Source organism: Leucopleurus acutus (assembly GCF_964270905.1).
Source record: "Leucopleurus acutus genome assembly, chromosome: 8".
NCBI classification, from domain to species: domain Eukaryota; kingdom Metazoa; phylum Chordata; class Mammalia; order Artiodactyla; family Delphinidae; genus Leucopleurus; species Leucopleurus acutus.
The window spans coordinates 99,296,229-99,367,696 of NC_139151.1; the positions used below are offsets into that span (position 1 = coordinate 99,296,229).

The window sequence follows — 71,468 nt, forward strand, 5'->3', positions numbered from 1 at the left end:
ATTATGCTAAGTGAGATAAGTCAGACAGAGAAAGGCAAATACTCTATGATTTCACATATATGTGGAATCTAAAAAAAATGAATTCATAGAAACCGAGACTAGACTGGTGGTTGTCAGAGGCAGGGGATGGGGAGTGGGGAAATGGGTGAAGAGGGTCAACTTACAAAGGGAGAGAGGGCTTCCTTGGTGGCGCAGTGGTTAAGAATCCACCTGCCAATGCAGGGGACATGGGTTCGAGCCCTGGTCCGGGAAGATCCTACATGCCGCGGAGTGACTAAACGCATGCACCACAACTACTGAGCCCGAGTGCCACAACTCCTGAAGCCCAGGCGCCTGGAGCCCGTGCTCTGCCAGAAAGGAAGCCACCCAATGAGAAGCCCGAGCACTGCAATGAAGAGCGGCCCCCGCTCGCCGCAACTAGAGAAAAGCCCGTGCACAGCAACAAAGACCCAAAGCAGCCAAAAATATAAATAAATTAAAAAATTTATTTTGTTGAGAAAGAGAGAAAGGCAGAAAGGCAGAGGGAGATTAGACAGACCCATACAGAGGAGAAGGCACTGAGAAGACAGAGGCAGAGATTGGAGTGATGCTGCAACAAGCAGGAAATGCCAGGGACCCCCTGCTGTCACAAGAAGGTGGAAAAGGCAAGGGACAGATTCTCCCAAAGAGCCTCTGCAGCCCTGCCGACACCTCGATGTCAGATTTCTGGCCTCCAGAACTGTGAGAAAATAATTTTCTATGGTTGAAGTCACCAAATCCTTGGTAATTTATTACATCAGCCACAGGAAATAAATCTAGAAGAGATATGTCATCAGTGAGTGTGGTTTCACCGTTAAACGTTATACTCCAAGATTCACATTTCCATAGGAGAATTGATGAAAGAGGTCGTTGACATGATGATGGGGACCTCATCTGCTGATCACACAGAGCTGTAAACACTTTAGCCAGTGGACTCCAGACACCAAAAGATGTCTACAGGGCAGCTCTATATGGATGAAGTATACAGATTTGAATGTCAGGCCCTCTTCTTGGGGCCCCAGACCCAGCTAGAAATGGCCAGGATGACATGGCTTAGCACTAGTAGGACAAAAAAAGCCTTAGGGATTTTCATCAACGGTGAATTCAGGATGAATCAACATTGTTTGAGGTCACCCTTGGCCACTACCTAACAGTGGTTGTCAAGGTGATGAGATTATAGTGATTTTTTTCTTTTCTTAATTTTCAGAGTTGCTCTACTGTGCTTCTAAGCCTTTGATTGTTCACAAAGGTCACATTTGGTATCGGGGGTATCATTCTGCTCAACTCCAGGCTGATCAGACCCAATAGGGAGTGTTGGGTTCAGCAGGTACCACATTAAAATTTCAGTGGGGAGTGATCAGGAGGGGGCGTGGACTCGAAATCCTGCCCATGGGAGAGGAAAGCCACCTGGGCATCCTGTCCCGGTTGTCAAATCTCCACAAGGCTGCTCCTTCAAGAGGGCTTACGTGTCACTGGCAATGCTTGGGAGAAGAACAGGATATTCAAGATGCTGGGTTTCAGCTCTAAGTACCATAGCCCTTCCCACTGAACCAGCAGTTCTCAAAGTGAGGACCATGGAACCCTAATGGGTCCCTGAGACCCTTTCAGGAATCTAGGAGGTCAAAACTATTTTCATAAAGAAAGTAATTTTGAGATAACCAACAAGGACCTACTGTATAGCACAGGGAAATCTACTCAATATTCTGTAATAACTTATATGGGAAAAGAATCTGAAAAAGTGTGGATATATGTATACGTATAACTGAATCTCTTTGCTATACACCTGAAACTAGTACAACATTGTAAATCAACTATACTCTAATATAAAATAAAAATTAAATTAAAATTTTAAAGTATGAAGACATAATTTGCCTTTTTACTGACATAATTTGCTTGGTACAAAAGCAGTGATGGGTAAAGCTGCTGGTGTCTCAGCATGAATCAGAGGGGGGGCATTAAAGTTTACTAGTAGCCATTGAATTCTTCACCCCCATATGCACCCAGAGTAAAAAAAAAATTTGCTAATTTTACTTAAGCATGTCTTTAAGGAAGCAATTAAAATGATTAATATGATTAAATCACATTTCTAATGTACATGAATTTTTAATATTCTACATGACAAAATGAGCAGTATAATATCATAATAATGTATAAAACACTTCTGCTGAATATTGCAGTATAGTGGTTGCCTCTGGGAAGAGCAATTGTGCTATTGCTTGCTTTGCCAGCTGAACCAGTTGTTATTTTTTTTAATGGAACGCCATATTTACTTGAAACCATGGTAATTCAGACTTAAGGACTGGCAGACAATTTTTTGAAAATCAATGAAGTGAGCTTGTCACTTCAGAGAAATCAACTGACAGTATTTGTTGCCAATGATGAAACTGGAGCTTTTAAGTGAAAACTGGAATTTTAGAAAACTTGTAGTAGCCACCATGATCTTGACAGCCTCCCAATACTTAAAGTTTCCTGATGGGATCAGAGATGATATTAATGAATGTGATTTTTTGTTACATTGTATAATGAAATACGTCAACCTTTGGAAGATCTACATAACTCTGTGAACCAGTATGTTCCTGAATGACTGATGCGTGTTATTTCAAAATCACGCATGAATAAAAGATCCAGTCAAGTGCAAGACAGACCAATGGATTTTAATTTAATAGTGCATTAAAGTTCATTGATATGATTTCAGATTCCATATTGCAACTAACCTTTAGAAATTATCACTTAAGTTTTGTAGTAGTGTCAGAGAAGACTATCTAAAATTACCTAAAAAGACAATTAAAATACTCCTTTTTCCAACTACATATCATGATGCCACATGTTTTCCATATACTTTAACCAAGACAACATATCTCAGCAGATTGAATGAAGAAGCAGATATGAGAATCCAAGTGTTTTCTATAAAGCCAGACACTAGAGAGATGGATAAACATGCAATACAATGTTACCCTCCCCAATAATTTTTTTTTGGTTTGGAATATATATTAATGTTTTCATAAAAAGTGTTACTTATGTTGATATGTAATGAGTTTATTGTCGCTATTTATTTACCTTTTTATTGAGGTATAGTTAATTTACAATGTTGTGTTAGTTTCAAGTGTACAGCAAAGAGATTTAGTTATACATATGTGTATTCTTTTTCAGTATTGTTGCTATTTTTGAGCAAATTACATATTTTAAATTTCTCAGTTTAATTTCTAATATGGTAAATATGGACATAATGGATATAATCCACATAAACAAAAGTTCTTTGGCGTGCTTGATAGTTTTTAAGAACATCAAGAGATCTTGAGACCAAAAGAGGTTGAGAGCTGCTGCCCTATTTGTGCTGAACAATGGCAGAAAAACCACACAAAGATTCAGGTGGCTGCCAAACTGAGGAAGATCTGGGAGATCCAAAGGTCTGGGGCGTGCTGGGGCACTGCCTCTAGGGTAAAGAACAAGCTTCGCACCTTACATACCCTACCACTAAGAACAGCACAGTACATGGTGGACCTCTTTGGATTTTTTTTTCTTTTTTTTTTTGCGGTACACGGGCCTCTCCCTGTTGTGGCCTCTCCCGTTGTGGAGCACAGACTCCGGACGCGCAGGTTCAGCGGCCGTGGCTCACAGGTCCAGCCGCTCCGCGGCATGTGGGATCTTCCCGGACCGGGGCACGAACCCGCGTCCCCTGCATCGGCAGGCGGACTCTCAACCACTGCGCCACCAGGGAAGCCCCCTCTTTGGATTTTGGAACATATATCACCTTTGGGGATTCTGTTCTGACTACTTCTCATGTGACCTGGGGAGCTGCTCATTCTGAGTGGGGCTCAGAGCAAGAGAATGTTCTTGTAGCAGGTCCAGGCAGTGGTGCAAGCCATTGTGCCATTCTGTCCCTAAGACCCATACAGTTTAATCATGCCAGAGACACCAAGGTGGATAAGGATGCTGTGTGAAGTCTCTGGAAGGCTCCAATGGAGGAGAATTTGCAGCACAAACCTTTAGGGTCCTGGAGCAAAGCCATGACTCCTGCCACAGAGAACCACCTGTCATTTGAAAACCATCTCCTGGTATGTTACCGGGCCCTGGTAGAGATTGTGCCTGATGATGGGTCACCAATGACCAGGCAACCTGAGGGCCCGTCATGATCTGGGCATTATCATACACACCAGTTGTAAGATCTAGGGAGAGGGTAGCAGTGATTCACTGTACAACAGCTTCAGGCCCAAAGAGGCCCAGAAGGTGCAAGTTAGTTACATGAACAGAAGGTCCCCACCTCTGTGGTCTCCATGTTTCTCTTTTAACTCATGCCTCTGTCCTCAAGGGAGCTGCCCTTGTTGGAGGCAAACCTCAGACCTGGTTCACAAATGGGACAGCACAATGGTTGTTACTAACTTGAAATGGACAGAAGCTGCCTTAAAACCTCACTTAGAGGTGGTCCTAAAGGATAATGGTGAAGGGAAATGCTCCCAGCAGGCAGAGATGTGAGAGTACAGTTGGTCATCCACTGCCCATGGAAGGAAAAGTGGCTGGAGGTGTGGATATACATGGACTCCTGGGCAGCAACCTGGAAGGAACATGACTGGAAAATCAGAGATAAGGACATTGGGGTAGATGAATAGGGACCTGTCTGTGGGAGTGAGCATAAAGCCTGCAGGTCTTGATGTTAATGCCCAGCAGGGAAGGTGTACACAGGGAGACCTCCAACAAGCAAGGGGGCGTGATGTCTTTTCCTGCAGGTGTTTCCAGCGTCTCTCCTTTGGCCACACGGTGCTGCTGCCGTGGGTGACAGGAATGGAGGCCCCATGTGGGGTGGACATTTCTGAGGACCATCTCATGAGTCTGAGATGGAGCACGAGTTGCACACAGTGTGGCCAACTCAGTGGTGCATCCTTTTACTGACTTTCCTTCTTTTCCGATTTCACTGCTTCTTGTTCCTCTCTCTGCTCCCTGGGATCCCGTTCGCAAATAGCCTACCTGCCAGCAAAGGCTCTATAAGGTATCACCCTATTTAAAATTATCACCTCCTCCTGGCACTGCTAACCTCCCGTGCTCAGCGCTGTGTCTTGTCTCCATATAATTTACTTATTTATTATGTCTACTGTTTATTATGAGACTCTCCCACTAAAATGTGAGCTTTATAAAAACAGGAACATCTGTTTGTTTTGTTCAGAGCCGTGTGTCCCCAGCGCCTAGAACACCTGATAAAGTTGTTTGAATGAATGGCTAAGGGATTAGGGCTAATGGCATGTACATCAAGGGGCTGAATATTTAGACTGTGGTAGAGAACTCTGGGCCTCAGCAAAGACAAGGGCTGGCTGTGGCTGCTTTGAAGACTGTGGTCAGGACTCGGGAGTCTCAGGACTTGAGACGCAGCAGCAGGCTTGACTTGGACTAGGGGCAGGGCTGGTCCAAAGTTCAGAGTCCCACGGAGCCAGAGCCTTTCCTGGCAGAGGTGCTATGTTTCAGCCCAAGTCTTTATTGTTGTCTAGTGACAACTCCCCCCCCACCACCCCCAGCAAGGCTGAATTGCCTGTGGTTAGAGGCAGGGTCTTGGGTCAGACAGACCTGAGTTCAGAGCCCAGCCCTACTACTCTTAGCTGTGGGAACTTGAGCAAACTACCACTCTAAGTTCAGTTTTCTTGTCTGCAACGATGTGTTAAGGGTGGTACCTATTTAGTTGGGTTGTTGTGAGACTTGAGGGGGGAATCCCATGTCAAGTGTTTAGTACAATAGAAAGTGCACACTAAGTATCAGTTGGCATTAAACTTTCCCCTATGTCACATGGCGGGGGGGCTGCAGCCCTAGGGCCTCCCTTCCTTCTGGTCGGAGTCAGATTTCCCTAAATAATGTTGCTTGTTCTTCTCTGCTGGGCCAAGGGCAGGAGAGAGATTCAGTATGGATGAAAAATGCCTGGTTGTCCACATGATGCAGAAAGATAAGGTGTTCTTGCAAACTGAGTTTAAAAAGTCCTGGCTCCAAGAGTTCTAAAAATGAGCACATAGATTTGGGCAGGCAGCTGGGTACATCTGCCAGCTTCCTGTTCAGAGTTTTGTATCCACGAAACATAGGCTGCTTCAGGTGAATCATGTGAGTTCCCAGTGATGCTTCCACAATGTGGTCCTCCCTCCTCTTACCCTGTACCCTCTGCCAGGAGCACCCTTCCTGCCACCCTACACCTGTCTCTACGTGCTGAACCTACCCATCCTACTGTTTGTCCTGCCTTTCTTATTTCATTTCTTTTCCTTTCCTATCTTGGTTTTATAGAAGGCTTTCCCCACTAATTGTTCCACATTTAACACGCACATTTAATTTAACAAAGTTAAAAGCTACTCAAAAATTTGTGTTCCTGCAAGTAATAGACTTTTTTTTTTTTAAACTCTGATCACTCCTTATCAATTCCTTTGCTATTGTTTCCTGGTTCTTTGTTTTTATCTTTTTTATTTTCCTAACCCAACAAATTAGACATTCTCACAATTATTTTATACCACTGATGCTTATTTAATTTATCTCCATGTTCACATATTCCTTTGGTCACTATTCCTACTTGAATCTTATACTTTCCTTCTGGGATTATTTTCCTTGTCCTTAAAGAACATCTTTTAGAATTTCCTTATGTGAGGGTCTGTTGCAAATGTTTTCATTTTTTGTCTGAAAATGTATCTGAAGCATACTCAAGCTTAACAGTTATTTTCTCTTTGCACGTTGAGATGTTATTCCACTGTCCTCTGGTTTCAATTATTGCTATTAAGAAGTTAGCTGTCTGTCTACTTTATAGTTCGTCTTCTCTTCAGTGATTAGCAGTTTCGCTACTGTAGGTGTTGGGTGCAGATTTCTTTTTACTTATCACACATGGATTGGGGGAGCTTCCAGGATCTGAAGATTTTGTCTTTCATCAATTCTGGAAATTTTCCATTTAGACCTATTCAAGTCCTTGTTCCATCTTCTACATCTCTTAAGCTCTGTTTCCTATTTTCCATCACTTTGTTTCTCTGTGTTGCATTTTCCATAAGTTCTTCAGATATATTTCCAGCCCATGAGTTTTCTCTGTAGCTACGTTATTCTGCTGTTTAATCTGCCCATTGGATTGCTGGTTTTTTTTTGAAGATTATATTCATCATTTATAGAAGTACTATCTTGTTTTTTTTTTCAAATTTTCCTAGTCATTTAAAATAGTCTCATTCCTCTTTTTAGGATCAAGTACAAGGTTGAAATGTTCCTTCTTTCAGGTTTCATGCAGCATGGTCTGGGGAGGAACTGGGCACCGAGCGGGGCTGAGGAGGTGACCCAAACCAGCAGGTCAGCCTAGCCCTGGGTCCAGCCTCAGCCTGAGCTCCACCTTGGTCCTCAGCATTCCACATGTTTCTTCCCCTCCTCCCCAGTTCCACTGGGAAAGTCCAAACCTCCAGATATACTTCTCCTTACAAGACCATCGATTGACCTGGCTGGAGAACCTGAGTGTAAATCAACATCAGTCCAGGGGCCCAGTGGTAAAGCAGAGCCCATGTCTGTCTGATGTGCTTAGCAATAAAGCAGAGGGGGTGAGTTTTAAAATGAATGATACTAAAAAAATAAAATAATCTCATTCCATATATATACCACTGATAACTAACTTTTATTTCTTTAGGCATAGGAAATCTCCTTATTTTATATTATGTATACCATAATTCCAATATGCAAAGTTTTTGAAGGTTTGAGTCTATTATTTATTGCTATGTGTAATTCTCACTTAAAATGACTTGTTGTGATGGTTAATTTTATCTGTCAACTTGACTGGGCCATATGCCCAGATATTTGGTTAAACATTATTCTGGGTGTGCCCGTGAGGATGTTTCTGAATGAGAGTCACATTTGAATTGGTCGGCTGAGTGAAGCAGATTGCCCTCCCCAATGTGCGTGGGCCTCATTCAGTCCATTGAAGGTCTGAATGGAACAAAAGGACTGAGTAAGAGAGAATTTTCTGTCTCTCTCTGCCTGTCTTTGAGCTGGCATACTGATCGTATCCTGCCTTTGGACATGGACTCAGACTGTAACTTACACCATCAGCTCTGTTGGTTCTTAGGTCTTCAGACTTAGACTAGAAATACTTCACCAGCATTCCTGAGTCTCCAGCCTGCCAACTGAGATCTTGGGACTTCTTAGCCTCCATAGTCACGTGAGCCACTTCTTACAATAAATCATATATATATATATATATATCCTACTAGTTCTGTTTCTCTAGAGAACCCTGACTAATACACTTGTATCTTGCATTTTATGATTTTTTTTTTTTTTTGGCATATGAACTCATGTTCCTGTGAAACTTTTCTGTGGGGGTTCTTTGAGGCCTAAGTTTAAGGTGTTACTCCAGAGAGGATTTTCCTATTTGATTCTGCTGAGTACCTAGGGAACAACTATCTACTTTCTTTAAATTCTCCCGTTGTTTTTGTTTTTGTTTGTTTGTTTGTTTGTTGTGTTGTTGCCACACACGTGCTGTGAATTCCACCTCCAGGCCCATTTGGGGTCAGGCTGGTGGTTAGGAGAATTCAGGGGTGACGTTCCTTTTTCTTTCACTCAGTATCAAGGCTGAGCTTAGCAAGTTCTGCATCAGCTCCCTTCCAGAGGTTTTCCTCTCCTAGGTCATCCACTGTGGGTGTTATTTTTCATCATTTTGCTTTAAGTGGGAGCTACTGATTCTGCTTTTCACTTTGCTCAAGCTCTAGGTTTTGACCCATTAAACTGAAGTTCTTGGCCACGTGGGATCAGCAGGTACCACAGAGCAACCTCTGCTTATGCTCTCAGGGATCTCTTTGGATGTTTGATTTTGTTGTTTCTGGCCTCTGATAATTATCCTTAATTTCTTGCCACCTCTGCTAGGCATTTCTAAAGATGCTTTAAAATATTTTTATCCAGCTTTTTTTTTTTTTTTTTTTAGTGGTTTGTTTCAGGAGAACTTTCCAGCATTTGCTATCTCCTGTATTGCCAGAAACGGAAGTCTAGCCGTCTTTCCTGTGCAATCAAACATGTGTTTCTCAGGACGCTGCTTATCAGCAGGAGACCACCCACTGTGTCCATCCTACCCTGGCCTGCGGTTGGTCACCTGTGTTTGTGAACTACCTGCTCTTTGAGGGCAGGGCTGTGGTTTCCTCTCTTCCTCCTGAAGAGGTCTCTCTAAGGGTCGGTTGAATGGAGTTGAGAATGGAAGTGGGAGGTATCCACCTGCTGCCTGTGCTACCAGAACCTTCCACAAGAGGGCAGCCTCAACTAACTCCCTCCACCCCGCAGGGACGGGCAGGAGGGGCCCAGGTCCCTGTGGCTCCAACACCTGTAACTTCAGATACCCCCTCTCCATTCCACAGGGCGGGGAGGTGAAGACAAGCAAGGATGAGGGAAGTGTCAAGCCAGGCCAGGTGAGTCTGAGATGGCATCATGATGGGGAAGGGTCAGGACAGAACCAACCTCCTCTGGACTCAACTTCTTCAAGGGTTCTGTTTGGACGACCAAATTAAGTGACCTGTTCCTTCGTTCACTCAACAGCATTTGTTCGGCATCAACTGTAGGCCCCACAGGGAGTGCAGTGGTGAATTAAACACCCTTGGGGCTTCCCCGGTGGCGCAGTGGTTGATAATCTGCCTGCCAATGCAGGGGACACGGGTTCGAGCCCTGGTCCGGGAAGATCCCACATGCCGCGGAGCAACTAAGCTCGTGAGCCACAACTACTGAGCCCACGTGCTGCAACTACTGAAGCCTGCGCGCCTAGAGCCCGTGCTCCACAATGAGAGAAGCCACTGCAATGAGAAGCCCGCGCACCGCAACGAAGAGTAGCCCCCGCTCGCCGCAACTAGAGAAAGCCCGTGCGCAGCAACGAAGACCCAACACAGACAAGAATAAATAAATAAATTAAAACAAAAAAACCCACCCTTGGTCCCTGCGTCTTTCCCAGTGTCCACTGCAGCCCAACTGGACAGCTCAGCGTTTCCCAAACAGCCCCGGGCGGCCTGCCCCCGCCCCTCTGCTCCTGCTGCTGCTTCTGGCGCAGCGGCGTCTGCCGTCACTGCCTGTTGAAATCCTGCTTATCCTCCGGGGCCCGGCTCCCGTGCCTGCTTCCACAGAGCAATGAACCCTCAACCCAGGACCCAGGGGAGCAGGGACTGGAGCCTTCTGCGCCGTCGCTGGGGCCGGTTCCAGCCTGCAGAGGAGGTGGGGAAACCATCTATCAGACCCTTCCTGCTTTACTATCTCTGAGGGGAGGTGGAGGTGCTCCCTCTTGAAAGAGCAAAGCCACGTCCTCCCTCTTCCCAGCCATCTTTGCACCTGAGAACAAGGTAAAGCTTGGGATTCAATCCCATGAGAGCCAGATTCCATGGACTAGGACAGAAATGGGTCACTCATCCACTCTTCTAATATGTACTGATGGGGCGCTCTACTCACTATGTACCAGGTCTCCAGAAATGAGGCATGGCCCCTCTGCTTCCCTCTTCCTTAGGAGACCCTTGAGGCCCCTCTGTGTGTGTGTGTGTGTGTGTGTGTGTGTGTGTGTGTGTGTGTGTCTCACTCTGCGACTCTTGGGGTTCAGCCAGGCTTGGGGAGCTCACAGTCGCGGCAGCTGAGCTCTCCTCGCCTATATTACCAGCCTTGCTTCCTGGAGACCGAAACCACAAGTAGAGCGCAGGGGCGTGAGAGACACTCACAGGCTGGGTTTGGCCGCATGCGTGCAAGGGGGTGCTGTCTCCTGCTGAGAGAGATACACAAACGGGAGCAGCTAAGGGCAGAGCTGCCGAGAGGGGCACTCGGTAGCCTGCCCACCTTCTGGCCCTAGGATGGTACTTCCCACTGGCGGGCAGGCATAGCGGTCGGAGATGACACCAGACATAATGCTCCTCTTCGTGGTTGCTGGATTGCTGACGGCAGCTCTCTCAGGTAGCCCTCTCCCCACCTCCTGCGCTCCTGCAGGAGAGCCTGGGACCTGCCCTCCTGGCCCCTTTTCTGCTTCTTTTCTCACACTCACCTGTCTGGAGCCTTTTAGCCAGGACTATACTCTGGTACCAGGATGGTCCCAGCTGTGTCAACAGCATTAGGGGCCCAGAGAGGGTACAGGGACCCCCGTGAGGGGCTGAGGCTGTGCCTGGGCGGTGCTAAGAGGACCCCTGAGGGTCAGATAATGCGGGTAGCACGTGGGGTGTCTTACCAATGGGCTCCCACGCTCACAGGAGGGAGACACCTCCCACCCACAGGCTCAGGAATCCCTGCATCCCTATTTCTTGCCAACTCTCAGGAAGGGACCGTTTGCCTTCCAGAGAACTAGGCCCACTGACGATCATACTTTCAACCCCAAAGCGGAGGCCCTGGGTTCACCAAGCTTGTGCCGCTCACAGCAGAGCCGTCCTGAAACAGAATTCGGGAAGCCAAGCAGAGCTGGGGACAGCTGGCCGCTGGTTGCTCCACTGGGCGTAGTTTAGGGCACAAATGAACAGAAAAGCTCTTGAGGCTCAGATCCTCCCTGATCCTGAGCTCCGTCTGGGTGCCCAAACACCCTCGCAACCTGGGCCAGGCATCGGGTGGCAGGAAGTTTGGGGCCCTGGGCTGTGCTCATCGGGTGCTTGTTGGCCCCTGTGGAGTGCAGGGTCCAAAGTGGCAGGAGCTGGGCAGGAGATGCTCTGGGGCCTCACACTGGGGGATAAGGAGATGGGTATGGAAACAGAATTCTGGACCTGGGAGTCTGGGTCCACCTGGCAGTAGAGATGCTAAATGCTTTGAGTGTGGTGTTAGGGAGACCCAGGAAGGCCCCATCAGGAAGTCTGGAGCATTCAGGGAGCCGTGGGGGGCTCTTCTCCCTGCCTCTGTCTATCTAGAGGCACGTGCTCCCAGCCTCCTGACCTCACACTGGTTCAAGGAAAGCCGTTTAGCTCTGGGATCAGGAATAGGTGCTCCTTCGGCCCCATATGGGCCTGGAAAAGCAGCTTTGCCTGTCTCACTCTACCAGGAGACCCTGGAGCTTGGCCGCTTTCTGCCCCCGAGCTGAACAGACAGATGGTCCGAGACTGGGGCCCTCGCTCTGCGTCTCCATCCTCTGTTCTCCATGAGCTGCCAGCCTCGGCTCAAAATTAAGTCTGGGTCTGAGAGGTCTGCGGACCGGCCCCTGGGCCCCGGGATCTGGTCTTGAACAGTGCCTGAAGAGTGGTGGGAACCTGGGCTGGGCAGAGCCCAGGAAGGTGAAGCGGAGGGTCCCTTGGGGCCCAGTTCCTCACACATCACCTTGTCTCTGCCCGGCCCACTCCACTCTCAGGATAGTTATTTACTAACTTCGTGTTTTCAAAACTGTACTTACAGTCAGTTGACTCACTTGTTACTAATACAAGTTCAGTTTTGAAAGGAAACTTTATGTCACAATTACAAATGGAAAACTGACATCATTTGCCACAAATAAAAGGTAAAGGTAAGCATAAAAATAAATGGCGGTGAGGGCTTCCCTGGTGGCGCAGTGGTTGGGAGTCTGCCTGCCGATGCAGGGGAGATGGGTTCGTGCCCCGGTCCGGGAGGATCCCACATGCCGCGGAACGGCTGTGCCCGTGAGCCATGGCCGCTGGGCCTGCGCGTCCGGAGCCTGTGCTCCGCAACGGGAGAGGCCACAACAATGAGAGGCCCGCGTACCACAAAAAAAAAAAAAAAAATGGCGGTGAAAACCAGTTCCTCTGATGTGCTAGTAAAAAGTTAGAAGAATGTAACGGCCCTTGAGCCTGGAGCCTTTGGCAGCCCTCTTTGCTAAAGGGAAGATGAGGGGATGATAAAGACATCCTGCCTCCAAATTGTTATTTTCTTCTTGACTTTTCAGGGGGTCTGAAAGCCCTTTGGGCGGGAATAGTTTCCTCGCTATGCGATTTCATGGCATTAAGTGCTGCTCCCTTCGACCCTCCTGAGGGTGCGCAGTGGTATAGGTCCTAGTGCTGGGAAATAGGGCCTGGCAGGAGGGGCACTCTGGGCAGAAGGGAACTTGAGAAAAGAAAAGGAAAGAAAGAAAAACAACTGGGAAGAGGGAGGAAGGAAAGGGAGCTGGGAGAATGAGGTCCATCAGGGAGCTCCAGGGCATCACCCCGAGGGCTGCACGTGGCCTGGGCGGGTTACCGGGCCGTGCCCTCAGACCACAGGCACGTGGAGCCTGGCCCTCCTGGGTCCTGGTGGACCCGGCCTCCCCTTTCCTACTTCCCTTTGCAGTCTCGCCTCCAGGCTCCATCCTGGGCCTCACGCAGCTGTTTCTCTGGCCAGGCCGGCCTGGATTCTGGTGAATGACCAGGGCAGGGACCAGGGCCTAGAGAGCCATGCTTCCGAATCCTCTGCTGGCGCTCCCTGGAGGCCTGGGTCCAGGACCTATTTGTCCACTTATCCTCCAGTTCTGCCTCGGTTTCCAGATCAGCCAAGTGGGGATGGAGAGGTGGAGAGAATGAACTAGAAGCCCCTGACCGGGGAGGTTGTGGGGGAGGTGAGTCAGGAGACCAGCCGATTCCTGCCACCCTGCCTTTAATTCACCTTGTGACGGTGCTTGTCGGCTCTGGACCTCAGTTTGGGTGGAATGGGGCTCTTTGGGCAGATGATCCTTAAGAGCTTGGTCAGATCTGACACTCTGCATTAGATGCAGTAGCAAAAAACCCGGCCGTTCCCACCAGGGCCGAGCCGGGGTCGGTGACTCGAATTCCATCCGCGTGGTTGGCGCGAGGTCCTCCAGGGCTGCCGTTGTGCACTTGAAAAGGCTATTTGTGGTTTTACTTTAAAAAAATAGTTTCTTAAATTAACACATTTAAAAAAATCTGTTTTTCCTTACCTTGTAAATTCAATACACAGATCTCATTTTTTTTTGCAAGTCCAGTAGTTTTTAACAATGGCTCTCAAGGGGTCTTTGTTTAATATTTCAGCAAGTCGGGTTGAACAGAGTAAGCCTCTTTAAATAATAAATACCACTGACAAATGTAGCTAATTGAGCTCCCTTAGATCTGTGATGTCTAATCTAGCTGCTATTAGAATGTACCATTTGGAACGCGGTCGTCTGAATGGAGCTGTGTTAGGAACATAAAATACACAGCAGAGTTTAAAGATGTGTTCAAAACAAGAATTGTAAAATAGCTCATTAGTAACTTTTATATGATTACATTGAAATGATAATATTTTGGATATGTTGGGTTAAATAAGTGTTACTGTTACAATTAAGTTTACCTATTCCTTTCCTTCTTAAAAATGTGCCTCCTAGGGGCTTCCCTGGTGGCGCAGTGGTTGGGAGTCCGCCTGCCGATGCAGGGGACACGGGTTCGTGCCCCGGTCCGGGAGGATCCCACATGCCGCGGAGCGGCTGGGCCCGTGAGCCATGGCCGCTGAGCCTGTGCGTCCGGAGCCTGTGCTCCGCAACGGGAGAGGCCACAGCGGTGGAAGGCCCGCGTACCGCCAAAAAAAAAAAAAAAAATTGAAAAATGTGCCTCCCAGAAAATTTAAAATGACCTATGGAGCTCACCTTACATTTATACTGGCTAGCACCACCTTAGATACTCTACACTACATTTATAAATTTAATGAATTTGATTTTCTTATAAATGCTTCAAATACCTCTAAGAAACACAACCTTCCCAAGGATTTAAAAGAATGCTTATAGATCTAAAACACTAACTTATTAAGAAAGTGAATATTAAGTTCTCTTAAGTAGTCTAATCAAGTTTACAGATTTCAACTGAAGTCAGTTAGTCAGTCACAAACATGAGAAACTCTATGGCTAAAAGTTCTTAAACATTAAAATACAGGATTTTATGCACCAACATACAGAACTTGACCCAACTTAAACGTAACAGAAAGGTACAGATACTATGGGTTTCTGTTTATTTCACACCTCTATTTTTTAAATTCGAATCTTCCTGGGCTTAAAAATCACTTACCAAGGAGAAAAGAATCCTACCATTGCACGTAACTTGGCTTATCCCGAGCAGGTTGGAGTTTCCATCTCAGTGGACTGAGATGAGGACAGCTTTTTGGTTGTTTTGCCAATATATAAGATATGATTCTCTGGTGCTGCTGACGGATAGCCCATGGCCTCTGATGGGGCTGGGTGCTCGACCCACGATCCCGGTTTCAAAAACCTGGTTCTCTCTGTCTCCCCCCAGCCCAGGGAGTTTTACCACTTGATTGGATTAAACTAAACAAATGTTTACTATTCTTTTTTCCCCCCATGTTCTTCCTGCCTGGCAAGACTCCAACTCATAGATCTATAAATAACGTATGACAGACACCTGCATATTTCTCCTAGCATAGTCTGGCTCTCTGGTCGTATGACTGGTGGGGACCTTTAGCATGGCCGTGACCATGTGGTGATGTGGGACAAGGCAGCTCCTAGGGCGTTGGGTCTGGCATTATTTAGCCAAACATAGATGATTCCCGAGGGATCTAGAATGAGTGAGAAACGCTGCCCACAGCCTCCTTCGTTCAGTTCGCATTTATTGAGGCCTGCTCCGAGCCAGCCTCATTCCTCACAGGAATGCTCGAATAAATTGGGCCCCCAGCTGTCGGGTTCTGAGGCTGTCCCCCTGGGACAGGGAGGGGTAAGCAGGTGACTCCAGCTGAGGCTTTGGGACAGGGGCCTGGAGGAAAAGACCCCCCTGGCATGGGGCCCACCCTCCCCCTGCCTGGACCACAACTAAATCCCATGCCAGATGCTCAGCCCTGCACTGACGCTGGTGGGGCTGGAAGGCCCGGGTCGCTAGCCTGCCCCAGTCTCAGTGTCCTCCAGGCCATCCATCCCCCCCTCAGCACTGCCTCCCATCGGCCAGGTCAGGGCGAGGTGCATCAGAGGAGCAGCATTTCCTGGGGGCCCTCGTTCCTGCCCTTCGGACGATTACTAACGCTGCCATCCTACCTGACCGTTTGCTTAATACTCTTAATGATGTTTTAAAGTATAAAGACATTTATTTTTAGAAAAAACTTTATATTGCTGCCTTCAAGATAAAGCCATTGTAAATCACCTGATGGTAACGATGGTGAAAATAAACATCGTGGAAACAATGTGATTCATTTCTGGCCAGACGTGTGGTATTTAATACCCTGTCAGTGACCACCTAACTGTGAGCTTATAAATGTTACACAGCCAAGACAAAGATCCCTTCTATGTAAATACAGGATTTAGCGGTTCACGTGATGCCATTTGCACAATAAACTCATTTACCCACGTGACAACCCCATGGTGTAGGTGAGGAAACCGGGGGTTAGCAAGGCTGAGGCCTGTCCAAAGTCTGGAGCTAAGACGTGCCAACGCTTGAGCTGAGGTGTCCTGACGGGGAAGAGTGGCCCGGCCTGTCTCCTGGCTGGCTGCCCCTGGGGTTCCCTCTGAGGATGAGGCATCTCCCCAAGGTGTTGTACCTTCCCGGGTTTGCAGCCTCAACATTGCATCCAGGGACAGCCCCGAGTGGCCTCTGGGGTCCTGGGACCCCCCTGGAAGACTTCTCAGGATCGGATGGGAGCAAATGGGTTGCCTCTTTCAGCAAAGCCCAGCCTTCATGGGTTTGCTGGGCATTTACCCTGCCCACCCAGGCCAGGAATGAATGAAGTGAAGCTGAAGAGACACAGTGAGACAAAGGAAAGCTTGTCTGGTAGGGGGCTCCCTCTACCCACAATTTATTTAACACCTACTATGTGCCAGGCCCTGGGATGGCACTGAGATATGAAGGTTTGACCTTGAACATATTAAATGTTGAAGAAGGTGGCAAAACATACAAGGGTCATTCTGGGATAGATGTGACAACAGGTGCAATCCGATGGCAGCCATAACCACCATCCATTGCAGGGGACTTACATTCTCCAAGCACCTGCCATGTTTATCCTGTCCTACATTGACACTGGGGCACTCGTCCCCATTTTACAGGTGGGGAAATGGAGGCTCAGAAAGTTCTGTATTTTGCCCCAGGCTAGTGGGTGATGCTGAGTTTAAATCCATGTCTGTGGATCTCCAAAACCCATGTTCTCCATCACTGGGCTGCACTATTTCTGGGAGCCAGGAGTCAGAACAGGGAGAGCTTGAGCGTCCCGGAGAGGGGGACGTCACTGTCCCAGAGGGGCTGGACACGGGGGACAAGAAGACTTTTGCATACGAAAGAAAGATGGCCAAAACATCCTAGGCACGAAGACATTTTTTAAATGTGTGCGTGCAAAGGCTGGTGTTGCGCCAGTATCAACTTCCTGGTTTTGGTAATTTACTGTAGTTACGGAATAGGTCACCGTCAGGGAAAGCTGGAAGATGAGTGCATGGGACTTCTCTGTGCTATTCTGGCAACTTCTTGTGAGCCTATCATTTCAAAATAAAAAGTTAAAGGGGGAAAAAAAGGCGTTTCAGGCAAAAGGGCCCATTGGAGCAGGATCTGGAGAGCATGGTCTAAGGCCTAGCGGGTAGGTAGGGCCCCAATTCCCAGACGAGCTGGGCTCCAGGCTCTTTTTCTGCTGACTCATCCAGACTGCTGTGTCATGAGGATGCAGTGAGCATGCCAGGCACAGAGCCCGGCACAAACCGTACATTTACATTCGCCAGGCCGACAGGTGTAAATTCATATACCTGTCTTCTCCTCATCACAGCCCTGTGAAGTATGAGTTATTGCCCCCATTTTACTGATTAAGCAACTGAGGCTCATAGAGGTGAAGTGACTTTTCCTGGATGGCACAGTTAATAGCCTGTTAAAAGATACACTGAGGCATATTAAAATTTTTAAACTGAGCACAGATCGGTTCAAATCGGTGGCATACGATCTAGCAGATAGAAAAGACAGGTATAAAAGGGGACTTTTATAGGCAGAAGGGAGTAGGAACAAGAAAGTTATACTAGGCAAAAAAGCAGATTGGTTATTGCAAAGTTACTCTTTTTTTTGTCGTTTATTGTTATTTTAATTTTATTTTTTTAAATTGAAGTATAGTTGAGTCACAATCTTGTATTAGTTTCAGGTGTACAGCAGAGCGATTTAGTTATACATACATATATATCTATTTTTTTTTCATATATATAGGTTGTTACAAAATATTGAGTATAGTTCCCTGTGCTGTCTTTGTTGGTTATCTCAAAGTTACTTTCTTTTAGGGGATGGTGGGATCTAGCAGGCAGATGACCTAACTAGTGCTGGTCAGGTGATTCCTGATTGACGGGTTTAAGATGACATTTCTGGGAGAGCTGAAACCATAATTAAGTCTCGGCTTGGTGATGTGGGGCTTTAGCATAAACAACTCCACTTGGGGCCTGTTATCTTATTTTTTTTTTTTTTTTTTTTGCGGTACGCGGGCCTCTCACTGTTGTGGCCTCTCCCCTTGCGGAGCACAGGCTCCGGACGCGCAGGCTCAGCGGCCATGGCTCACGGGCCCAGCCGCTCCGCGGCATGTGGGATCTTCCCAGACCGGGGCACGAACCCGTGTCCTCTGCATCGGCAGGCGGACTCTCAACCACTGCGCCACCAGGGAAGCCCTGTTGTCTTGTTTTTAGCTAGTAGGCGCCAGATCTTTAACTTGACTTTATGACTCCAAATCCACGATGTTTCCCAGCCCTGGAAGACGGGCGGGGTTTGGAACTCCAGCCACCTCAAGATTTTTATAGGAAAGGTCCCCCATTCTCTGGGGAGTTTGCACCTCAGCTACCAACAGCTGGGCTGTCATGGAACTTGGGTGAAAAAACCCCTTGAAGGAACTTGTGTGTCAGAAGCCACTTCCTGGCCAAGCTTCCACTCAGCCTCAGTTTCCCCAGCCATAAAGTGGGGTCAGTGGCAACCTCCAGAGCCCAGGGCTGGGATGAGGCTCCATGAGACAATGGTTGTGAAGTACTTGGGGAAACATGGGGCTTCTCGGGCGCCAAAGACCCCCATGGCCACACCTACTGTTGGGCGTGGGGCCAGGGCAGGAGCTCGGGGAGGGAAGCCCGGGTTTCCGCCCACCATTTTGTAGACTCCTGTGGCCCAGCTGCCTCTGCCTGAAAGTGGCAGCTGAGACAGCCTCCAAGAGGCTGGGCAGGGAGGCAGGGCTGAGGGGCTGAGGAGGAGACTGCGGAGCCCTTGGGAGATGCTGGATTAGGGTACCATAATGGGAGAGTGACCCCCTTACTTTCCCCTGCAAGGGGGTTGCCCCCGGGTCTCCACTGAGTGTTAGGAGATGGCAGGGCACATTAGAAGTTCCAGCCTGTAAGTTTCCAGGACACCCCCGACCGCTCTATCATGACCCTGAGCTGGGCTGGGCTTTCCGGGCAGGGCCAGCATAGCCCAGGGAGTCTTCACCCGGAGCTGGGGGCCAGGGCTGTGCGGGGACACAGGCTGTGTGAATGAGGGGGGCTCCTCAGAGCTGAGAGCTTCTCAAGGCGTCCTGGCAATCCCATCTGTGTGCCCCACTTCCAGTTTGGAAGTCACCTACTGAGCCCCGAGTCAAGGAGAACACAGAGGTGAAATCACTGGGTCGTCAGCCATGTGCAAAGCCAAGCATGGGTCTGTCCATCTCGCAGAAGCACAAAGTGATGCTTGGGAAGCTGGAGCCACACAGCGAGTTGCCGACAGAACTGTGACCAGAGTCACTTTCCGGGCACCAACCAACCCATCCCCGCCAGCTGCCTCTTCCTAAATGGGGCTTGGGGAAAGATTTTCTCTACACTTCAATAAAATTTTTGCTAGGATGTTCATCTCTTCCAGAAGGGGTGCCTGGGAGCTGGGCTGGGGAGGGGGCAGAGGTGGAGAAGCATGTCCCGGACAGGGAGGACGTCTACTCCCCATTTGTCTCAGCGAGACCAGCTTCCTCTCTTTCCTTCAGCTAAACTAAGTAAACACACTTGCCAAGTGAATCAAGCTCCTTGGAGAGATGTGCTGCACTCTCCAGATGGGGTTCTAGAAATACGGCAGCAGTATCTGAGCTGGAAGACTCCATCCCCAGAGGGCTGCCAGTCGTTGACATCCACCCATTTGTCAGAGGAGGAAACTGAGGTGCAAAATGGGGAGTGAGGCACCCAAGGTCAGGAGCAGGGGTGAGAAGGGTCTGCAGGCTCTGCCCGGGGCCCCTTCCCCACATTACCCAGAGGGTGTGGCACTGGCCTGTGCCCACAGATGCGTCCTCAGCACCCCCCCGCCTCGATGTGGAGATGGCAGGGGAGGGCTGTGGTCTGACGTGGGTCTGAGGTGAACACAGCTGACCCTGGGCTCTGAGATGTCAGCTTTGTGAGGCGAGGAGCTGGCTTCCTGCAGCCACTTTGCCTCCACCACCTCAATGGCTCCCCGACTGTTTTGTTTAGTTTTATTTTAAAGAAATTTATTTCAGCACAATTTTAGACTTACTGAGAAGTTGCAAAAATATACAAAGATTTTCCATATGCTCTTTACTCAGATTCCGGACTAGGAATACTTTTATCATTTTCTCTATTTTTCTGTCTATTACATTTTTCTTGAACCATTTGAGAGTAGGTTGTAGACGTAACTTCCCTTTCTCCTAAATACTTCAACATGTCTTAAAAAACAGAATAAGGTCATTCGCTTATGTAACCACCATATACATATCAAAATCAGGTGATAAACATTGCTACAAAAATAATCTGTAGAACTTTTTCAGATTTTGCCAATTGTTCCAAAACAATTTGCCTTAGAGGCAAAGGAAAATTCCATTGAATGTGTTGCATTTCACGCTCCTTATTTTCCTTTAATCTAGACCAATTGCTCCGATTTTTTCTTTCAAGATACTGATCACTTTGAAGAGTACAGGCCAGTTACTCTGTAGAATGTTCCTCAGCGGGGCTTGTCTGATGATTCCTCATGATTAGTTGTGTTGTTTCTGGCAGGAGTATCACAGAAGTGAAGTTGTGTCCTTCTCAGACATGGTATCAGCTTGTCGCATTACCCATGGTCTAACTCTGATTGCTTGGCTAAGGTGACGTCTGCTAGGTAAAGTCACTCTTCTCCTTTGTGATAAATATGTCTCTTGTGGGCAGATTCTTTGAGAATACGTAAATTTTTTGGTTCCCTTCAAAGCTTTACCCACTCGTAATATTATGGCTGATTCTGGCCTGGATCAGTTATTATCGCGATAGTTTCTTGATGGTGATGCCATCGTTCTACAGATACAGTGGCCGACTCAGCTTTCTCTGCTGGCTCAGTGAGTGGGAACCAGCTGGCTCAGTGTCTTGAAGGCTGGTGCTGATGGGACCAAGAGTGAGCTCTCAGGTTGAGCCTCTGACGGCCACCACCTTGCCTTGCCTCCTTGTGGAGCCTGGCGGGGCTCCTCCCTGCTCCCCGGCCCGTCCTCCCTCCACCTTCACAGCTTCCTGCCGTTCATTTGTGGAGCTCCTATTACGTGCTGGGCACTGTTTTTAGCCACTGACGATGTAAGACAAAGTCCCAGAATTCAAGGAGCTTATATTCTAGTGGAGAAAACAGACAAATGCATAAACGTTTAAAAAATAGTATCGTTTCAAAGCAGAAATAGAGACACAGATGTAGAAAACAAATGTATGGATACCAAGCGGGAAAGGGGGGGAGTGAATGGGAGGAATTGGGAGATTGGGATTGACACCTATACACTATTGATACTATGTATAAAGTAGGTAACTAATGAGAACCTACTGTATAGCACAGGGAACTCTACTTAACGCACTCTGGTGACCTAAATGGGAAGGAAATCCAAAACAGGGGGGATATATGTATACGTATAGCTGATTCATTTTGCCACACAGTAGGAACTAACACAACATTGTAAAGCAACTATACTCCGATAAAAATTAATTTAAAAAACTGACTACCAAAAAAAATAGTATCATTTCAGAGAGGACTATGTGCAACAAGGGAAATAGAGCAAAGGAGGGAAGACAGAGAGACTGGAATGGGGATCCAGGTAAAGCCTCTGACGACGCGTGAGCAGAGATCTGATTGATGGGATGAGCTGGGCGTGCCAAGATCAGGGAGCAGGACATTCCAGGCAGAGGCCATGGCAGGTGCAAAGGCCCTGAAGCGGGAGTGAATTTCACATGCTGGAGGAGATTACAGAGGGAAGGGGAGAGTGGAGGAGATGGAGGTGGAGAGGTTGACACGTGTCAGGGAAAACAGATCACGTACGGGCTTGGAATTAATCCAAAGGAAACGGGAAATCATCAGAGAGTTTTAAGTATAAAAGTATGTGATTTGATTTGCCCTTATGTATATACAATTATTTAACAAATATTTTTTATAATCAACTTCGTATGTAAGCCTAAGTAAATTTGTTTAAACCTAGACATCTTCTAGGTTTCATGTGTCTCAGACCAATGTTGCTTCAATAAATTGAATATATCTGTATAAACAGATAAGACACTCAGAACAACTGCGTCATTCACTAGCCCGCCAGCCAAACCCAAGTCAGCTCTCCCTTTGTGAAAGGCTTGTAATCCCCAGGACTGAACAATTGGAAAAGGAATCATCTGCTTACTGTGTGATTCAATACTATTTAATCTTGGATCTTAAATTGGTCTGGTGTGGGATATACTGCGTTACTGGTGGAAAGACCAGTTTGGGGGAGGCAGTGGGGACAGCGGCGTCTGTGTTGTGAGGGAGGGAAGCAAAGTCTTCTTGGCAACCTCACATCAGGGGCTGCCGGAGGAGGGCAAAGGGGACAGGGACTCACCCAAGGTCACAGCAGTGGCTGGTCTCAGTTCCACCATCTCTCCTTGTCACTCCCACCTGGTTCCAGCTGAAAATTCAGACACGATGTAAACATTAGTCATCCTTATTGTAAGAATGTTATAACAACCACATTAAAAGAGATCTCACCCAGCACGCACACAGTGAGGCCCTTCGTTCCTGAGGGAGGGAGTGTGTAGGTCTCTGTGGCGTCGTGGGCATTTAGTCGCATCAGCGTGGAGGTGGGTGTGCGGAAGGGCCCCGTGTTGGTTGTGATGAATATTTGTCAGAACGGCTGTGAGAACGTGGATTCTGGGGTCTCGGAGACCAGCATGGGATCCCAGGCCGCACCACCTTCTCTGTGACTTTGGGCAAGTTTCCAAACCTCTCTGAGGGGAAATGGGTACCACCGGAACGTCAGCTCCCCAATTCTCGCTCTCTAGATAGACTCTAAAACCGTCCCTGAAGGTCTTTAGAGACCATTTTTCATCACCTGCATCTGTGGGGGCTGGCTCGGTTCCAGCCACATCCATGTAGCCATGAAACTCAGTCCCACAAAGCACTTGTGGAATTTTCGACTCTGGCGATCTGGAAGTGGAGGGCACAGCCATCCGTCCTGCGGTTCCCCCCCCACCCCCCGCCTCTCCCAAGACTCCCCAGAAGCAGCTGTGGGCTTCTGCTGCTCTTGCCTCCCAGAGGTGACCTTTGTTGCAGGTACGTGTGTGACTTAGTTTCCTAGGGCTGCAAAGTACTACAAACGGGTGCATGAACAACAGAAATGTATTGTCTCACAATTCTGGAGGCTGAAAATTCAAGATCAAGGTGTCAGCAGGGTGGGTTCCTTCTGAGGCTGTGAGGAAGCATCTGTTCCACGCCTCTCTCCTAGCTTCTGGTGGTTTGCTGACAATCTTTGGCACTTCTTGGCGTCTAGAAACAAATCCCCACCTCTGCCCTCCTATGTGCATATGTCTGCCTCCAAATTTCCCCTTTTAATGAGGACACCAGTCATACTGGATTAGAGCCCACACACTAGTGACCTTATTTTAACTCTGTGCAGACCCAATCTCCAAACAAGGTTGCATTCTGAGGTACTGGGAGGTATGGACTCCAACATATCTGTTTTGCTGGGACACGATTCAGCCCATAGCAGTGCATGCATGTGTGTGCGTGTGTGTACATGACTCAGGAGTGGAATTTCTGGGTCACGACTATGGAAATGCTTTCTAGAGTGGTTGTGACAGTTTTGTTCCACCCCGCCCCCCTCCAGCAATGTACAGAGTCCCTACTGATCCCCATTCTCAGCAACACTCCATATTACCACCTTCTTAATTGTCGACAATCCAGGGCCTGTGAAACAGTCTCTCCCTGTGGCCTGACGTTGCTTTCCTCTGCGGCTGTGTGGCTGGGTTTTTCATATGTTCAAGGGTCCTGTGTGTTTCTTCTTCTGTGAAGGGCCTCTTCCTGCCTTTTGCCCATTATTCTATTGCTTGCCTTTTCCTCACTGGTTAATGGATGATTCTTTTCTGAGGAGGGTTTCCACTGGGGAAGGTGAGGAAAGAAGAAGATAAAGGGGGAAGTTAGGTCATCATTTCTGGCCTTAAATTTCGAGAACTCATCCACACAGCTTTCCTTCAAGGGAAAGACAGGAAACCATTTCAGGCCCTGAGTCTCTTTCTGGAATCTCCGGGGCCAGGTTCAAATCAGAATGTAGAATGTTAGGATTTTAGAGCGGTGACATGTTTATGTGATGTAATGTCTCAGCAGGGGCCTGAGCAGCCTCTGTAACCAAATACCTTAACATTTCTGCAACAAAATATATGATTTTTCACACCACGTAGAATAAATAAAGACCATGGACAAACCAGCATCTTTTCAGGTCAGGAAGGCTACCCACAGAGTTATGAAAATTCCAGGGGTATCTGGGGCTTCAGAATTGCATTAAAGATTGTGCAAGCATGTTGCCAAATAGCTATTGAGAGTCAGGCCCCATCACGATCATTTTCTCTTTTAATCTCCCAGTAGCCCCAGGAGGTGGCTATGAACATCACCGCTTACGTTGACAAAGGTCACTGATGATACTAGAGTTTAGGAAAAAGAGTGCATATATGTATATGTAAAACTGATTCACTTTTCTGTGCACCTGAAACTAACACAACATTGTAAATCAACTATATGCCAATAAAAATTTTTTAAAAAAGAAAAGAAATCCAGATCCTGGTATTAAGAGGAAGAGATGGGATTCGAACTCACATCTGTCTGACTCCAAAGCCCACCTGCTTCCAACTCTGCCGTGCTGCCCCCAATCCTATGGAGGTGGCTTCTTGACTTCTCTGCTCCCCAGGACTCTGGAGTTTAGAAGCAGAGTCACCAGCCAGAGGAGTGGATTGGGAGGGCGGGATGCGGCAGGGAGTGAGTAGGTGGGAGGTCTGTGGGCTGAGCCAGACCCTCACCCCAAAGCAGTGGGTGCTGGTTGCCAGAGCTAGAATGCCCACCTCAAACCTCTGCAAAGCTTCCCAAGGGTCCATCGTACTTTGGCATTGACCAAACATTCAGCTGGCGCTCTCCTTGCCCCAGTTTGAAGGCCTCTTTAGACACTGGACGGGGAGACACTGATCAGAGATCTTACCTGTTGCTGGGGTTCAGGGACTGAGAAAGCAACCATGTCTTCCCAGCATTTAAGTCAGAGCTCGAGCACCTTTGCAAGGAAGGATAGGGAAGCCCTGTGGTGTCAGACCACTGGTGGGGAGAAAGGGTGGCATGGAGAGTGGTAGGTCACTGCCCCACATGATCTCTCCTCTGAGCCCGCTCACCCCCTGGAAAGGTACAAGTTAGATCTCCCAGGTTGTTTGGCAAAGGCTTGGATATTTCCTGCTCTCCATCATGTTCTCATCCTTGAGAACTCCTACACATCCTCTAAGGCCCCTCCCAATTGTCAGAATGATTCCCTCTCACCTCTACTCTTCCCAGAGCACTTTATCCTGACCCCTGGGGTAGCACTTCTACCTGATCATAATCAACTCTGAGTATATCTTCGTCCTCTGCCATGGCTTGGGACCTGGCACAGAGCCTGGCCAAGAATGAGGAACAGATGAATGAATGAAGGAAGGAAGGAGTGACTAAGGGCTAAGATGGGCAGAAACGTGAAAGATTTTGAGCCACTTCAGAAGAGCCCTAGACGTGACTTATGGAGGGGAGTGTGGGCTGACCATGTCTCCAGAGAGCTAAGAAGTGGGCTTGAATTTAGAGAGACCGGAAGTTGAATTCTGCTTCCACATCTTAGTAACTGTGGCCTTGGGCAAGTCGCTCAAGTTTCTTACCTGGAAAACTGAGACTTCAGTGGGCCCAACGGAGAGTCAGAGGAGAGTGCGTGCTGTATGTAAAGCCGGGACACACACATGCTACCTCTTCCCAGGGACCCCAAATTTATTTCCTGAACTTGAACTCATGGGCCTGGTTGGCCTTGTGGCCGTTGGCTACTGCCGGCCTTTAGCTGCTAATGACACAAGGTGGCCGTGGAGATTCAGGCTGAACATCCCCCGTGCCTCCCCAGTTTCCCCTTTGAATCTGGATTTGGGCCTGGATTTGTTTAGAGAGAGGAGGTGGGTAGTGAGAGGGACGGGGCCCCTTGGAGCTGATGGGCACAGCTGCTGAGCCAGGGTTGGTCCTTACATCCCAGGAGACATTCTGGTCCCAGCCTGCTTGGGAAGGGCTGTGTTTCCTTCCCAGGAAGGATGATGATGACTTCCAACAGCTGCTACATGCCTGATATTAAGGGGGCCCTTCTCCGAAGGGGGCTTTCGGCCACCTCAGGAAGGTGTCAGCATCACCCCTGAGAGCTGGGGGGATTTTCACCCCTTGCCCACACTCAAGCTTCGTTCACCCAGAAACTGCTGCTGCAGCAGCTCTCGGAGACTTCGAACCAGAGCCACTCCTGAGAGCCGGTGGGTGGGGACGGGCCCCCTGGAAAATCCTGCATGGCCGAGCAGAATTTCAGCTTCCACTGAAACCCGGAAAAACCCAGCCCTGCCCTTCGTACAGAGGCCAAACTCTGGGGGATTTTATTCTTGAATTTCACATACTTGAGTTTCTAGCTTAACACAGCAGGCCCTGTCCTGCCTCCGGGCCTTTGCATGTGCTGTACCCCCTACCCAAAATGCCCCTCTGCCTTCTCTCACTTGTAGAAGCCGCCTGACACAGTGGAAAGAGTGAATCTGGGGAACATGCTTGGATTTGAATTCTGGCTTTTTCGCCACCAAGCTCTGTGACCTTGGAGTAGTAACAATTTCTCTGAGCCCCTTTGTCAGTTAAATGGGTTTCATGATAGCTCTTCCTCACAGGGTCATCATGATGCTTCTGAATGACGTCTATAAAGCTCTCTGTTCAATAAATCTGGATCCGTTCCCTCTGCCCCAGTGAAATGTTCCTAGACCTCAAGCCCTGGCCCAAAGATCACCTCTCTTGCAGTAACTTCCTGAACAGGTGTAATCAAGGCAGCCCAGGAAACCCTTTGTCTGGGTGCAAATCCTTCTTTGCCTTTATTTATTTATTTATTGGCTGCATCCGGTCTTAGTCGCGGCACGCGGGATCTTTCGTTGCGGCGCGTGGGCTTCTCTCTAGTTGTGGCGCAAAGGCTTCTCTCTAGTTGTGGCGAGCGGGCTCCAGAGCACGTGGGCTCTGTAGTTGTGGCACTCGGGGTCTCTAGTTGTGACGCACAAGCTTCATTGCCCCATGGCATATGGGATCTTAGTTCTCCGACCAGGGATCGAACCTGCGTCCCTTGCATTGCAAGACGGATTCTCTACCACTGAACCACCAGGGAAGTTCCCCTGCTTTGCCTCTTATGAGCCCTGTTGTTCTGGAAAGTTCCTCCACACCTCTTGGGCCCTATATTTCCCCATTTGTAAAGTGGGGATAATAATACCTTCCTCTGAGCATCATGATGGAGATGAAAGAATTTAAAGCTATTAAAAACCCATGTAAGCACACAAGACTCCTTGGCAGGGGGCATTGATATGATTCAAGCAATTTACAAAGGCTTTTTCACATATGTTGTCATTTAAAAAAACTGTTGTTTTCATTTTCAACACTAAAATTATATATAATGTAAATAGTACAGAATTTAGCAACTACAGGAAAACAAAGAAAGAAATTTACCTGTAATGGTAACTGTTGTTACCACCCTGTTATAGAATCTTCCAGACATTTTGTTAGAGAGAAATATTGAAAAACACACAGAAGTACAGAGAGTGTTTCAACAACTCCTAGGCGTCCCCACCACCCAGATTTAAGAAATGTTTACATTTTCACATATTTGCTCAGATCTATTTTAATAAGAAAACAAACCATACAGATGCTGCTGAAATATTTCCTTATCCCTCCCTCCCCAGAGCACTCACGCTCCAAGGTGTGGTGTGTGTACCCTTCTTTTCCATGTTTTTGTACTTTTATTACATAAAAATGTATCAATACCCAATAGATAGTACATGTGCCGTATTTTCTGTAAATGGTATCATATTGGATGCATCGTTCTACAGCTCACTTCTCCTGCTCAATATATGTTTCAAAGATCTATCCAAGTGGCTAGATATAGATCTAGTTCATTCTTTTAACAAAATAATTCAGTCTATAAATATAACATAGTATCATTAATTATCTTCTGCTGAGGAACTGTTAGATTACTTCTAATTTTCTTTGATTACATACAGTGCTGCAGTGACAATCTCTGCATATGTCTGCATGTGAACTTGCCAGCGAATAGTTTTCTAAGCTATGTATAGAAGAGTATTGCCGTGGAGTCAAGATAGCAGCATCCTCAACTTAGTGAGGTCTCTGGCCATTTCTCTATGCATTGTATTTACAAGAATATGATCATCCTGTGTATCTTGTTTATAATCCTTTACTGCTTATTACTCATATGCACACGCACATCTATCACATATATTCATTTGTGCTTGTTGATTCTGCAGGATCTTCTTCGCTACTTACTGCGGCCAGGTATTGGATTTTTGTGTGATCTTGTTTCGGTCCTGTGAGGTTTTTATACCTGTGAGGTGAGGGAGGCAAGTTGGCCATATGAAGAGATTTGCCCAAGGTTTCCATAGTAAGGAAGAAGCTGGATTTCAAACCCAGGCTTGTTCAGTTCCAATCCCATGCTCTTTCTGCTGCCCAAGACCTGGTAGACGGTTCTACGCAATCCACATTCTAAGGCCCCATCCAAGACCTACTGAATCGGAATTCTAGAGGAGGAACCCGGATGTCCATCTCCTGCAGGCAGTGGTCTGAATCCTTACGGGGAGATCAAGAAGATGGGGCTTGTAAAAGGCCAGTGTCTCTGGCCTGCTGGGCTCACTTGGAGAAACTCAATCGTGAGTTGCTCATGATTCTCTATGCTTGGTGGTATCCCATCTTACCATCTGGTAGCTGCAAAGAAGGTAGAGTCTGGCATGGGAACCTGAGCAAGCCTTGGGGCCAGGTCCACAGGAGCCTTTGCTTTTAGAGGAACTCCTGTTACCATGGCAACTGCAGTCCACATCTCATCTCTAGGAATGCTGGATGCCGTGTTTGTAGGGCCAAGGAAGGGAATAGCGAGCTGTGAGTGTGAGGCAGCTCTGCTAAGCTTCCTAAGAAAGACAGGGAGGCAAGAGGAAAGAAGGCAGCTTTGGGGGAACTGCAATTGTCCCTTTGCAGAGAAAACTGAGGCACCCTCAGAGCCATCTTTATGCCTGGGGTGAATGAATAGATAGATAGAGCTGCCCTCCTATGTCTATTGGGGATCGAACCGGAGAGAGCAGGGTGGGGGGACATAATGGCAACGGCCATGTACCACGTCCTAAGCATGTTACATATGTTATCCATGCACCCCCTCAAAGCAATCCAATGTGGCTTATGTATTATGCCCAGTGCCAGGTTAAAACTGAAGTCTAGCAGGGCTCAGTGACTTTCCCAAGGTCACACAGCTAGTGATCGACAGAGATGGGTTCGGATCACTATTCTGTCTGTCCCCAAAGTCTCTGTTCTAAATCATGAAAAGAGAATTTCCTGTTTGTTTCCAGTTTGGCTATCACAGATAAGTTTACTATGAACGTGTACATAAAATTCTTTATACAAACATATAGTTCTTGTTCTAAATGAATGACTGTACCCATTTGTATTCCCATCAAAAATATGGGAGCAGTCCAGTCCCCCTGTATTCCTCACCGGTTCTTGGTTGGTATGATCAGTACTTTGAATATTACCTGTTTTAAAAGTGTGGAGATGGGGCTTCCCTGGTGGCGCAGTGGTTGAGAGTCCGCCTGTCGATGCAGGGGACACAGGTTCGTGCCCCGGTCCGGGAAGATCCCACATGCCATGGAGCGGCTGGGCCCGTGAGCCATGGCCGCTGAGCCTGCGCGTCCGGAGCCTGTGCTCCGCGACGGGAGAGGCCACAACAGTGAGAGGCCCACGTACCGCAAAAAACAAAAAGAAAAAAAAAAGTGTGGAGATGTATCTCACTATGGTTTGATTGCATTTCCCTAATGATTCATGATGTTGAACATTTTTGTGTTCATTTGCCAGGTGTATGTCTTCTTTGATTAAATGTCTGTTCTTTTATTAGTAACTGAGAAGACAATTAAAAAAACTTGAAAATAAAAAAAAATTTCCCAAGAGTGGCAACTGTGAAGCTGATGCATTGGTGCTGGGAAGGCTGTGGACTCTCCTGCTCCCGGGATCATCTCATTTACGCTTACTTCCCTAATACGTATTCCAGGCCCCAGCACGTGGTACAGGTTCAGCAAGTGTTAATGGAATTGAAGGCAGAACAGCAATAGACTCTTTTCTCAGCTTTCCGGAAAACGTGGCTCACACGCCCTCACTTTCCTGAGCATGAGAGTAGGAAGGGGAGTTCCAGAAACAGATCATACCCCAAAGCCGGTGGTGTGCCCTGATTTCATCTTTGAGTTTCCTCTCACTGCAGATTACGAACTGTTGTCTTTCGCCTCCCCTGGGTTTGGTGATGGAAAGGAGGGGAATTCAATCTGGCATGTAGGGAGGATGTCATGCAGGTGCGCATCCTCTGTTATATAACATGGTGACAAATACAAGCTAAAAAGTCTGGATTTCTCTGACCTGCGTGACTGAGGACCTTTGGGGCTGGGACTCTTGAAGCTTTTGTCATCACTTTTCTCTGTCAATCACGTGCTGCTTTAGCTTGGGCAAAATACCATAGACTGGGTGGTTTAAATGTTTGTGGCTTAAACAACAGACATTTGTTTCTCACGTTTCTGGAGGCTAAGAAGTCCAAGATCAAGGTGCCAGCAGATTCCGTGTCGGTAAGGGCTCTCTTCCTGGTCTGCAGACAGCCGCCTTCTTGTTGTATCCTCACACAATAGAGAGATCTTATGTCTCTTGCTTTTTTTTTTTTTTTCCATCATGAGGGCTCCACCTTCATAACCTCATCTATCCCAAATTATCTCTCAAAGCCCCCACTTCCTATCACCATCACAGTGGGGATTAGGGCTTCGAATATGAATTTCTTCATATATGAATAAAATATGAAGTTTTAGGAAGACATACACATTCAGTCCATAGCTTGTGCATTGAGTTTTCCTTGTGTCCCTAAGCCCTTCCTAGGTATGATGAGAGAGAATGAAAACAAACAAACAAAAATCCTGTAAAATAAGTTAAGTAAGCCTAAGACACCAAGTTGTTGACTTTCTCTTGGGTTCAGGGGGGAGAAGTCAGCCCAACCTTCCTGGGTTTTGAAAGTCCCCAGTGGGTACAGCCTGGTCTAGTCACATAGACATTGATGCCGGTCACCTCTGGAAGCGAGGACCACACTGTCCCACCAAGCCCCCAGGACAGCTTCAGTCTCTGCGACAAAATAAACTCAACCTAACCTCTCCAAGTCCCTTCAAAGACAGGACACAGCTATTCCCTCTGAATCAAGTCATAAGTTATTTTTGCGAGCCAGCACACTGCTTCTTTCCAATTTTAATGGAATTATAGACTGTGTCTTCTTTCCAGTTGTTTTAACAATTGCTCTCCATCGAGTTTGGGACTGCTTGTACACACTGCTATATTTAAAATAGATAACCAACAAGAACCTACTGTACAGCACAGGGAACTCTGTTCAATACTCTGTAATAACCTAAACGGGAAAAGAATTTGAAAAGGAATAGATATATGTGTACGTATAACTGAATCACTTGGCTGTACACCTGAAACTAACACAACATTGTTAATCAACTATATTCCAATATAAAATAAAAATTAAAAAAAAAGCATTTCAGAGGTTTACTGTTCCACTGAAGATCACTAGCTATCAGTAAATAAAACTAGTATTAAACATAAAAAAAAATTGCTCTCCATCAACAACCTCAAGAGAGTCTTTCAAAGAAAAACATTCACTGTAGTCCCAGCACCCTCCCACTCGGGGCTCCTCTCCCTAAACTCCCTGGGACTATTAGTCCTTGACTCTTCCAAGTAACCCATTTCTCCTCTGGCCTCAGAATTGAAACAAGCGGGTTCAGGGAGTGCCAGAGCCAGCCTGTGTGGGAGAGTCGGTGGGGAAGTGGTGGAACAGCTCATGGCTGGGCTGCCAGACCTCATCTTGTCCTTGTTGGGGGAATGGCGGGCAGAATGCCATCTCAGGGGCTCCTGACCTAGGGAAGGACAGCTTCCTCATGGCCACACATCTTTAGAATCAGGGCCCTTTTGGGAATTGGTCCCTGGGGCTTGACTGAGTACTGAGTTGTATCACCCTTGGAGGTGGGCTATCTAAGTTCAGGGCTGGCTGAGTGTGGTAGAGCTGGAAGGAGTTTGGAAGACCACCCGGGCTGTCAGAGCTCCCTGCCCCTCGTCTTTGGCATGGTCAGTTGCTGAACCAGAAACCAGGATGTGGGATTCCAACCCAGTGGAGCAGAGTGGTTAAGAGTGTGGGTTCTTGAACCATGTAGCCTGGGTTCGAATCCTAGCTTTGCCATTTTCTTGCTGTGTCATCTTGAGCAAATTACTGCTAAACTTTTTTGCACCTTGGTTTCCCCACTTTGTGGACTTGCTGTGAGAATTAAACTGGTTAATTCATCTAAAGTATTTTAAAAAGGCCTCGTATGTGAAAGTACTGAATACATGTCAGCTATATCACTGAGCTGTGCTAGGAAGTTGTGGTGGGTACCTGGCATGTCTTGGGGCCTCCCCTTTCTCCATCAGAGCAATGGGAAGGATCACAAAGCCCTTCCCTTATCTCTCTACATTTCGGACTCAAGATGCCTGAGATGGGTAACGGCTCCCATTGGTGTGGGATGGAAATAGAACACTAGTTACCCATCTGGTTGTCTCCCAAATGTCCGTCTGCAAACTGGGAATGGCAATCCAGTGCCCACCCAGTGAATCTCAGGACTATGGGCCAGTGGATGTTTCTGGACAGCTGCCTTCTTTGAATATCTGGGCCCCAAGCTAGAGCCTGGGAGGCAGGTCCTCCTGGGTTCAACTAGCCTTCGTCATCCTTGCTCAGGACACGAAAGGCTGGTCTGCATGAACACAATTTGTGGTGATCTCCCAGCCAACAGTCCCATGCCACTCCCAAAGCTTGTGGGCACTGCAGTCCCTGGGGCCTGGTCCCAATCCTGGAGAGGGGCACACCCCACCCCCGCCCCGGCAGTGCCCTGGAGCAGCGGCCGGGCCAACTTGGGAGACCACTGCACTGGGAGTCTGTGGGCCTTGGGATACACATGGGACTGTGTGTATTCAGAATTCAGTGGGACTGACAGCCACCAAACTGCTCATAAATAAAATACTTAATCACCTGTGGCTGGGGTCACAGAGGAAAAGTCCAGGGTACGATGAGAAGCTAGAACGAGGCATTGAACTTGGGTCCCTCTGGGTCCTGAAGACCTTCAGAAGCTTAAAGCCAAGGCTGGGGCGGGAGCCCTGGGGAGAGAGAACTGTGTATCCTGCTTCCATCACTGAACCTTGCAACATGGTCTTTCCCTCTTGGTAAATTTCGTTTTTTGCAAATATTTTTAACATGCTGTGTTTTCCTAACCAATCCTTCAATCCCTTTTAGACAATTCAGTTGTCTCCTTGTCTCCAGTTTTGTTTTTGTGTTTTTGTTTTTGTTTTTTAACTATTAGAAGCCACGTGGCCGCAGGTTTTTTTCTAACAAGGCAGCCACTCAGGGCGCCCCGGCTACACCATCTCTCTTTTGTTTTTTTTTGTTTGTTTGTTTGGTTTTTTTTTTTTTTTTTTTTTTTTTTTTTGCGGTACGCGGGCCTCTCACTGTTTTGTCCTCTCCCGTTGCGGAGCACAGGCTCCGGACGCGCAGGCTCAGCGGCCATGGCTCACGGGCCCAGCCGCTCCGCGGCATGTGGGATCTTCCCGGACCGGGGCACGAACCTGTGTCCCCTGGATCGGCAGGCGGACTCGCAACCACTGCGCCACCAGGGAAGCCCTCCTTTTTGTTTTTAAGGCTGTTGACACACGTGCTCACAAACGCTTTGCACTGATATTAAGGAGAGAAAGGTGAGCTTCTGGCCAATGCTGCCTGCCACGCTCCCCTCACTGGTTCTTTTGTGGGTTCCTCCCCCCGTAGTTCTGTAGCCCTGCTCCTCCGTGCCTTCCCCTCTGTACAGCATCTCCGCATCCGTCGTCCACTGGGTGAGCATTAGCTATGCGCCTACGTGTTCCTCGGCACATCTGACGGAGCCCGGGCCGAGGGTGCCCTCAGCGGTAGCTGCTGTTTATCTCACCCCCATATGGGTGTGTGGCCAGGCCGGCATTCCACAGCCCCTACAGGGACCTGAAACTCCGTGCCAGCCTTGCTCTGACGCTGGGCTGGCCAGCTGGGGCCTTGGCTGGGAGAACACCCCCCTTTCCTTCGGTGTCTGTGCCTCCTCCCTCCCTGTGTCTCTCACCTTCCAAAAGCTACGGGGAAATCCCATGGGCCTGGGCGACCCAGGAAGGGGACGAGTGGCCCATTTTCTCCGGTTCCTGGCAAGGTGGCTCTGCAGTGCTTTCATTTTCCCCATGCTCTGGTCTCCTTCACTTCATCCTCCCCTGGCATCTTCCTCTTGCTGCCCTAGCCAACATCCTGCCCCACTCTGCTTGGGACCAGCCTAAAAAAGCTGCCACCTTCCTTGGGGGTGCTGGGTAGTGCTCCCAACTTCTTTCGCCTCCCAGTCAGCAGCCCCCCCTCCCTCCCTTATCCCTCTTGGTCCATAACTTTCCAGAATGTGAGGCTCAACCCAAGATGGTTTTCTGGGCACAAAGGAGAATTTCAAGTGGTAAATGAACTAAGCATTAAATGACACTGAACAAAGTGGTAAAAAGGGTATTTGGGGCTTCCCTGGTGGCGCAGTGGTTGAGGGTCCGCCTGCCGATGCAGGGGACGCGGGTTCGTGCCCCGGTCCGGGAAGATCCCACATGCCGCGGAGCGGCTGGGCCCTTGAGCCATGGCCTCTGGGCCTGCGTGTCCGGAGCTTGTGCTCCGCAACGAGAGAGGCCACAGCAGTGAGAGGCCCGCATACCGCAAAAAAAAAAAGGTATTTAATTATTTTATTTTCAATGCTCTGTCATCCTCAGAGATCATCTGATCTCCTCAGAGAGTCTCTATTTGATGACGACATGTCTTTCAACATTTCTAACTTGGCTTTATTTCTAGTATACTTATTTTTACAATTCCCTTGTATTTTAGGCAAGCAATACAAAAAGCCCATTTATCTTGTTATCTTTTCTAGTTTTTCTGCATATCTACCTCTGTACCTAATCTTATATAGATGGAATCTATATAAAATTATGTATAATCATCTGTATATGTGATTTTTCTTAGTACAGCCTTTCATCTCTCCCTTTCACCACTTGTTTCTTCTCTCTCTCCCGCCTCTCTTCTCCCAGTGACATGACTCACCCCCAGGACCAGGCAACATAATTTGCAGGGCCCAGTGCAGTATGAAAATTCAGGACCCTTTGTTCCAAAATTATTAAGAATTTCAAGATGGAGACGGCACAGCATTAAACCAAGTCCAGGACACTTAAGTGCAGGTCACACGGCCACGGAGCTGGCCCTGCTCTGTCCTTCCCTTGAAGCCCTCCTTTTTTTGGGGGGTGTTGCCTTTTTTTGGCTTGCAGGATATTTGTTCCCCGACCAGGGATTGAACCCGCCCCCTTGGCACTGAAAGCACAAAGTCCTAACCACTGGACTGCCAGGGAATTCCCACCCGCCTTTCTCATTTACCCATTTTCATAACTTGATCTGTGTTCTTCCATACTTTCCTCCATGTTCACATAGTGATACCAGTTCGTAAGTGTGGTTTTTTGGCCATTGTTTTACAAAAGTTGTATCATATTATTTTTTCTTCTTTGTATCTTGCTTCCTTACTCAACAGAGCGTGGAAATCCCTCCAACTGGTATAAGCCTATTTCATTCTTCATAAAGGCTGCATAAGGTGCCATGCTGTAAATAGACCATATTTATTCTGCAACTTTCCCAGCAGATGGGCATTCACTCTTTCCAATTGTTTGCTGTTCAAAAAGCTGCAATGTATACTTTTACGTTCGGGCATCTTTGCGTCGTAAAGCAAATTCACAGGATAGGGTAAAGGCTCCTTTTCAAATAACTTTGTTGCAGCAAACACGAGAATTAAATTTATAGAGAAGTCTGAAGCACAGGGCCGGGCAAAGGCAGTAACAAGGTCTGGGAAGGGCAGATCCTGCGCCGGGTTCTCTGTGAACCCAGGCCCGGATGGAAGGAGGCTGAGAGGTAACTTCTGTTCCTGCGCACAGAAGTCAAAACACAAAAGCCAGTCTCCCTTGTTGGGATAGGGGACAGGAAAATGCCTGTGACACAGGAAACAAACCCTTGAGTATATCTGGTATCAATGAACTGCCTCGGCAATGGCTGTCCTTGGAGCTGGCGGCCCCTGCTCACTCTTTCATTCATTCAGTCAATCAGCAAACACCGTGTTGGGCACTCTGGGGGTATGGGGCTGACCCGGCCTTTGGCCCTGCCCTCCAGGGTTTTCTGATCTAGCAGAAAACATGTGTGCCTTTATGCATGAGAAATAGTTTCTCAGACCAGAGATAGGTATACAGAGGCATGTAGAGACCCCCCACAGACACACAGGCAGTCACAACAACACACACACTCACATATACACGCAGAGACACACACCCCCCACAATCACACACGCACGCACCACAGCCAGCATCCCAGTCCCTCCATTCCCCTCCCCACCCCAGCACATGCAGAAATAATAACAACTGCACAGCAGCACCGGGACCATCGCTGGGGGAACCGGGATTCTGAAATCCTGACCTGGGAGCATTTGAATCCTCTATGACATTAGCTGCAGAGTTTGTGCTCTGAATTCTGAGTCATTTCCTATTCAGGGGGTCAGGCTGGGCAGCCAACCAGGGAGTTGGTGAGGACAGGCAATTAAAGGCTTGATTACTTCTGTCTGAGTGATGGAGTAGCCCAGTTGGATGCTTGTAGGAGAGCTGTGTCTGCAGGTGTATGTGTGTGTGTGTGTGTGTATATGCTCATCTAGGTGTGAGTCCATGGAATATTCTCAGGTGAGGCTGGGAATGTATAGCAGTCATGCCTGAATCTTCAGCCCCTGCAGCAGTCAGGTCAGGTCAGGCTAGGCTGTGATAATAAGTACATCTCAAAATCTTCAAGGCTTAACACTAGAAAGGCTCACTTCTTGCACAAAACTCAAGGTGGGTCAATGTCCCCCTCCACCTTGTCTTTGCATCGGGAGCCCAGGGCCTCTAATTTGGCCACAACAGAGCAGGAAGAGATGGAAGAGGCTCACTGCCTCTTACCTACCTTGGTCCAGCAGTGGGTACACGTCCCTCTGCCTAGACATCAATGGCTCCAACCTAAGGACAGGAGAACCCAGAAGTGTAGAGGAGCTCCTTTATGAGCACTACAATCCTAGCCACATCCCTCCTTTCATGTTTCTGCCAACCGAAATATCCCTGCCCGGCATGGATCCAATTCCTCGGAGACAGTTCAAATCCTGGCCTGCTAGCTTGCTAGCTGTGCACTTGCTAGCTGGGTGGCTTCAGGCCATGTAGCAGCCAGGGTCCCAACAGGAAACAGGTGGCACGCTCAAAATAGGAGTTTGAAGGGGTCTCAGTTAGAAAAGGACTATTTAGAAAGGCTAATGCAGTAACCAGGAGCTCGGAGCAGGTGAGCTGCCATCACCCTGAGCAGAAAAAGCCACAGAGTGGTCATTGAGACCCGGAAGGAGAAAGTCAAGGAGAAGTGACCCCGTGGAGGGGACCAATGACCTTCAGATGAGGGACACAACCTGCCCAAGGGATCCCACCGGGAGGGCACCAGGAGGATAAACACCACGACTTCACTCTCTTCCTTCCCTCCTCTCTCTGCTGGGACTCCCCATTGGCTGAGCCCAAGTGCCCTGGAAGATGCTGATTTAGTTGAAACAGGTCAGCCTCCCAGGGCAAAGCGGACAGAGGCTCTGGAGGGACAAATGGACACAATCCGGCACAGTCAATTGATTTCTATTCTCTGGGCCTCCCTTTCCTAATTTCTAAAAAGTGGATGCTAATACCTACCTCACTGTGTTGTTGAAGGAAAATGGAATAACATATGCAAAGACCTGGCGTATAATCGGTCCTCAGCAAATGTTAGCTTCTTAGTGTCTGAAAGTACTTCATAGTCCAATGGTTCCCAGCGCAGGACGCTCCAATTACCCTAAAGTCTGGTGTGAATTTCTCAGACAAATTTTCCAAACCGAAAATGTTTTTCCTGATAATAACTCCCATTTTTTAACTTCTTCTGTATGTGAAGTGTTTTACAGGTATTGCCTCCTTTTAGACTCGCTAAACTTTTGTAAGTGTTATTGCCAACTAACTGGGACTCTGGCCGAGAGCAGTTAGTAAGCCCTCCAAGGTCACTCAGCCAGTAAGTGGGTCTGGCCCCAAAGCCACAGCTGTTCCTCTCTGCTCTCCTCTGATTTCTGAGGGTGCGTGCACGATTAGTAGATGAAGGGCAGGAGGCTGCAACTCCAAAGCTTGAGAATTTCCCTACCCCGGAAGGAGGTAAGTGCACCCAAGGTCGAGGACCCTGTCCTACCAGAGGCCCCATGTAGCCACAGAAGGATCCGGAAAGTGCCCCCTACCCTTCAAGGCACCTGTGTGCCCTCCAGGCCTGAGCTCACTCACGGCTGTTGCTGGTTAATTTCAGGTCACCCAAGTCCAGCCCCATCTGGCCAGCCCAACACCACCCGTGAAGAGAGCCTGCTCCTGGAGCCAGGTGAGGAAACAATCTTTCGGGGCTCACAGTCAGCTTTCTGAGACCAAGTAGGTGGTCTGTGGGGGTGATGGGAAAGGGAAATGGGTTTTTATGGTACCAGGGAGGCTCCCTGACTTCAGACAACACTTCTCCTTCCTGACCCAATGCCTGAAGCTCCACCACTAGATTCACTTTGAGATCTTAGAGCTGCCATCTTTGGGAGGCCACTGATGAAAGGTCATGCACATGTGGGCAAGGTATTCAGCGGGCATTTAAAGGGGATTTGTTGAGAACAAGCTAAAGGACACTTGGTAGGAGTGGTGGGGTTCCATCAGATGGGTCCTCAATTAACTCAACAGATATTTAAGGACCTACTCTGTGCAAAGTTGTGTGCAACCCTGGGCAAAAACAGGAGGTGATTCCCCCAGGAGGGGCTCTGGGGAAGGGGGGACCACCATCCACTGAGGCCGCCCACCTTCAACCCCATCACCAACGCCATGTCCATCCTCCAAGGTTCCGTGTCACAATGGCAGCCTCCATGGTTGTACCCTCAGAATAGCGGAGGGGCCTGGGAGGGGCAGCATGGCACCCACAGTAGCGGGGGAGAGGGCCTCTCAACCCAGAACCCTGCCCTCCTTTCACACAAGGGTGACTCTGGAGACAGAGGCAAGAAAGAAGGGTCTGTGGGGACTGGACACCCCAGGGCTAACCCATCCTAACCTCCAGTCACCTTCGGCCCTACCTTCTCCTGTCTCTAAGGAGGACCAAAGGGTCAGGCGATGAGGCAGCCCAGCCCCATTTTTCAGACTGGAAGGCTGAGGCTCAGGGCGGGTAGGGTATGGTCCAAGGTCACGCAGCAGATCAGTGGTGGGACCCTTGGCAGCTGTCCGCCTCCACCTCCATCCCTGAGGTCGGCAGAATCCGAATCAGCCGAGGCTCAGCTAGGGTCTGGCCCTTCCAGGGGAGCGACTCCAGGTCCGCCTGGTGAATGGGAGCAGCCGCTGCAACGGGACGGCGGAGGTCTGGTTCCGGCAGTCCTGGGAGCCCGCGTGCGGGGCACTCTGGGACCTCCGCGCCTCCGAGGCTGTGTGCCGCTCGCTGGGCTGCGGTCGGACGGAGCCGCTGGAACAGCCCGTCCCGCCGACCCCGGCGCTGCCGACTGGTGCAGCCGCGGGAAACGCCAGCTGGGCCCCGAATACCACGTGGGCCCTAGCGCCCACCGTCCAGTGCAGCGGCCCCGAATGGCAGCTCTGCAAGGTGGTGGAGCACGCGTGCAGCAGCGACGAGAGGCCGGTCCAGGTCACCTGTGCAGGTACGAGCGGACCAACCCGCTCCCGCCGCCGGCCTCCTCCCTGTCCTACCTCCCAATCCTTCGGCCACTGCCCCGCATCCTGTCCCCAGCCCTGGCCACTGGACCCAAGTCTCGCCCTCCGGACTTCTACCCAGACCCACCACCGACGCGAATACAATTGGTTCCCTCACCGGAGGGCTGCAGCGCCTCTACCCCCTGGTACAGAAATATGCCAGGTTCCAGGATCTCTTAGCGCTGCCGCTCCCCAGCCCCGAGACCTGCTCTTCAGGCTCCGCCCACCCGGTCTCTTGCCCCACCCACTAGTCTGCCGCTCAGCCTACCCCGCCCGCAGCCCTGAGCCGATTCCTCAGCACCGCCCACCAGGTTACTAGCCCCTCCCAAAAGGCTCCCAGCCCCTCCCACTAGGTATCCAGCACCGCCCCTGGGTCCCCAGCCTTGACCAGTTCCCCACCTCCGCCCCACCCCAGGTCCCCAGCCCAGACAGGCCGTGTTCCCCAGTCTTGCCCTCTGGGTTACCCGCCCCTCTTTCTCTCACTGGGTCCACAGCCCCAGGCACAGCTCTCCTGCCCAACAACCCTCCCCCTGACTTCCCTTACTTTCGCCCCTTGCCCACATCCACAAACCCCTTCTCCTCCTATCCCCAGAAAACCTCGATTTGAAATTGGTGGGTGGTGGCAGCCCGTGCGAGGGCCGCGTGGAGATGCTGGAGCACGGACAGTGGGGTTCGGTGTGTGACGACACGTGGGACCTGGACGATGCCCACGTGGTGTGCCGGCAACTCAGCTGCGGCTGGGCGGTCCAGGCCCTGCCCGGCTTGCACTTTGCGCCTGGCCAAGGACGCATCCACCGGGACCAAGTGAACTGTTCCGGGTCGGAGACCTACCTGTGGGACTGCCTGGGGCTGCCGGGAAATGGCTACTGTGGCCACAAGGAGGACGCCGGCGTGGTGTGCTCAGGTCAGTGGGCGATGCTGAGCCACGGTTATCCAACACTTACTGCAGGCCTGCTGGGCGCCAGGACTGTAGTTAGTGCTGGACAGATGGTCCCTGCCCATGGGAGGTCATAGCCCAAGAGGGAAGGTGAGACCCAGACAGACATAATCCAGGAGAGAGAGTGGCAAATGCCTTACGAAAGGAAGCCAGGTGGAGTTAAGAGACAGCAGGCAATCCAGAGCTGGAGGGCTAAGCCCGCCCACCTCCTGGAGTAGGTGACATTAGAAGTGAGGCTTTTTCTGAGTGGGAGTTGGTCACCTGGTTCAGAACAGCAAGAGGAGATGGAGGCTGGGAGGCCCTGTGGAGGCTGTTGGAGCCCAGATGAGGACAGGAAGTTCTGGTCCAGCCAGCGCTTCTCTTAATGTGCCCAAGAATGGGGAGGGAGGCACGTCTCGTCCCATGTACATTCTGATTCAGTAGGTCTGAGGCAGGGCTTGAAATTTTGCATTTCTAACAAGATCCCAGGTGATACGGAAGCTGCCGGTCCAAGGACCACATTTGAGCAGCCAGGATGTAGACAGCAGCAGGGCCAGCTGGAGCAGGTGGGGCAGATGAGAGGAGGGATGCAGAGGCAGGAGGGAGAGCACACAAGATCTGGAGACCAATTGGCTCTGGGGAGTTTGCATTTGTGGGTCGGGGCTGGGGAAGGTTTCTGCCCAAAGGATCCTGACCTGACTCTGACCCCCCTCCACCCCCTGCAGAGCACCAGTCCTGGCGCCTGACCGGGGGCGCTGACCCCTGCGAGGGCCAGGTGGAGGTGTACTTCCGAGGGGTCTGGAACACAGTGTGTGACAGTACGTGGTACGAACCAGAGGCCAAGGTGCTCTGCCGGGACTTGGGCTGTGGGACTCTGGCCCGGGTGCCCAAGGGGCTGCCGCACTCCCTGTCGGGCAAGATGTACTACTCATGCGAGGGAGGGGAGCCCACGCTCTCCGAGTGCTTCTGGCGGTTCAATAACTCCAACCTCTGCAGACAATCACAGGCAGCCAGGGTCCTCTGCTCAGGTATCCCTCCTCCCACCCACCCCACTCCCCCCACCCCTAGATTTGGACTAGGAATTGCATCTGGATTTATAGCCCAAGGAATACAGCTTGGGCTAGATCAGGAATGGCAAATACTGGCCTAAGAGGGACCACTGCCCTTACCATGCCCAGACAGACATTACTGATGAATCAGGGCATTCTTTTCCTCAGTCCCAGAATCATGAATCCAATCTTTATTGAGGCGTTATTATACGCGAAGCAGTGCTCCCTCTTGACTGGAGCCGGCTCAGGAGATAAAACCAATTTGCCATCCCAGGGCTGGTGATCATCATAAAAATAGCATTAGGAGACACTAATAATATTAGCCACAGTGTCTGGAGCCCTAACCAGGTGCCAGGCATTGCCGGGCACTCAGTATATATTTCAGCAGAGCCTCCCACCTGCTCTGTGAATTGGGTTTCACGAAGTCTAAGATGGCATTGATGACGAGTCACACTGTTAGTATTTTATGTACCAGAAATGCTGCCAAAATAAGCTCTTGACGTGCCATCAGCTGTAACGACAGATGTCATCACCCCGATTTCTGAGGTGTTAACGTGAGAAAGCAAGAGCGTTAAACAAACACAGCGTTAGCATCTCCATGGAGTTCAGACACCAGGCTATGAATTCCAGCTCTGCCAGTCACTAGCTGGGAGGCCTCATCTTGTGAATGTGTGGATGCTGACACCAGGCACGCCACAGGGGAGCCGGGAAGTCAGATAATATCCACCACGGGACGTTGTAAGCTCCACCCCTTACCAGTCAGATGGTTATGATAATGACGAGACTGTCAGATTCCCACTTCCTGAGGCAGGTGCGCAGACCAAATCTAATACTAGATGGAAGAGGGAAATACTTGTGTTCTATAGCAGATGATACAGAAGGAAGGGCTAATTCTTTCATTAGCTCTTTATTTAAACCAAAATACCTTCCTGGCATTTAATCCATGAGCTCCTCCTTATGGTGGGGTGTGGGAAAGACTCCGCCATGGGCCCCGGTGGGAACACACCCCCAGTTGCAGGCCACTTGTCTGTCTTGTCCAGTTTCTAGCACAAGGCCTGGCCACGGTAGGTGCTCGGGCACGTGTGCTGAGTGAATGAACAGTGCTTTCTGACAGGTGCCCGGAGCCTGCTCAATCTGTCCACTTCTGAAATCCCTGCAACTGGTCAGCCGGTCACTGTGGGTGAGTGTCCCTGGGGATGCAGTTTCGCAGAGGCTCAGGTGTGTGCGTGCGCGCGCGCGCGTGTGTGTGTGTGTGTGTGTGTGTGTCTGCAGGAGGGTTCTGACGGTTTGTCCCCCATCCGCTACCTCCAGACAGTGAACTTGACTCCCCCCACCATCCCCGGGGCTCTCTGGCTGCTTCGTGCTCCTTTCACCTCGCCTGCCTCTATCATGTCAGCTCCACAGCTCCCTGAATCCTGATATTTCTTGGACAGGAGTCCTCTTCCCTCTCTCTGTGAGCTCCTGTAGGGCAGAGGATAGAGCTGTAGAGAACTGGAGCTGATCTGACACCAGCTGGGGTGTTGGGGACGCCGAGAGCAACAGCCAGTGTGTTTATAATGTTCTGGGCACCGGCCAGTGCTTTACAGTCATTATTTCCCAACCCTTTAATCTTCCCGGCAGCCCCCTGGGGGAGGTCTTCCCACAACCCTTACATAGAGGAAGAAGCTTGGGCTCAGAGGGTGAGGTGATGGCCAGCAGTGTCGGCTAGAATTTGCCTGCAAGGCTGTGAACTCTGAATCCACACTTCTTGGTCTGTCCTCCACTTGTGTGTAGCCAACTCCTGGGGCCCAGCCCCGAGCTGTGCCTCTTGCTAGCTGTATAATGTTGGGCAATTCTTAACCTCTCTAAGCCTCAGATCCCTTGACTATAAAACGAGGATGATAGGGGCTTCCCTGGTAGCGCAGTGGTTGAGAGTCCGCGGGCCGATACAGGAGACACGGGTTCGTGCCCCGGTCGGGGAGGATCCCACATGCCGCGGAGCGGCTGGGCCCGTGAGCCATGGTCGCTGAGTCTGCGCGTCCGGAGCCTGTGCTCCGCAGCGGGAGAGGCCACAACAGTGAGAGGCCCGCGTACTGCTAAAAAAAAACAAAAAACACAAGGATGATAATCCTAGTACTTCTGTCCTAGCATTGTTGTGAGTCTCCAGTAAATTAATTTTTATAAAGTACTTACAACAGGGCTTAGTACATAGTAAGCACTGTCTGGGCCTCAGTTATTCTTATTTATTGATTATTTAGTCCAGGCAGGGAGCCCCGTGGCAGCTCCGAGATAACCACAGGGGCTGGCCCAGATCCACAGGCTTACCCCTTCCCCTGGCTCCTGGCTCCCTCTCTCAGACCCTCTCCAGAGGTGGGTGGGTGGCTTGGGGAGGGGACAGAGGGGCACCAAGTCCTGCCAGGGAACCTGGCAATGGCTGAGGGCACAGAGAGGGTATGAAATGCTGGGGACTGTGCAGGCTGGAGGGCGAGCTCCTGCCAGGACCCACACACCCTCGCACACTCTCAATTGCTGAGTTCGGGGCGGGGAGCCACGTCGCCCTCAGAAGAGCAGAGCTGTTATGGAGAGCCGGTCTCCAGGGAGCACACTGGGAGCACACTGGGAATGGGGCGCACATTCACGGGTCTCCCCACAGCCCCCCACAGTCCAGTCTCTCCCTTGCACCTGCTTGCTGATGCTAAATCCAGTTCCTACCCCAGCCCAGTCTGCCCCGTTTGCAAACAGAAAGGGAGAGGGGAGGAAATGAGGACGGGGTGGAAGTGGGGGTAATCTCCCAGGGGGAGCAGACGCTGCCACCAGCCAGGGGGTCTGGGTGATCTCATCCCCCCAACTTCCTGCGTTACTGTCACTACCCTTCCTCCAGCTCTGTGGCCTGCGCACCCCAGGCTTTCTGCACTGAGCAGGAGATGGTTCGTGTCTCTGAGATGATGAGGGTTAGGGCCTCATTGCAGCTTCCATCCATTCTCTGCTTTGGGCTCTTTTCAGCAGGGGTGAGGCCAAGAGGGAGGGGAAAGCAAGAAGTCACACTAGGGGCTGCAGAGCTGGGAGGTCTGGAATCATGCCCACCCCCCCCACCCCGCCCTCAGGGCGCATGTCTGGTAAGAAGGACGCATCTGGGGCAAGGAAAGGAGATCTCGCTCTCCTGATGGTCTGTTCCCTGCCTGCAGATGCTCAGAGCCACCTTCTCTGGGGATCCAGCCTTGGTCTCCCCCGTAGAGAAACAGGTGCCCCTTGGAGGGCCGCACGGCTGTGTATACCTTCATCACAGCAGGAAACGTACTGAATTGGATTGAGTCGGCTTGTCAAACTTCCCACTAGACAGAGACCCTCAAGGCCCGTGACACTGCGTCATATTTGTCTCCCCAGGTCTAGTGCCTGGCACACAGTGGGTGCTCAATAATTGTTGAGCAGAGACAAATCTCCTGGCTTTGTGGCCAGGAGAAAGTTTCATTCAGCCAGTTATTCATTCAATATGCATTTCTCAGGCATCTACTATATACCAGGCACCTAAAAGCAGATGGGAAAATTCAAAAAAAAAGAAGGGAAGAGGAGTATACGTCCAAAAGGGAAGTGGGTCGGATGCAGAGAAGAAGGAGAGGTGAGAATGGCAAGGAGAAGTCCATGTCCCTTCCTTTTTCTCCCTGATTTGGGGTTCTTGCTTCCAGAATCTTCTGTGACGGTGAAAATGAAGGACTGGGAATCTCGAGAGCTAATGCTTCTCATCCTTTGCATCGTTCTGGGGATTCTCCTTCTTGTCTCACTCAGTTTCATAGCCATCATCCTCTTGAGAATTAAAGGAAAATACGGTAGGTGCAGAGTCCCAGGAGCCACGGGAAAGGCCCAGGGATGAAAAGAAGCAGACCTGAGACAGTCCTCCCAGGGGGACATGAGCCATGGGGAACCTCAGCAGGAATGGCAGTGATCCGGCAATGGCCACCCAGCCCTGGCCCCAAGAAGCACCTCCTGATGGGAAGGATTTTCCCAGCATGCCCCCCAGAAATTGTCCACAGGAGGACCAGATTGTGTGTGTGTGTGTGTGTGTGTGTGTGTGTGTGTGTGTGTGTGTGTGTGTGTTTGAGGGCGTTTGGGGATGGGGAAGGTGAGGAGGGAGGTGTCCCCATGAGAGCAGAGCCAGGAAGACTGGAAGGTGCAAAAAATGACTTGCAGGATCTCTGCCTCCCCTTCCTCAGCCCTCCCCGCTATGGTGAACCACCAGCACCTACCCACCACCACCCCAGCGGGGACCACAAGCTATCAAGAGGTTCCCATCACCATCGCCAAAGAAGAAAGTAGGATGTCACCCACCCTGGGGGTGAGGAGGGCGGGGGAGGACAAGAAGGGGATATTTTCCGGAGGGTCAGTACTGCTTAGGTCAAAGCAGTGCCCCAGCTGGAGATGAGACCTGGGCCAGCCCACGAGTGGCTGTGGGACCTTGAGCAGGTCCAGCCTCAGTCTGGGCCTTGATAGGCTGATGACTTTCCAGTGCACTCATTCTAGAACTCGAAGCTTTTGAATTCTGGACCAAAACAGGCCCAGGGCATTTTGGACCTTGGTTCTCAAAGGAAAGCTCTGTTTTGCTAATTGGCCAGTAGGTTTGTAACACCATTGCCTCTTCCAGTGGTCTGCCCAGTCAGCCTCCCTGCAGCGCCCCATCAAGATCTTCCTGGAACATAATCTTATTTCATATTTTCCGAGTCAAAAAAAACGGGATCAGTCATGCATCTTTAATGATACATCAATGCATTACCTCTTGAGAGTCTTGTGAAGAAGGTTGAGTTTAATCCCACTGCATTATGAATATATTAAATCGCCTTTATTTGAAAGAGTTCAGTGACACAAAAACCAATACAAAACACAGCCATATGTTATAAAGATTCTTTGCACACGGGATATCCAGATATTTGAGAAGAGAGTATGAACACAGACCTAGCACAAGAGGAGGCACAGAGCAGCCACTCACTGAATATTATGGTCTAGAGGTTAAGAGCCACGTGGCCTGCTTCTCTAGGCAATGTGAGAATGTCTCTGTGCCTCAGTTTCCCCAGCTATAAAATGGGGACACTAACCTAGCTACCTCACAGAGTTCTTATGAGCATTAACTGAGGTAATATTTATAAATGTTGGAAAAGTGCCTGGCCTGCAGGGACTACTATGTGTTTGTTAAGTAAATGAATGTTATTTAGTTCCCCGTGTTTGAAATGGATGAGGGGGAGCTTGGAAAACCCAGGCCCGAGGGTCTTGTACGAGATGGGCTGCCTGGCGCACTCCCTGCCCCTCTGTCTCCGGTCCCCACGGTCTGCGCTCTCTGCCGCCTCTCTTTGCAGCTTTCTGCCCCCTGCCTTGCCACGCTCCCCACTCTGTTCTCTCCCCAGTTCCCAAGCTGCCCATCCAGGTCCAGGCTCCGCCCCCTGAAGACTCGAACTCCAGCTCGGACTCAGACTATGAGCACTATGACTTCAGCAGCCAGCCTCCCGTGGCCCTGACCACCTTCTACAGTGAGTGCCGCGCCCGGACTCCCGAGGGCCCACCGGCCCGCACCAGGGAGAGGGCCCAGCTGGCCGGGGGGCCTGCGCTAGTTTCCCCCCTTGGTGACCCCTGCACGATGAGAGGGGCATCTCCCTCGCTGTGACCACTGGACTGACGCTCAATGGTCCCGCACTGAAGTTTTCAAAGTGCTTTGTGACCCTGGAGACATCTCTAGTCATTTCCCCTTGGACCACCTTCTCTCCCGTGCTTGTCTGTGGTCATGCAGGTCTCAAGACAAGTCCCTCGACAGTCACCTAACTGTGGCTGCGTCTGTGTCTGATGGGAGGCACTCCAGTTCAGATGGCTTCTCGCATGCTCTCACCCCTTCTGTGTCCCATCCTGCCCCGTCAATCTCACCTCCTCGCCCACCTCCACCATGAGCCCAGCTCGCACTTCTCATCCGGCTTCTCCAGCTCTGCTCTCTGCCTGTTGGGGATATAGAAGGAGGAAAGCCAGTGCTCAGGCAGGGCCCACGTGAGGCCGGGAGGTCGGACGAGAGCAGAGACTCTCACATCTATTGTGAAATCCCTTGGGAGCTCATCGAAACTTCCTGAGCCCCACCCGGGACCTCCCTTATAAGCTAGGATGAGAGTTTGGCTGTGTGTGACACAGACTCCAAATGACATCATCCGGAGAAGTTGGAGGGGGCCCGGGCTCCTTTCTTGATACTCTGCCGTCCCTAAGACGTTGCCCGGTCCACATGGTCCAGAGTGGCTCACCACCGTGTCTGCATTCTAGGCTGCCGGAAGGGGGAAGGTGAGGCGTGCCCTACCCTGTATGGCAGGACGCCAGGGATGCTCCCACAGCTCCCACGCACTTTCCACCCGTCAGAACGTAAACCCAGCAGCTGCAAGAGAGGCGGGGAGACGAAGCCTCTGTCCTGGGCAGCTGTGTCCAGATAAAGCCCAGAGGTCTCCTAGTACCGGGAGCGGGGCAGTAGGATGGGTGCTGGGGGCAGCAGCCATCTTTGCCCCACCTGCTGAACCAGGGCCTCTGGGGGGCAGTGTGGATGGTTCCACTCTGCGGGGCCATGGTCCAGCATTTGGGAGCCACAGAGATGAGTGTCCTTAGAACCTGAGATTCTGAGTCCAGGCATGTAAGATGCAAGACCGGAAGTCCAAAATCCTGTGACACTGAGACTAAAAGTCAGCAGTAACACATTCAAAAAGCTGACTCCCAGATTCCAGACACTCAAGTTCTTAAGATGCTATGAATCTGCACCGCTCTGATTCTGAAACAGAGGTACCGCAGAGCCCAGGATACAAAGATTCCAGACCCTCAGCTTCACTCTGGAAGGCTCCTCAGGGGCAACATCTGGCCTTTTGCTGCCCTGAGCTGCCCAAGCAGAAGCACTCCCCGTGTTCCCTTAAGTGGCAGGAGGGACGGCTGGGGCTGGGGAGGTGCAGGGCACTAGGGTTTCTGTCCAGAAGCAGCCTGTCCCCAGGCCGGTTTCAGATTGAGGCTTGGGGTCTGCCTGGACTAGAACTTGAGCCTGGGGATCTGATGAAAAAGACTAAGCCGTCAGGGTTGTCCTGCTGCCCTGTTCAGCCTCCCGAATCCCACAGAACAGCAGCTCTGCTCCGGACGCCCCAGACAAGGGGGTGGAGCCTACCCACCTCCTTCCTCACCGCCATCTCTGCTTGTAGATTCCCAGAGGCACCGCTTCACAGATGAAGAGGTCCGGCAGAACAGGTTCCAGATGCCCCCCTTGGAGGAAGGTGAGTCAGGCTGGGGAGGGACGTGGAGGGGGGTGACTAGGACGCCAGCCCTGCCTCCAGACTTAGCAGGTCACTCGCCTTGAGATGCATCAGCGCCAGCTCCCTCAACAGGTCTTTCCTGACTTTAACGATTCCCATTGGCAGTAAGTTCTTTCTCAAGTTTAACTTAAAGCCCTCTTGCTGCACTGCATCTTATCATGATTCTGTCTTTCAGGCCCAGGACTCGAAGAGGTGCATGCCTCCCGGGTCCCACCTGCCAGCCCTGAACACTGCATTGCAGACCCCCGCTCCACGGGCCCTCAGCACCACCCAAGGAGCAAGGGCGGCTCCAGCACATCTTCAGGGGAGGGGCGCTGTAATAGCCCTGGCAGCAGGCTGCCTCCGTGGAACTCTCAAGTGTTTTCTTCAGAGAGGAAGCCCCTGCTGGGGCAGCCCCTGAACTTGGAGCTGGCTGGCTCCCAGGCAACTTTTCCAGGTAAGGCGGGCCCAGGAGGGCTGTGTGCCCACTCCAGCCTCCCGTCCTGTAGCCGACCTGGCCAGAGGAAGCGTAAAGCTGGGAGCCCTGAGCCAGTCTGAGTTCAGGACTCTAGTCCCAGCTCGGCAGCCACGTGCTGTGTGACCTTGGACAAGTCTCCTCCCCTCTCTGGGCCTTCCTGTCCTCAGGTGTCAAGCTAAGGACCTGACTCTACTGAGTCTTGAGGGCCTCCCAGCTCTGGCACTTTGTGAGCTAGCCTGGCAGAGGGTGACTGGCTCTGGGGGTTTCCAGCAGGGCCTTCGGCTGATGACAGCTCCAGCACCTCCTCCGGAGAGTGGTACCAGAACTTCCAGCCGCCGCCCCAGCTCCCATCTGCTGAGCAGTTTGGATGTCCAGGTGCCAGGGGCAGGGGAGGGGGTTCTGGAAGGGGGCACAGAGAGGGACTGGAGGGTGGATGAGTGGGGTAGCTCTGGATACATTGGCCCACGGGGGGAAAAAAAAGAGAAGTAACGGGATTTTTTAAAGCCAACAAGAATATAGGGAGGTAGGGAAAATGGATGTAGGTGGGGCAGAGAAAGAGTCAAAGAGAATGGCTTGAGAGGCAGTGAGCTCCCCATTAGTGGAGGCATTCAAGCAGAAGCAGCCAGATGGCGCCTTGGGGGAGCTGGTGGCAGCAGAGGGGGTCCCAGCACTCGGGGACTATAGCCCTGAACTACACAAACAAGGCTCTGCCTTCAGAACTGACATTCTAGCAAAGGAGGTAGCCACGAACAAGATTATAAGATGGTCTCACACAGCATCCGGGGGAGAGGAATGTGGACCCAGACCTGCTCAGCTCTGTCCCTGCTCAGCAGGCACAATGACTGGGCCTCTCACTGACCTGAGTCTCCCACCGCACAGGGTCCCTCACTCCCCAGCCTGACTCCTCCTCCAATGAAGACTATGATGACATTGGAGCAGCCTAGCCTGGGCCCCGCGCGGCTCCTCCCCCTGCCCTCCCCCCACCCTCCCCTCATGCCCCAGGAGCTGAGAGTCCTCCCCTGGAGACGTGAAAGGAACCTCCACACCTAGTATGGCCCAGCCGCCATCCATCAACAGGACCTGCCAGCACAGCCCTCCCCCAGCCCCAAACAGCAGCCCCGAGGAAGAGGTGCTGCCTCTGAAAGGGCCCGAGCTGTCTGCCTCAGGGGTGACCAGGCAGAGTCTAGGCCGCTGCCCGGCAGGCCACGTGGAAGGTTTGAACTGGGAGATTCCTGAGGCCCCTTCCGACCCTCATGTGTCTGAGGCTTTGGTTGCCTGAGTCTCTGACAGCTCAGGGCCCAGAGGAGCTCTGCGAGGGGCAGGGAGGCCCCATGTGCAGGGGCCGTTGGACTGCTGTTGATCTGACAGGTGGGTGCTAGGGCTGGCGGGGGGGAGCCGCCAGCTGACCCAGGCTAAGCTCAGGTTGGTACCTGCACCCAGCAGGGAGTCCAGCCTTCCTGGGCACAGCCCAGGATGGGACAGGGAGCTGGATGGCTGCCCCACCTCGACCACCCGGGGCCGGCCCTGCCTCTAGAGAGCCTCGGAGCCCACCAGAGACACAGCCCTGATCTGCAGTGGCCATTCCCGGGCAGCAATCCTTATTCTGAGCTTCCAAAGATTTACAAGGATGGTCCCATCCAGCCCCGCCAGAGACCCAGAGTGGGGTTCCGTCCCTGTGGGGCAGAAGCACAGAGATGTCTTCCAGGAGGGGCCCAGAGGCTGCACTAAGCCCCGAGTCCCCAGCTGTCTGCTTGGATGGATGGGCTCCTCCCCGATGAACACATAAATATCAGTGTCACTCCTAGAGCCGTAAACGTGTCCCAGGCAGCCTCCAGGGAGAGGCCTGAGGGCTCAGGGCCAGCTTCTGGTGTCTTGCTCTGAGTATCCCGAGATTAAACCAGTTGCGGAATGAAACCAGGGGTGGAGTGACAAGTCTTTGAACTCACAGAACCCAGGCTCTGCCTGTGTGTGTGTGTGTGTGTGTGTGTGTGTGTGTGTGTGTGTGTCGGTGTGTGTGTGTGTCTGTGTGTGTGTTGGGTTGGAGGCAGCTCTATCCATCAAGGTGCAAATGTCAGGGTGAATTGGAAATGTATTGAGTACTGTGGCCCGGCACCATGAAACATGCTGGGGATGCAGTGACAAGAAGACACAGGGCCTGCCCTCCTGGAGGTGATGGACAGATGCCTGTGAGTTCAGCATCCCCTTCCTGATTTGCCAGTGAGCCCTGGATCAGCGAGGCCAGCCTTGCTGCGCTGAATGCATTTTGACCTGGGCCTCCATAAGCTTCTGAGGCAGGGGAGGGTGAGTAGATTTATCTCAGACCTGCCTGGAAAAGGCCTTGATCCCAGGTTGCTCAGAGGCTGGGGTTTTAGCCCAGCTGCACCAGCCAATGCCCAGCTCTGCCCACAGGGAGAAGGCTGGGGGTCAGGTTTCCTCTGAGCCCTCCCAGAGCCAGGGATGGTGCAGAAGGCCACTCAGTGGACCTTGCCCTGAGCGGCTGAGCAGGGCCTGTTTTCCGTTCACCTCTCCCAGAGGTGCAAAGAAAGCTGGCACTCCCCAGGGCAACCGTCACAGGATGTGGTTGCCCTGTGATGGGGCCCCCTCCTCCGGCCCTCTGAACCTTCATGGGGCTGCGGGGGATTCCTAGTGGGGGAGCTAGTGCTGGGGTGGGCGGGATCAGACTCCCAGGGTCTGTGGGATTTGTGGAAAGCCTTTTTTTTCAGACAGCCAGGGTTCAAATCCCGGCTCCACCCTGTCCTGGCTGTGTGGTCTCCGGCAAGTCACTCTACATCTCTGAGCCTTTGCTATAAAGTTTGTCCATAAAGTGCACACAGCAGTGGGTTAGGGGCTTGGCAATGAGTGTTCCCTCTCACTGGTAGATGAATCAGTAGAGGCGAGAGATCTCCATAAGAGGAGAAAGGGGAGAAGAGAAGACAGCGATTCATGGGGTCTTAGCACATTGGTGCTAGAGGAGGTTTGTCTCACTCTCATTTTACAGAGGAGGACGCTGAGCCCTGGCAGGGGAAAGGACTTGTCCAAGGTCACTCAGAGAGTTAGTAGCCAATTCACAATTTGGCCCTACCCCTCCCCACCTTTGCCCGTTGGGAGTCAGACAGGGAGATGGTGACACCCTCTGAGTTCTCCCTCATTTCTCACCAGAGCCACCACCCCATCCCTGGGCCCCTCTGTTCCATACACACCGAGAGAAATTGGGGAAACTCTGAGACATGTCTCCCTTGCTCCCTCCCAGCCCCCAGGCAGCCTGGGACCACCAGGGTCACACATGGCAGGGGACTTTCTGAGGGCTGGCATCCTGAACCACAAGGTCTCCTGCCAGGTCTCCTGGGCCTGGTGATGGGAGCTGCTCCCAGGAAAGACCTTTCCCGCACCTCTACGCGTCCAGAACACTCAGACCATTCCTTACAGAGCCAGGCCCTGAGCTGGGACTGGAGAGGCTGGGATCAATGACATCGCTGTGACCTGAAGGAATGGAAGCCCGTCAGGGGAATTACAGTCATAAGCGGTGCGCTTACCCTCCACTCCTTAGAGACCTTGCATTATATATGCCTCAGTGATCTGGGAGAGGAAACACAAAGACGTTAAATGGTTGTGGCAGCTGAACCCCGATTTCAGAAACACTGATATGGGGGAGGGGCTATATCTGAAATGAAGGCGCTCCAGCAATTGTCCGGCTCTGCGAGTGCAGTGAGAGAACGAAACACAGGGAATGCATGGGGCCCACAAGAGCCCCTGACCCTGCTGGAGGCAGGCCATCCTGGAAGGCTTCCTGAGGAGGTGATGCCTGAGGTGGGTCATGCAGGATAGGTAGGAGTTAGCTATGGGAGTGGAGAGAGATGGGCATTCCAAGTTGAAGGAATAGCGTAAGCAAAGACAGAGCAAGAAACCAGGTGTCTTTCAAGGTGAAGGGTGGTCCAGCCTGAGAAGAGGCTGAGGACAGCCAATTCTCACACCAACTCTATTTCATAGGTGAGAAAACTGAGGCTCAAAGCGGTTAAGTAAATGTCCAAGTCACACAGCTAAAAAGCAGCAACACTGGGATTTTAATATGTGCCGTCTGGCTTCGGAGTCTGAGCGTTAACCATGGTACTTCCAGTGGAAACCCATCCCTGTCCCTGTGCCCACTGGAGCTACACTGCTGGGTACAGAGCCCCAGCCAGCTCTGAGATCGGGAGACACCAGCCTGTCTGTCCACCGACAGCACAGGCACCTTCTGGGTGCTCAGATGCTAAATTCAGGGTTGGGATAACTCACTGCCTGGGCACTTGTATGCGGCCAGGCTCTATGCTGGCCCTGGGGCACGGAGAGGAATGAAACCTGGCTCTTCCCTGCGGGAGACAGATACAAAGATCAGTAACTGCAATATGTTCCATGGGTGTGGTGGTGGTGACCACGATGGTGATAATGATGACAGTGAGTGGCAATTACTATGTGCCAGGCATGTATTATTTCTTATAATCCACAAAAGAGCTCTCTGAGAAGTTAGTATCATCCCTAATTTATAAATAAGGAAACTGAGGCCCAGAGAGGTTAAGTGACGAGCCAGAGGTCACACAGCTTGGCAAGTAGTACAACTTTTCTACCTAACTCCAAAGCCCAATGTGAAACCACCACACTGAACGGTGGGGGCGCATCATGGGCATAGTTAAACCACAGGAACTTAAGTGTATCTACTCAGCCGCAGAAGAGAAAAAAAAGCACAACTGAGCCCATCATACCCCTCAGTGAACAAACACCCGGGAAGAGAGAAGAGAGATGGGAGCCGGGACTCTGTTCCCTCAGACCCTGAGAACCATTCACTGAGTGGGCATCTTACCACACTGGATGGGATCTTGGTTATTAACGATTCACATTTTTCATACGTGATGGGCTTGAAACACAAACCCGTTGCTTCTTCTGGCTGCTCTAACATTGGAGGGAGAAACATCTGGTTGGACGCAGCACCGGACAGACTCAAATACAGGAGACTTCATAAGGAGCTTGCATTTTCTTTTCCTTCCTTCCTTCCTTCCTTCCTTCCTTCCTTCCTTCCTTCCTTTGTTCCTTTCCTTTCCTTCCTTCCTCCCCCCTTCCTCCCTTCTTTTAAATAGTAAATATGTTCACATGCTTCAAAACTCCAAACATACAAACGTATATCATTAAAATCTTGTTACCCACCCATCTACCCTCTCCCCTCTCTTCCCCATCCCCAAGTAAACACTTATTTCTCTGATGCAAACACCAGCAAATAGGAATACCTCTTGCTTCCCCCCCCACCCATCCTTATACAAAAAAGGGCATTCTATCCACATTCCTAGGCGCCTTGCTTCTTTACGCCTCTCAAGGGATTTTCAAAAGTAATATTGACTGTATTCAAGTTTTGTCCCATGTGCTACCCAAGCACGTAACCTCTGCCTCATTCAGGACTCCAGCACATTGTAGAGAGTGCTGTGTGGACAGAGGGGAAGAAGCCACCAACTGCCAGAGTTTGTTGGAGATAGCATGACAAAAAGGGAACAAATGAGTAGGCTATTGAAGGATGTATAGGAGTTTGCTGAACAGTTGTGTGGTGCATGTTGGCTGAAGCCTGGGGCTGGGCAGGGAGGGCATAAGTGGGAAAGGCCACTGAGAGCATCTCAGTGGGTCTGTGAAACTTTCCCAGGAGTTTGGTCATTGTTCTAGAGGCACTGGGGAGTCATGAGTAGTTTCTAAGGCAGGGAACTGATCTGATGAGATGGATGCTCTAGAAAGATCTCTGCTGCAAAGTGGAGATGGGTTTGAGGAAGGCTACCTGGGCGATGGCCATGGAACACTGGTGGCCGGGACTGGAGAATGGGGAACGAGTCTAAGATTTGGAGGGCGATCACATACATGGGAGGTGATTTCCCAACACAGCAGCCTCCAGCCACGATGGTAATAGGACAGTGACATTAATAATAGCTTCCATCCCTGAGTCCCTACAACGCGTCTGGCACCGTTCTGGGCATGACACAGGTACCGCCTCATTTGTGCTCACAACAGCCCTGTGAGGTGTTATTATCGTCCCCATCTTATGGTGGAGAAAACTGAGTCTCGGGATGCTTCTGAGTTTCTCCCGTAGCTGCCAGCTCATCATGGTGTGGCCGGGCCCTGCTGCTACTCCCCACGGCCTCCTGAAGTGGTCGGGTCCACACTCAAGGCTCGATTCTGCGCTTACAAATCGGAAGGCCTAGCCGAGCATCTCACTGCTCTTCAGGCCCACAGTTCTGTGGCCTCCAGGTCTGGGTCAGCCAGGGATGAGGCCAGCAGGAGACTAGGGCAGGATACCCCACCAGGGTCCCTGGCTCCTGTCCGCTCTATGGGCTGCGCTGGCGTGGTTCCAAGGCTCTGAGACCACTCCCGGCGGCACAGGCTCAGGCTTCCCAGCCCTGGCTGGGCACCGCCTCCTGGTACCTTTTCCGCCAGAAGCCTCGCCTCCGAGGCACATCCGCCGAGTCGCCGCTCAGCTCCCCGTCCCTCCCTGTCACCCCACCTGTGGTTTCCACTCCCGCCCCTCCCCGAGACCCTCTCGGAGGCTCTGGAGCCGGGCAGAGGGGACTGGAGCGCCGTGTGGCCACTCGGCGTGGGTGCCTCCTGGCCGTGGCCCCAGGCCCTTGTCCCCACTTCACGAAGATGGGATGGAGTCTCCAAAGCGGGGAGGAGCTGGGGAGACCCATCAAGGAAGGGATGAGTTCAAAGCAGCCTCAGTGGAAAGTTCATCTCCCACCACATCCTTCAGCTGTTTACCAGTTTGACGGGGTTCTGCATCCTGACATGAAAAGAGGCTCATCCCTCGCCGCCAGCACCGAGGAAGGACCAAAATAGCAACAGAGGAAGACAAAGAAGAGAGAGACAGAGAGAGAGGAGAGAGAGGGTGCGTCATGAGACAGAGGCGGAGAAGCGGAGGCAGTGCTGGTCTGAGCAGACAGTGGAACAGACAGCAAGGCCCCACCAAGCTGCCGCCTTTATCTGTGCTGTCCCGCATCCCTCACACCTGTGGCCCCACCTACTCCTCACACCCTCCTAGGGCAGTGAGGTATCCTAACTTCCATTGTTTTCCAGGTAAGAAAAGCGTAGCCCAGAGAAGTCAAGGAACTAGTTCAAGGTCACCCAGCTGCGGCCTGGCAGCCGGATTCTCAGCCAGTCAGCAGGGCTCCGCACAGCACGCGGGAAGAGGAACAGAAAAGAAAATGGGAAGGTTGATGCTGGAGAGCAACGGGGATAGGACGGAGGCCGAGGGAGGATCGAGATGCATCCTTTCCTGGGGGAGGACTCCTCCCCCACCCCGCCCCAAGGACCGCAGCCCATCCTGGCTGAAGGCAGGTGCCCCTTCCTGGCTCCCCTTCCCCCGGCCCACACACCCGGCCACCCACAAGTGCAGAAGCAGGGGCAGCTGCCCCCCAGGGCCATGGTTCTGCTGGAGATCCAGCTTCCTTCTGGGGGACTGGTTCCCAAGCACCCTCCCTGCCTGTGGGACCTCCTGCCCTCCAGGCTGAGCAGAGCTAGGCCCACAGCCTCCCCTCCACCCTCACACGGCGGGCAGAGAAAACTGATCCACGCCCTGCACTCAGGGGCGCGTTGCCCCCCGCGGCCCCCCAGGCCGTGTATTGCTCTCCCTCCGGAATATACGAGAGTCCGGCAAATCCCGGTCTCCCCTCTGGGGCATGGCCACCCCTCCCCTGGGCCTCACTCAGACTCCCAAGCCCCACATGGAGGCCAGAGGAGGTGGCTCTCATCTGAGGATGAGATGCTGCAGCCCCCAGGGGTCAGTAACCACCACTACCCCAGCTCTTCTGCGCAACCTGGACACAGTGACACCCTTTGTGTCACCCTTGTGACGGTCACCCTCTTCTCCCCCAGCCGCGTGGCCCCTTCTGTGGCAGGCCCTGACTTCCCAAAGTTTGCTGTGTCCTGCTCTTGTCCTCGTGCATTAGAGGCACCCAGCAGCCCCAAGACGTAGGCCTGGCTCCCTGCGGACCACCCGGCTCATGCCCACACTCACCCTCTGGCAAGAGCAACCCATCCCTCGAGAAGACCCTTGCGGGGTCCAGGGCCACAGAAGACCATCCTGGCCATCAGTTACCAGGCCACCTATCCTGGGGATAGGGCCAGTGATAGGCTAGTCACCCTGCATCTCCGGCTGTGGGGAACCTCCCAGAGCGTTCGGGTGATGGCCACAGTACGGACTCTGGAGCCCTGCCCAGTAAGGATCCTGAGATCCCCCACTTCCGGAAACTCACCTCTTCTCCCATCCACACACGAGTCTTCCAGCTGCTTTGTCAGGCTTTCTTCTCCATCCCTGACTTTATGGCCTGTTCTCTGGTGACCTACACACCTGGGATTTGCATGCACCGTGGACCCACACGACAGCACACCTTCCTCCCAGCCACTCGCCAGCACCCAGGAGAAACCCAGCACCCGATCCCTTCCCCCCGAGGGTGAGCTCACGCCCAGAGTCTGGAACAGCCTTTGTCCCACGCTTTACCCACCATCCTTTACCCAGCGTGCCAGCCCTGACCACCCCAGAATGAAGTTGACTTAAACCAGCAGTTCTCAAACCTCGGTTTTCTGTGTGTTTTTCTTTTCTTTATCTGTGAAAGATTTGTTCTCTTGCTTACTTAATAGTTTTTCTTTAAGTAGAGTCATGTTTTTTAAACTTTATTTATAAAGAAATCTTAGCCATTTTATAAAATATCTAGCATGCACTTCAAAAATGCTATTATCACAAAATACAAAGACTCAAGAACTGTTCAGATTAAAGGAGCAAAAGAGACACAGCAGCTGAATGCAAGGCATGAGCTGGGATTTTGTTTTGCTATGAAGGACATTACTGAGACAGATGGTAAAATTGGAATGAGGTCTGCAGATCAGATAATAGTATTGTATCAGTGTTAAGTGTGCTATAGCTATGTAAGAAAATATTCTTGCTTTTAGGAATTACAACTGAAGTATGAAAGTATTTAGGAGTGAAGGGACAGCCTATTTTTAAATGGTTAAAAAAAATAATCCGGGCTTCCCTGGTGACGCAATGGTTGAGAGTCCGCCTGCCGATGCAGGGGACGCGGGTTCGTGCCCCGGTCCGGGAAGATCCCACTATGCCGCGGAGCGGCTGGGCCCGTGAGCCATGGCTGCTGAGCCTGCGCGTCGGGAGCCTGTGCTCCGCAACGGGAGAGGCCACAGCAGTGAGAGGCCCGCGTACCACACACACACAAAAAAATAATAATAATCCGTGTGGGGCCGGGGAAGGGGGAGGGGAGAGAGACAGACAGACAGACAAACAAGAGAGACAGAGAGTGGGAAAAGCAGTAAAACATTAACTCTAGGGGAATCTGGATGAAGGGCATCCAAGAATTCTTTGTGTTATTCTTTCAACTTTTCTCTAAGTATGAAATTGTATTAAAATTTAAAACACATTTAAAGGAAACTTTATCGTTGCTATTTTAAATGGAAAACCAGTATCACTTGCTACAAATTGAAGGCAGTTCTAAAATAAAGCAATGCTCTTACTCTTGCTACATACATTGGCCTAAGACCCGCCTGTTCTTGGTTACATGTGGGGATGGGCGACGGTGGGAGTGAGACGTTCTCCTTGATGTCAGAGTAAGGCTGGCACAGAGTTTAAAAGAGCATCCCTTTCTCACTGTGTGATCCGATGGTGTTTGGAGTCCTGTCTTACGGCTACGAGCTCAGGGATGTTCATTTCATGACATTTTAACGGGCACCCTTGGGGCCGGGCCCATTGGGAGCCCTGGAACCGAGAGAGGATGGGGTCGATGCCTTCAGGAGGCTCACAAGCTGGGCAGAGACAGTTACAGGGGAACCTGGCATGGAAGTGTGTCCGGGCAGAGCTCACGTTTTGAATTCCCAACATTCCTGGGCTCCCTGGAGTCCAGAGGTGGCGACCCAGGGCTAGCAGGTGCCCGGGAGCGGCACACAGCAGGGGCAGCTCAGGCTGGTGAAAACAGGGGAACATCATCAGTGTGAGGGGAAGGAGGTGGCAGGACCCAGCCGCCAGTCCATCACACCCAGGAAGACGGAGCCAGCTCAGCCTGTAGCGTCTGTGCTGATGGCTCCTCCAGTTCCTTAGGTCTGGCCTGCTCTCTGCTCAGACTACAAGCAAGGCTTCTTCCCATTTTTCTTATGGCATATTTCATTTTTAAAAATTAACTTTTTATTTTAGAATAGTTTCGATTTACAGAAAAATTGCATCGATAGTACAGAGTTCTACACCCCACACTCAGCTTTCCCTCTTATTAACCCCTTACATTAGCATGCCAGATGTATCACAATTAATGAGCTGATGTTGATACATTATTATTAACTAAAGTCTGCATGCTATTCAGACCTCTTTATTTATTTATTTGCGGTACGCGGGCCTCTCACTGTTGTGGCCTCTCCCGTTGCGGAGCACAGGCTCCGGACGCACAGGCTCAGCGGCCATGGCTCACGGGCCCAGCCGCTCCGCGGCATGTGGGATCTTCCTGGACCGGGGCACGAACCCGTGTCCCCTGCATCGGCAGGCAGACTCTCAACCACTGCCCCACCAGGGAAGCCCAGATCTCTTTAATTTTTACCTAATGCCCTTTTTCTGTTCCAGGACCCCATCCAAGATACCAAATGACATGGAACCAACATGTCTCCTCAGACTCCTCTCGGCTCTCACAGTTTCTCAGACTTTGTTTCTGATAACAATGACAATTTTGAATACTGGTCAGGTACTTTGTAAAATGACCCTCAGTTGTGGTGTTTCGTTTTTCTCATGCTTAGAGTGGGGTTATGGGTTTGGGAGAAGAAGACCACAGAGGTAAAGGGCCGTGTGCGCCCCACTCCATCAACGGTCCATCTATCATCACGACTGTTATCACTGCTGACGTTGACCTTGATCACCCGGCTGAAGCAGTATTTGTCAGGTTTCTCCATGTAAAGTTCTTCTTTCCTCCCCTTTCCATACCATCCTCTTTGGAAGGAAGCTTCTATGCACAGCCCACATTTAAGGAACGGGGAGGAAGGATTCACCCCCTTGGGGATGAAGTATCTTCATAAATTATGTGGAAGTTTTCTGCATGGGGGATTTGTCTGTTTTCCTCTATTTATTTACTCGATCATTTATTTCTGTCAGTGTGGGTTCATGGGCTTTTACTTTGGGCTCTAATCCAACACTGCTTTATTTTGTTGGTCAAAGCTGCCAGCTTTGGCCACGGGGGGCCTCTTTCCATTGGCTCCAGGACCGCTTCACTGACCCCATCATGGTATGTTTCTTTGCCTGTGGAACGCTTCCTCACTTTTTGGCTATAAGATGCTCCAGGCTCATCTGGTATAATCCCTGCACCAGTCCTAGAATCAGCCATTTCACTAAGGAGCCCTGGTTCCTCTTGTTGGAGAATAATCCTGGAAACCAAGATATGCACTGGGTACTAGGCGTACTCGTTGCCCCTGGAGCATAGATGTCTCTAGGCTCACGTAGCTGACAGAGCAAGGAAATTGTATGTGTGTGCACTAACCTGTGTGCATACACAAATCCCTAAACCCATCCACCTGCAGCCACCTGTGTGCATATTAAGGTAAGCGTGAGCTCACACTAATGCCTCCACCTCTAATCCAGTACCACGCGGATACTCCAGCCTCCTCCTGTTCACCCATAACCTGCCTCTCCAGCACCCACTATCCATTTACTTTATTGTTCGATTCTCTATATTATTTTACTTTCTTATTTTTCATATTTTCTCCATCAAGATGATAAGTTCATTCTATATACCTGAAACTTACACAATATTGTCAATCAACTATACTTCAGTAAAAAACTTCTTTTAAAGATTATAAGTTCCTCAAGCTGTTTTTTTCTTCTGTCCTCACTGCCCCACCCCCGACCAATGTCTTTATATATATATGTGTATATACATATATAAAAAATTAATATTTTATGAGTGTCCACTATGGGTCATTTTCTCTGCCTGTCTCTAGGGATGCAAGGATGGGTAGGACATTGTGCTGACTCTCCAGTTGCTCCTGGTGCTAATAAATACTTGTTAAACATTCAGTGAAAGATCTTGGCACCTGCCTGGAATGACGAGACTTACACATCACAAGCAGAGGACCATATAGAGAGGAGAGGCAGGCTGGAATGGCAGCCCCACACGGGCAGGGATTTTTTTGCCTACTTTGTTCACTGTTGTATCCTCAGTACCCAGAACAGAGTCTGGCAGGTAGTAGCTGCTCAATAAATGTTTGAGGAAGGGAGGGAGGGAGGGAAGGAAGGAGGGATGGAGGGGTCACTTCAATTTTTGTCCGAGTGCCTTTCAGGTCCTCTGCACTTGCATTCCTTGTCCACAGACACCTCTAGACATCCCCTCTGGTGCTGAATCTGAATCACCCACATCAGTGGATGAATAAGCATTGGAGCTACCACTGCCTGCCACCCACCTTCCTAGCGTGGTGGGCTTGTGCCATTCTTTGATACTTTATAAAGCATTACTCTGTCAAGATGAATGGAAAATGGAAACACAAAAGGGCCAGCTGTAGCAAAAAGAGTAGGTCTCACTAATACATTTAAGGCAAAGTGGAAACCCTCTGGGCCCCTTGCTCTGGGAAGATCCTTGAAATGGGTCCTGAGCCCCCCTGTTCCCATGGCGTGGTTTCTCCCTGTCCTGGGGAGGGGATGGAATGAAGAGGCCCCGCCCAGCTTTTGGCCCTTGGAGAAATTGAACTGGCAGCCTTTACACGGCATCAGAAGGTCTTTGGTTCATCACCTGTCTGAGAAGATGTCGTGCTCATTCCTTTGACGTGCGTTTCTATAAATAGCTTATGCAGCGAGCCGAACATCTGTGTCCCAAAAAGGTTTTGTATTAAGTTGTAAAAAGTTGTCACCATCACCCTTCCTTTCTGCCCCAATTTAAAGCAATGAGAAGACTCCTGCCCCACCCACTCCAGCACACCCCGTCACACCCCCATCAGAGCTGCTAGCGCTCCTGAGGGTCCCAGCCCAGCCCCGGGTTGTTTTGGCTTGTCGGTGAGCCCAGGCCCTGCTCATGGGGCAAGGAGACCACCCACTCCGGCACAGAGCCCTGGGTGGGATGTGAGTGACACTCCTGAACGCCAAGTCCCGCAGCATATTACTTCTTAATGAAGCAAGATGAGAAGATGAAACAATTAGAAAGCAAGTCTGTGGGGCGTGGCGTTGGGACTCAACATACACCGAGAGCAGAGATAAATCATTCTTGTACAACCTCTGGTTTAGAACAAATGCTCCTCCTCATTCATTTGTTTTTGCTTTCATTCCATTGGCAAATCTTTATCCTGTTCCTGTTCCAAAGGCTGCCCTTCCACGTGCCGGCTCCATGCAAGCACTTTACCTACATGATGGCATTTAATCCTAACAGCCCCGCGTGACAGCTACTGTTATGATCTCGTTTCTACGGATGGAAAATATTTAGAAGGTTGGGGAACAACCGATGACTAGCAGAATGAATCCAAAAATCCAATCGTGGGGTCCAAGGCCTTGCTCTACACCCACACCCGCTAGGTTTTCGTGATGGGGCCCCGAGCCAGGGGCTGCAGGCCTTTCCTCCGGACGGCCTCACACTGGTTAGGGCACCCTCAGCAGGGAAGAGACGACTCAAGGACACTGAATTTTCCTCTGAGGGGAAAACGCCCACATGGAAACCGGAAAACAGTCTGTGTGCCGAGCGACGAGGTTATCAGTGCTATCTCAGCAGCCAACCCCTCCCCAGGGTCTCGATCAGGGAGATTTAGATCATCTCTGGTCTGAGAGGCTTCCTTGGGTGGGGGTGGGCTGCCAGACAGGCCTTTGCAGCACCTGCAAGGGCAAAATGAGATGGCCAGCTGGCACCTTGCCCTGGTAAGTCTAGCCCTTCCCTCCAGAAGCCACGAGTAACAGAGCGGTGGGCAGAGCCTCAAACCCACCAGATCACCGGCCCCAGCTTCACTTCTCTTGTCATCAGGAAACATTGGCAAGTTTCCCACTCAGGAAAGGAAGGACAGTCATGAGGCCTTCCACACACACATGTGACCCGACCACTGGAGGTGGTGCTACCCCAGGAAATGCCTGCAAAGGCCGGGACCATGATCCCACTTTGGAGATGAGAAAGAAGGTGCTTTGGTGACAGGCCCATGGGCCGCGCTGTCAGTGCCAGGCGGAGACAGGAGTCCCAGCTCCTGAGTCCAAAACTTCAGATTTTCCTTCTTAAATTCTCAAACCAGCAGCCTGGAACCCAAATTCGACCTACAGATGTGCTTTTGGAGGCCAGCTTGGTGTTTTTAATTTTTTGGAAACGAACCGCCAACATTTGAAAATCAGGAGATTTCACATAGGATTCTAGATTTCTGATTTCTTTTGAAAAATCAGAAACTTTTGCCATGCCAGGCCTGGATCTCAACAGCCAGCTACAATCGACTGGGGCTGCAGGAAGGAGACGTGGCCCTCCGTGATGGGGTAGGGCCACTTGTCGCCCAACTTGTCACCCTCTTGGCACTAGGTGCACCCCTCTCCCCCCTCCCCGATTCCTCAGGGCTTCTCCCTCCACAAAAGCCGGCGTGGCCACATTTGATACGTGGGCAAGCAGAGCATGGCTGGTGCCCTGGCCAGAGGAAGTCGGGGGGAGGCAGAGGGAGACCCTGAACACCCAGCCATCGCCCCTTTCTGTTTATTGCACCTCCCTCTGGCCAAGACCCCAGTGCACAGCTCACTGGAGTGGGTGGGGTGTTGCACAGTATGCTTCCTGGGGACCTGGAGCAGCTCCCCTGCCAGGTGTGGTCCGTCCCTGGTCTGCCTGTAACTCACGAGGCACCACCCACTGCTCCTTGCAAGCCTGCTCAGGAGGGGAGCTTCCCATAGACAGAGACAGAGCCCATCCTGCCGCCTAGCCTGGCACCAGAGCAGGGACCAGCTAGAGCTCAGTGCTGTTTCTGGTCTATTCTGTGCCTGGCCTTCCCTGAGGCATCTACAGGGCCCGGGAAATTTACAGGCTGGACCAGGATTGGTCTCTGGGGAAGGTGGCGAGTGTTTGTAACTGGACAGATTTGTTTTGTTCACAGAAAGCACTGAAATCCAGTGATGCTGAAAGGAGCCCCTTTACCAACATCACCACCACCAACCCATGGTGTCTGAAATCCTGACATTAACGCTTTATCCCTTTGGGTTAAGGTCTCTTCAGGTGTCGTGTAAAGGCAAGTCCTCCTGGGAAGTATCAGTCATTAACACTTGAGTATGAATTGCTCTCTCAGACTCTCTTGAATTTTTAGAGCTGGAAGAGAACTCAGAGACCATTGTCCAAGGAGCACATTTTTTTTTTTTTCAGATGAGAAGCCTGAGGCTGGAAGGGGTGAAATGATTTATCCATGGTTAGGAGCAGAGCTGGAGTTACAATGAGGCTTTCCTGAATCCATGGTCTGGGGCAGCAGTTGGCAAACTTTTCCTGTAAATGGTCAGATAGTAAATATTTGAGGATTCGCCGGCCACATGGTCTCTGTCGCAACTGCTCCACTCTGCCGAGGGTTGGGAAAGCGGCCACAGACAAGACACAGATGAATGAGCATGAATTAGCATGAATGAGCTAAAATGTGAATTTCATAGCATTTTTATGTGTCACAAAATATTCTTCTTTGTAGTTTTGTTCACCCACTTAAAAATGTAAAAACCATTCTTAGCATTCAGGCCATACAGAAACAAGCACCGGGTCAGATGTAGCCCAAGGGTGGGAGTTTGCTCGCTCTGAAATGCTTTTAAGAAGGCTGCATCCCAGGCCCGCACACATTCTTAAGTCATTTTCTAAAATGTTTCACCCAAAGTCCGATGAAGCAGGATGTGACTCACATTTCATATTCAATGTCACATTTTAAATACTGACATTTTAAAAGAAAACGGTTACATCGTCCTTTTAAATCAACCTAGTGTTGATATCCACCATCATCCTTTTTTTTTTTTTCAAATTTTTAACGGTGGTAAAAGAGACTCAACGCAAAATTTACCATCTTAACCATTTTTAAGCGTACAGTTCAGTAGTATTAAACACGTTCATAACATTGTGCAGCCACCACCACCCTCCATCTCCTTAGTTCTTTTCATCTTGTAAAATTGAAACTCTGAACCCATTAAACGATAACTCTCCAGCCCCTCTCCCTCCAGCCCCTGGAAACCACCATTCTACTTTCTGTCTCTATGATTTTAACTACTCTAAGTATCTCATATAAAGGGCATCATACAGCATTCATCTTTTTGTGACTGGCTGGTTTCACTTAGCGTAATGCCTCATCTGTGCTGTAGCATGAGACAGAACCGTCTTCGTTTTTAAGGCTGGAGAGTATTCCATCACATGGATGGACCATACTTTGCTTATCAGTTCACACCCATCAGTGGATTGCTTCTCCATTATAGGTATTGTGATAATGTTGCTGTGAACACGGGGGGTGAAGGGTGGCAGAATACGCCACCCCCACATCTGCCACTTTGGCGTAAGTATTATTTTGAGTTAAAGGCACTTGAAAAACAACAAATACAAGAAAAACACTCTGACCTTCCTTCTTTTTCAGAAAATCAGAAGATGAAACTCCCACATGAAAGATGTCCTCCTACTCCAGAAGGAAAGTAACGTTCTTATCACGTCAAGGACAAGAAGATGAGATGGAGAGAATTCTATACAAACAGATCTTGTTAAAATACTGTAATTCTTACCTTCCTTCCTCTCCCATATAGCTTAGTTCCTTTTCCACAATTACCTCCCTTTGTTCAAGCTACTATAAAAGTATGTAGGGAGGGGCTTCCCTGGTGGCACAGTGGTTAAGAATCCGCCTGCCAGTGCAGGGGACACGGGTTCGAGCCCTGATCCGGGAAGATCCCACATGCCGCGGAGCAGCTAAGCCCGTGCGCCACAGCTACTGAGCCTGTGCTCTAGAGCCCACGAACCACCACTACTGAGCCCGTGTGCCACAACTACTGAAGCCCAAGTGCCTAGAGCCCGTGCTCCGCAGCAAGAGAAGCCACAGTAATGAGAAGCCCGTGCACCACAACAAAGGGTAGCCCCTGCTCGCCACAACTACAGAAAGCCCGCGCACAGCACCAAAGACCCAACACAGCCATAAATAAATGAATATAAATAAATAAGTAAATGTCTCTCTCTCTTAGTGGGGTGTGTAAATTTCTTCCCTCTCGTTGAGCCGAAGTATCCATGGATGGGTATTATTTATTGCTCAAACAAGACAGGCATCAGCACGTTGTTTTTCATTTTTATAGACGTGAGTGTTGACTGGATGGAACTAAAGGGAAAATTTTTAGTGATGCCACTCAAGTTTTTCAACTGTGTCCAAGTTAGATGCTAAACATCGCAAAGCAATCTAGTATCAAGTTACTTCTTAATTGTTAAGATGCTGTTGAAAATAAAAGCTAGAAACCATGCGACTTGTAAGATGATGTGTTATCTGTCTAAGAGTCATTTACTTCCTTGTCACCAGCACCGATGCTTCAAATTGTCCCTTTGTCGGTGCCTCCGTGGTTTTTCCCCACCGGAGGATCTGGAAAGGTGGGGTCTGCATGGTTTTAGTAAAGTGGAAGAAAAACAATTATGCAAGGGGATGGGAAGGACTCGGCCTGGGAGGGGTACAGGACATCAGGGACCCGGAAATCGATTCCCCTACAACCACCTGGGCCCCTTCCCATCTAAAGGCCACCAGCCTAGCACAAAGGTGAAGGAAGGGAAATCCTCTGTGTTGAGAACTTCAGAAACTCACGGCATGAACTACTCGGTCCAAAGCCCTGCCCTAGGAGACTAGACCAGGCTCTAGCATGGCTTCTAGAAACCTAGCGCCACATCCCTGGGATGGCCCAGCCCCACTCTGAGTTCCTGTCTGGGAAAGCTCAAGGTGCCAAAAGAATTTACTGTTGGTTGTTACCAACCAGCGTTCTTGGCCTTCCCCCAACGAATAGAAATTGACTAGAGGCCAGACAAGAATTTCAGGCAAGGCTTTACTGGGGCCCCTGCTGCAGCAGCGGGGAGAGAACAAACCACAGGTTCCCTGGCTTGCCTGCTCCCCAAGGGGGGCGAGCTTGCTTTTCATATGGGGTGAGGGTTGGGGTGTGTCCAGGGGTCAGGCCAGAGGCGTGGCTTAGGTGTTTTGCCCATGCCTCTGGTGGTGTTGTGTGCAAGGGGGCATGCGCAGTACCCAGCTTTTGCTCCCGACACCCTGTTTTTTCTTCAGGCTCTTCAAAAGTGACAGTTGGGTTTTTTGGTCTCTTTGTATCTTTGGGGTCCAGAATTTGCCACAAATAACCGAGCATGCATGCAGTTATTTTTAGTCTCATACAGTTTCTTTGTATTTTGTTGCCCGAGGAGAGGTGTATCCAGGTGCAAGTGTTGCAGCCCTGCAGCAAAGGGTCCCAGGTCCCAGCCTGTCTCAGTTCCAGCCAACACCTGAGGATGGACCCCCCAACCTCCCTTTCCATAGAGCATTTATTTTAAAAACCTACAACTGTAAATCCTTTCTCTGTCCCTTTGAGATGTGCACGTATCTCCCGCCACCTTACAGTGTCTCTCTCAAGGACCAAGAGCCATTCCTTCAAATGTTATCATCAGGAAGGATGGGGCCTCTGTCTCCCTGTCTCTGGGGGAGCAGAAACCTAACTCCATAACTGCCAGCCAGCAGACACAGCTGGCCTAATCACGCAGACGCTGCCCCACCCTCTTACCTGCTGCGGGCATATTTTCACTTCCCAGACTCTGCTATAGCCCCCAGAGTCCCCCCAAGCTCCACCTCATTCTCCCTTTGAATCGCCCAGTCACCACTGTGCGAATCCACATGGAGCCTAATCAACGCTGGACTCCCTCCCCAAGGCAGGAGTTATCACCAAATAAAATCTTTATCACCATCAGTGTTCGGCTTTGCTTACGGCTGACAGTGTACGTGTCCCTTCCCCCAGAGAACCACTGATCAACTACAGTGATCACCACTGTGGGGCAAGTTCTGGACCCAAAAGATACAAAGAGACCAGTGATCAGTGTTGAGGGACCTGAGTCCAGATGGGGCCTGAGATCCCTTCTCCGGAATGCTCTGGGCGGGTAGACACTGACCTACCCATCCAGCCCAGATCAGACAGCGGGTTTCAATGGTCAGCTGCTCCCATGAGAGCCTACCCTGCCCACTGGAGCGCCCTCCTCCTCCCAGCAGGACAGACTGAAGTCCTACGCTATGGAAAGTGCCTCCCATTCTGGATGTGGAGAGCCAGGACCCTGACATTTTAGGACCTGGACCAAACCTCAGGGACCCTTAAAGATCACCTAGTGCAGGGATGTCATTGTTCAACAAAGGTGGACGCCAAGGATCAGGTGACTTTCCTGGGGCCATGAAGCTGATCAGAGGCCATCACTCACCTCCATGTCAAACGGCCCTGATGGTTGTAAACAAACGTTGGCCGATGTCGCTGCGCCCATCAGTTCCTCTGACCCTGAGGGCTCGGCAGACCCTCAAAGCCAGTGGCAAGAGGCCGGAGAGGCTGTTGCCAGCAGGTGTGGGAACCAGCATCAAGCTGTATATGGTAAAAACATAGGTTGAGACTTTGAATGTGGCCGTATCCCTCCCCAGTGAAGATCTAAGGCAGCCTTGTGGTAGATTCTGGAAATCCTGAGTCTGGGAACCCTTCCCAAGTGTGGCAGGGCTGCGGGAAATGCAGCGAATGTTCAGTGACAATCCTACCAGGGCAGAGGCATGGACTGCTTGATCCCCGGAGCCCCATGGCAGCCTTGATTTCTAGCCACTTCCTTCAAGGTCCCCGGAGTGACAAGGCATGGTTCAGGTTCAGGCATGGTTCATGGTTCAGGGATCAGGTCCCACGGGCCCCTGGAGGGGGAGTGGTGGCAGAAGTCTCGGAGCTGAAGAACGCTGATTAGAGAGACCTACCCACTCTATTTAAAGTTCAAGAAAAAGAAAGCAGGAAGGGAAATGCAAAAGGCAATCTTTAGGCACGTCAGAGATGGTGTCCTATGTGGGGAGGGGCCCGGGCTGCTGGGAAAAGGCCTAGAAATGTTTGGGTACAGAGGCCCATACTGTGTGGTGGCTGGGTGATGATACTCTGAAAAGTGGAAAAGATCCTAAAGTGCTTTCAAAAGGAGATGGTTCCTTCTGGGACACACCACAGGGCAGTACTCTCAGGAGAACGAGGTGCAGCTAGATTTATTGGCTGGGAGAGGTGACCTCCGCACATTATTGAGTTAGAAAATGAATTTTAAAAAGTGTTTGTAGGGAGATCCCATTTATGTAGCATAACACACACACACACACACACACACACACACACACACACACACACAGAGAGTATGTGAAAGTATCTGAAAAGTCAGGAAGCAGAATCAGGGCCAGCTTCATGGGTGTGGGACCCATGCAGGACCGCACATGCAAAAGGGCTCTGTGCACAGAATAAACTCACTTTTACATACGATAAAATGTACCCATTTTAAGTGGACAATTGAATTTTGATAAGCGTAACCACCATTTGTCATGTAACCATGTAACCAGCACCACAATCATGACACAGAATGTCTCAAAAAAAAAAAAAAAAGATACAGAACATCTCCACCATCCCAGAAAGTTCCCTCCTGTCCCATGCAGTCACACCCCTCCCCCCAGCCCCAGGCAACCTCTGATCGGCTCTCGGTTGCAACACCTTACTTTGTCATTTCCAGAATTCTACAAAAATGAAACTGTACAGCATACGTTTGTGTTTCTGCCCTCTCCCCTCAGTGCCATATTGGGAGATTCATCGTGTTGCTGTACTACTGGTTGTTTGTCCTTTCTTATTGTTGTGAAATATGGACAGACCCCAGTTTGTCTCTTTACCTATTGATGAGTATTTGGGTAATTTACAGTTTGGGGCTTTTCTGAACTGCGCTGCTGTGAAGAGTTGTGTGCAAGCGTGTCTGGACATATGCTTTCATTTCTCTTGGGTAAATACCTGGAAGTGGAATTCTCATGTTGTATGGTAAGAAATTGTCAAGCAGTTTTCCAATGTGGTTGTAATGTGTTTATATCCCCACCAGTTAAACTATTTTTTTTTGGCCGTGCCACGCGGCATATGGGATCCCAGTTCCACGACCAGGGATCGAACCCGCGCCCCCTGAATTGGAAGCGTGGAGTACCAACCTCGGGACCTCCAGGGAAGTCTAAACTTATTTTTAAACATGCTAAAATTTCAAATACTATGTTCAATATGTTTTCCTTCATCCTCCAGTGCAACAAATACATTACAGAGTGTCCAGAAAGTCTGGAAACATGCATGAAATAGTGATTATTTATTGCACTTTTTTCAGATTAACAATTGGACCCATTGTTTCAAATTTAGAGGTATTTCATGAGAAAAAGTGTCTAGAGATTGAAGAGAACAGACTGGAAATGAAACTAACAATGGTTTAAAATAAATTTATCCTGTTTCCTGAGTTTTGAGACATTGAAATGCAAAAATGACTGGAAGGGTCACCTAAACATTTCAGGCATTTTATGGTAATGGATGTGGTTTACTTCCTGGCTAAAAAAGCTACAGTTATTTGTTGTCGAAAA

The 71,468-nt window shown here is 50.4% G+C and overlaps 1 protein-coding gene across 1 annotated transcript; it reads left to right on the forward strand.

The window, feature by feature from the left end:
- Nucleotides 1-10,841: 10,841 nt before the first annotated feature.
- On the forward strand, nucleotides 10,842-50,842 carry CD6 (CD6 molecule; the record flags this gene model as incomplete). Its single annotated transcript, XM_082844236.1, has 13 exons — nucleotides 10,842-10,902; nucleotides 38,785-38,853; nucleotides 39,794-40,144; nucleotides 40,789-41,100; nucleotides 41,838-42,140; nucleotides 43,276-43,341; nucleotides 45,824-45,964; nucleotides 46,349-46,447; nucleotides 47,531-47,653; nucleotides 49,331-49,402; nucleotides 49,617-49,877; nucleotides 50,169-50,273; nucleotides 50,778-50,842. The coding sequence occupies 13 exons, from the start codon at nucleotides 10,842-10,844 to the stop codon at nucleotides 50,840-50,842; spliced, it is 2,028 nt and encodes a 675-aa protein (XP_082700362.1).
- Nucleotides 50,843-71,468: the final 20,626 nt, after the last annotated feature.